This window comes from Elgaria multicarinata, chromosome 4 (genome assembly GCF_023053635.1).
Source record: "Elgaria multicarinata webbii isolate HBS135686 ecotype San Diego chromosome 4, rElgMul1.1.pri, whole genome shotgun sequence".
NCBI classification, from domain to species: Eukaryota; Metazoa; Chordata; class Lepidosauria; order Squamata; family Anguidae; genus Elgaria; species Elgaria multicarinata.
Genome location: NC_086174.1, coordinates 63435572 through 63500589, shown reverse-complemented (window position 1 = coordinate 63500589; position 65018 = coordinate 63435572). Strand labels below are relative to the sequence as shown.

At 43.6% G+C, this 65018-nt stretch overlaps 2 protein-coding genes across 5 annotated transcripts; both read left to right on the top strand.

Moving 5' to 3' along the window:
- The first annotated feature begins 13164 nt into the window (after positions 1-13164).
- LOC134398373 (sulfotransferase 6B1-like) lies at positions 13165-28761 on the top strand. The gene is made up of 7 exons (XM_063125664.1): positions 13165-13366; positions 22212-22348; positions 23092-23181; positions 25201-25327; positions 26119-26213; positions 27205-27361; positions 28631-28761. Exons 1-7 carry the CDS (start codon positions 13165-13167, stop codon positions 28759-28761), a joined length of 939 nt encoding a protein of 312 aa, XP_062981734.1.
- A 3227-nt stretch (positions 28762-31988) lies between these two features.
- On the top strand, positions 31989-64529 carry LOC134397624 (sulfotransferase 6B1-like). Of its 4 annotated transcripts, none has more exons than XM_063124432.1 (8): positions 31989-32073; positions 43146-43404; positions 51142-51278; positions 54029-54118; positions 56460-56586; positions 57090-57184; positions 58793-58949; positions 64208-64529. In XM_063124432.1, the coding sequence occupies exons 2-8, from the start codon at positions 43203-43205 to the stop codon at positions 64336-64338; spliced, it is 939 nt and encodes a 312-aa protein (XP_062980502.1). In that variant the 5' UTR covers positions 31989-32073; positions 43146-43202; the 3' UTR covers positions 64339-64529. The 4 variants fall into 4 exon arrangements, with proteins under 4 accessions (XP_062980502.1, XP_062980503.1, XP_062980501.1 ...); XM_063124433.1 differs by lacking the exon at positions 31989-32073 and adding an exon at positions 42479-42616; XM_063124431.1 differs by lacking the exon at positions 31989-32073 and adding an exon at positions 42776-42858.
- The last annotated feature ends 489 nt before the right edge of the window (positions 64530-65018 follow it).

Genomic DNA, 65018 nt, shown 5'->3' with positions numbered 1-65018 from the left:
CCGGTCCCTTTAAAACATAAAAAAAATGGCAGACGCAACGGGGCTTCCTTTACCCCGTCGTGTCTGACGTCTAGCTAGGAGTGACAGCCCGCGCTAGCTGCAGCACGGGTTGACCCCTCCACATGCCCAGATTAACAGGTATGTCTAGCAAAGCCCTGGGTGGCATGGAGCACCTTTTATCAGCTTAGGCTGATATCCCAACTACATCCTTTTGTGCATAGAGTTAGCCTAGCTACCATTATCCGTGCTCTGGTAACCTCTCATCTGGCTCATTGCAATGTGTTATATGTGGGAATGCCTATTTTGTGGATTTTGGGGTACTAGGTAAAGCCCTTATTTTCCCAGGCATTTTATTTTTTCAGTTTCTGGTAGCAACCCCCACTCCCTGGAAACACTGGTGCTATTTATCTGACCTGGAGGGAATCTACACAGTGTACTGAAGGTGCACGCAAGCACCTTCAGTGCGCCCCCAAAACGATTGTGTAGATCCTGCCCAGAAGAGACGCAGGAAGAGGCAGAGGAGGAGGCGGCTGGGGAATCCGGCCGCATCCTTGACGACGACGACGCCCACCTCCCCACCAGCCTCCTGCTGCCCCCGGCCAAAGCCCCCCGAAGCGCAGCGAGGAGACCCGGGCTGGGCCGCCTCCCTCCACCTGCAGCAGCAGCAGCAGCTCCGCCGGGCTGGTCTGCGCCAAGCAGCCCCTTCTCCGCCGCGGCTCTGCTTACTTTACTTACCAGCAGGAGGCCGGCGGGGAGGTGGGCGCTTGCGTGCGCCTTCAGTACGCTGTGTAGATTCCCTCCTGGTGCTGCTCTCACAGGTTCTCCTGCCCTGATCTTTCCCAGAACTCCCCACTGCTCCCATCCAGGATGGTACAGGGGCCTTCTCCTGCCTCAGGGCTAGTGGAATCTGGTTCTTCTATCTTCACCTTCTGCTCGATCTCAGCCTTCAAGTGGATTCTATTTATTTATTTAAACATTTATATCCCACCCTATATCACTAAGATCTCAGGTTGGCGTACAGATAAAATCATACAAACAACAGTATAAAGCAATAAATATACATAGCTAAAACCAAATTAAATATTAAATCAAGCTAAATGTGAAGGGTGTCCTGGCTGTGCAGCCAATTCTTATCATGCACCCAAAAAACTTCTCAGTTTGGGTGTGGGGAAAGACTTCTTGCAAAGCTCACAAGCCCCAGTATTCACCTTTTTCAAGCACTAAGTGTATAGGTGTTTTGCAAAAGGCAGCAGATGATTCTGGCTATCTCCCTGTAAGAAAGACAGACAAACCCCAAGAATCTAGAAACAGCTGAACACCCAGGGGCAAGGCACGGGATTTTTCCTGTGTGTAGAAAATCTCCTAGGCTACCTCACTCAGTCATTAATTCTGTTGTTGTTGTTGTTGTTATTATTATTATTATTATTATTATTATTATTATTATTATTATTATTATTTTTCAGCCAAGGATGGTGGGGCTTGAAGCTTGAATCCCCACAAACCCCTGCTCTAAATGATGGGAGCTCACCACCACCTGTTATCCCCTCCCCTAAGGGAAAGATCTTTTGGGGGAAAGGGATGAGGGGATAAGGAAGAGGGAACAACATTCCACTGAATACTTGAAAAATCTCTCAAGGGTTTGGATCCAGATGAAGATAACCACATTTGAGACCCACTGAAACCGATGGGTGTTAGATGGACCTTGTGAGACCACAGAACAGGAATGAGCAAGATTTTTGGTTATTGAAAGCTGCATTCTCTCACAGGTAATCTGGTGGAGGCTGCATGTTCACAGTAGGTGGGGCCGAATCCAGCAGTGGGCAGGGCCAGAGCCAAAGGTCTCTGGGATTCTTCATTTCTCTTTCTGCCACCCCCTTTTTCTTTCTGCCACCTATTTCTCTCTCTCTTCCTCTCCCTCCCTCCCTCCTTTCTTGCCCAGCGATCTGCCAAGGGAGGGACAGATTGTTTTTGGCAGAGGTCTGAACTGATCACATGCAGAAGTCTTTTGCAATTAGACCAAGAGGCACGGGTTGCCCCTCCCGGCCATAGAGGATTTGAAGAGAATTGGAATGTTATGCTTTGCTTTATCTTCTTCCTTAATATGTGTGTGTGTGTGTGTGTGTGTGTGTGTGTGTGTGTGTTTTAAATATGCTAACAGTTGTTGCTGGTGACTGAAAGAACCTTTTCTCTGAAACGCAAAACCAGCAAGTAGACCCCAAAAATGAAGAGTGGTTAGGAGGAACTAAGGTTGGTGCAAGGATGAGATATGATTATGGCCACTCCTGAAAATGCAAGAAAGACTGCTCAACAATTCTGTCAGTAATCATACTGAAGGCTACCACAGAGTGAAATTGTCTCTAGCTACCAGTTAAACCTTAAGCAAATGTAGACGCGCAGCTAAAATAAATATTTTAATATTTATCTGTTATCTTTCTATCCCATTATTATATAGGGCTCCCATTGACAAAGAAATGGCTAATCAGGTCCACCTCAGCTTCAGCAATGCACACATAGCAATTGCTTAGGGCGAGTTCACAAATTTATCCACACCATTTGATCTCTTTTCAGTTATTATTATTATTATTATTATTATTATTATTATTATTATTTATATAGCACCATCAATGTACATTATCTGCTCAACACTATCAGCGTCATCACATGGGGGAAAATCGTGTTTCCTTACCATTGCTTCTCTGCCCGTGCATTTGTCCCCCACTAATTCCTCTTCTCTTGCACACAGCAGGAGATAGCAACAAGTTCTGTCTCAAAAATAAATCGGATTTACTGGGGTCTTTTTTTGTGGTGCGGAGAAGGCTAGAAGGGGTGGGAGGCACATGGGACACAGATGTCATCACGAATAGGACCCGTGAAAGTCTGTGAGTGCCCAGTAATGAGCGTGCAATAAAATGCTTGTCTGATGTCACCCTATGTGGGCACATACTGTAGATGTGGTGGGCAGTAATTTATTTAACACATCCATTCCACCCCATATGCAGTGCATATGCATGTATATCCCTGTGACCCTTTCACCTTCCCAAAAAAGTGGGAGGAACTTAGTATTCTGAATATCCATTGTGGCAGATGTTTAGATGGAGCTTATGCTCCAACTTGTTTACAGATGGATAAGATTTTTTGAACAGACTCATTGTAGGGCTGGGCAGACCAGTGTATTTCCAGGATACAACAGTTTTGCACTTGTTCATTCTTAAGTTCCATTCTGGATGGTGCACCTCTGGCAACAGCTACCATGCACAGCAATCCAAAGTTGTTTCCATATGTCAGCCATAATATATGCACTAAAGCCCACCCTCATTATGGCTCAGAGGCCCATTAAAGAAAAATGAAACAAAAAGAGGACAGAAAGGTGAAAATCACCCTGCAGGTCATTGGAAACTCAGAAGACTCCAAATTTGGATGTTTTCTTCTAACGGGAGGAATATGTATATGTGCCCTTAGTTCCCTAGTTTATTCAGACTCTCCTTACGGGTGGATGTCTTGGATAGGGCTTACAATTAGAGATGCTTGAAGGATTTGATCTTTGTGAATTTTGATGTGAACTGACCTCCCCCAGAGTAATGTGTAGATTAGATAACCTTACAGATTTCACATTTCTCCAAATTCTGTGATGCTCTTCTTGATTCAAGCAGTGTACCACAATGTATTTTAAACTGTATATGTTATGGTTTATTTGTTAAAAAACAACAGCACATTGATATAGAAACAGGATAGGCCACTTTCTCCATGCCTCCACATGAAAAGTTGTCCAATAGTGTGAAGGAAATAGGCACGGGGAGTGTCATTACATACAAACAGCTCACCAAAGGATAACAATTGCTGAATTAAGGCTGCAATTCTACGCACAATTCCCAGAGACTAAGCCTCATTGGACACAATGTGAGTTCTTTTTGAATACAATTGGGCTTTTAAAGTGGACTCAGAACTTTTCTACATGAAGCCGTTAATTGCTTTATCTACTTTTGGTTTTGTCACAGAATTGAGATCCAGACTCTGTACAAAGAGTGTTTCTTTTCCTGCTTTTCTGCTACATAACCTCTAGGTGGTGCTGTGCTACAGCAAAATATCATGATTACACAAGTAAGAAAATATCTTCCCTTTTGCTCTCAGAAATAATGTCCCATTTCCCCTGCTCTAACAACAACAACAACAACAGGAAAGTTCTCTTAGAAAATGGAAACAAAACTTGAGGAACACAGTGCAGGAACACAATGTAGGAACTGGAGGAAAAAGAACTGGAAGAACAACTGTAAGGAATCATGAGTGCACAATAAATGCCTCATGTAGAAAGCTCCTAGTAAGGTAGCTGAAATACAGCCTTTCCCAATTGCTGCCCTCCAGAAGTTTTGGTCTACAACTCCCAGCATTCATAACCATTGGCCATGCTGGCTGGGACAGATGGGAGTTGAGGGCACCAGGATGGAGAAAGCTACTGTAATGTGTATCAGCCCTTGAACAGGAGGCCAATTCATTTTGATGGAAGGTTTGGCTCAGAGAGTATCACCTTTCTGCACTGTGTGGTTTATATAACATTCACAAAACATGAGACTGTCTTCTCACAGTTCCCAGCAAAGGATTAATGCCAAAGTGATGTAACAAGGTTCAAATGTTGCAGAGATTTAAAATGCTTCTTTTATGTCAAGACACTTCACTTTTTTGTTTGTTTTTGCAGATTTAATTGTATTAGAAAAAGTTCCCATCCCATGAACAAGCAATGCACAGAAGAGTATATGACAATAGCCCTAATCAGGCATTCCGCTTTCTTCGTTAAATCAACATATGAAGGAGGAAAGTGAAGATGAGTAGTTTAGCACTGCTTGCTGTCACTGTTGCCCTTGACAAGTTGAAACAGGGGCCCTTCTGTATTCATAGGTTAGCGCTGGCCCAAGGCATTTTGCTGCTTGAGGCAAAGAACAACATGGCAGTTTGGACTGGCAGTTTATTTTGTCTTCAACACTGGCAATGGGACAGAGGCCTCCACTGCTCCTGAAGGCAACGTGTTTGATTAGGTGGTGAAGGGCATGCTGCATGGCACAGCTCTCTCCTCCAACACCTTGCTGCCACCTCCCAGCATCTGCTGACTGAGGTGACTGCCTCACCTTGTCTAATGGCAGGGCTGGCCCTGTCATGGGCTAATGTGAACCCCTCAAACCTTGGTTCAAATTAAAGCTCCCAGTATCTTCAGAGGCAAGTTACTGAAATAGCATTTGATGTGTATGGTGTGTTATTTTTGTTTTCTGGTAGTCTAGCACCATAGGGTGACCATATGGAAAGGAGGTCAGAGCTCCTGCAGCTTTTATTTACCAGGTTCTGCATGCATACAAATTAGGGATGTGCTCCGCTTCTAATCGGATCGGCGAATTAGAAGCAGAGCGGGGTGCTTCACCTGCCCTTAAGGCGGAGGCGAAGAGGATTGGAGGGCCGGCGGAGCGTGGCGAAGGCAGATCCTTCGCCTCGATCCGGAGCTCCGCCGGAAAGTTAAGTGGGGTTTACCGGGCCCTGCCGCTGTCGCCCATGCGGCTACAGCGGCAGGGCCTGGTAACCCCCCCTCCTCTCCCTTACCTGCCTCCGTCCGCGGTTCCTCGGCTTCTTCAATTGAGCCCACGGTTCAACCAGGAAGTCTAGGCCGCACTTGCGGCCCAGACTTCCTGGCTGAACCGTGGGCTCAATTGAAGAAGCCGACGGACCGCGGATGGAGGCAGGTAAGGCCCCCCTCCCCCTTGGTCCCTTACCGGGCTCTGCCGCCATCGCTGCACGGGCGGCGATGGCAGCAGGGCCCGTTAACCCTTCCCGCCTTCCTCTCCCGGCCTTACCTGGCACCACTCCCCTCCACTGCGGAGCTCTGATTCGGAGCCGGAGCTCCGCGGTGAAGAGGAGTGGAGCGGGCCGATCCAAAATTTTCGGATCGGCCCGCAGGGCGGAGTGGGGGGTCCGTGCACACCCCTAATACAAATGATACCTATTGAAATTCCCTTTTCTATACAACAGTTAATGATACAGGAGCCCTGTCTTCCTTTCCATATGGTCACCCTAATCTACCCCAGAGGGTTGAGGGACCCTCTGTAACAATGTAGGGATGGCACACGGGTACCAGCAAAAATCACTCCAGCTCCGGCAAAACAGGTGCTCTACCCCCAAGCTGTGAACCTTCCCCTGGGGCTGCACAGTGTGGCCCTGTTACCTGCTCATGTGTACAGATAATGGGTTTTTCAACACCTGCATAAGGCTTTTCTGGCTTTACTGTGACAATGATAGTGACACATTTACAGTAATACTGTATATCTTAGAGGCAGCCTTCCTCAGACTGTTGCCCTCCAGATGTGTTGGGCCAATTGTCCAATGGCCATGCTGAGGCTGATGGGAGTTGTAGCCCAACACATCTGCAGGGCCACTAGTTGGGAAAGCTGTCTTAGGCCTTAGCTAGACCTAAGGTTTATCCCGGGATCATCCCGGGGTCATCCCTCTTCATGTAAATGACACACAGGATATCCCGGGAGCAGGCAGGTACGCCCCTGGGAAGACCCCGGGATAAACCTTAGGTCTAGATAAGGCCTTAGAGATTGTCTGCTCCACTGCTTGCTATCACAGTTAAGAGTTATGAAAGATCATTTCTTGCCCATTACATCTTTCATTAAACAACCCGCCATATATAGCAGACTTCTCAGCCACTACTTTTTAGTTGTGGAAATTTCCCCACCTTGGGGAAACGTTTGAATGTATTCAGATGGCAGCCCAAGATGTTTTGCAGTGACTGAAGCACAAATAGGGGGAATTTTCTCGTTCTTGTTCCAGCCATCTCTCTCCACATATTGTTATAATGGTAACTAGAATGGCCAGTTTAATTAAGCCATAATGTCAAGGTCTTTTCACAGTTCTGGTCTTGGTAAACAAGCCTATAAAAACCTTGTAACGCAATATTTGGGACACATTCTCATGCATATGTGGGCTGCAGGTAAAGGCTTGCCCATGCTCCCCCTTCCCTCGCCCCCTACTTTGGCCAATGACAAGTAGGCCACATATGTCTGCCACCACTTGCAAGATTGGACTTTTTTTGGCATACCAGTGAAACATCATTTTTAAACACAAGGGTTTAAAACATCATTGTTTTTAAACATTATTTGTAAACACAACTCCCATGATCCTTCACCTTGGTCTATACTGGCTAGGGCTGATGGGGGTTGTAGGCCAACACATCTCCTGGGCCACACATTGCCCACAGTGGTCACCCTCCTGCACCTTTTCATATATCTCCTTGGCCTGCTCTGGAAGTTGGGTGAGGGAGAGGGGAGGCTTAAGAGAGCTCCGGGGATAGAAAAATGTGTAAATGAATTTCTAAAATGGTTGATTCAGGATGGCATCACCTTAACTCTATTTGTATATATGTACTATATGCTCGTGTTGAAATGTTTCTAACCTGCCCTATATCAGTAGATCTCAGGGTTTGATACAATGAATCAATAAAACAGCCCTTTATAGTTTAAATCATAAAGCTATAAAACACCCATAATCCACAGTCCATGAAAATCACCCTCAGTACAAAAAGAGCACTAATAACCTGAGCAAATAAATCAGGTTGAGCTACAGTCAATGTAATTCAAAGGCTTGGGTAAATAGGCAGGTCTGAACCTGGTGCCAAAATTAGATGAATGTTGGCACCAGCTGGGCCTATGAGGGGAGAGCATTTCATAAAAGGAGCACCAAAACTGGGCAGGACCTCTCCAGATAATGTGCCGCTCCAAGAGCAGACCTGCCCTTCCCGCTCCAGCAGATCTGAATACTTGGGCAGGTGATAGATAGTGCCACCTTAGAGAAACTGCCCTGGGCAATTTGCACCTAGTGTTCATCCCAGGTGTTTTCTTAGAAGCAGCCAACTTTTGCAGCAGAAAATTGGAGCCAGAGAAGTAAAGACTCAGAGATGGCATATTTTAGACAAAACCTGTCATGCCTTCATTGTATCCCAAATTCACTTCCTGAAGCCTCCATCCCCACCTCCAGCTGGATTTTGAATTTTTGTTGTGGGAGTTTTGGAAAACTGTAGGGCTGTACAAGCCTCGGGCCTCAGACTCAGAAATCTGAATCACAGACGCCATTTTATGGTGGTTCCGCCATTTTATGATGGATCCACAACTTCCTTGCACAGTCCTAGGTCCCTATACAGCCTACAATTCCCAGCATGCAGTGCTGGGCTGAAAGAAAAAAACAAAGCAGAAATAGACAGTATGGATGGAAAGGAGCCCCTAGAGGTGGTGACCTGCAAAGGGTGTGCAATGTTCGTGTTTCTGCCTGAGCTCAACATGGCGTATACCTGCAACAAATGCAAGCTGGTGGCACTTTTGGAAGAAAAAGTGAGAGGACTTGAGCGGCGAGTGTCCACCCTCCAAAGAATAAGAGAAGACGAGGAGTTCTTAGACCGAACAGTGGAACTACAACAGCAACAAGAAGCACACGAGATTGAAGAGCAACAGCCAGCTGAAGCAGAAGTGGAGTATGCTGAGTGCAGGAAAGCCGATGAAGAGGAAACTCTCTGGAAAAGAGTGACAGGAGCAGAAGAACTAGAAGGCATTCTGCACCGGTGGAACCATTAGAGTTAAGCAACCGCTTTCAGCTTCTGGAGGATGAGTCTGAAGGACAATTTGCAGAGGAAGAAGTACAGCAGACACCGTGCAACAATGAACAAGAGGCAGAAGGTAGGTCAACCAAGAAGAAGAGAAGAGTAGTCGTTGTGGGAGACACCTTGCTGCGTGGGATTGAAACCCAAGTATGTCGTGAAGACCCATGGACTCGCCAGGTGTGCTGTCTCCCTGGAGCACAGATTAGAGATGTGACTGAAGGGTTACTGAAGCTCATAAAGTCCACGGACACATACCCCTTTCTTCTCATCCATGTGGGAACAAATGATGTCGCCAAGCAGAGCTACGAAGAAATCATTTCAGACTTTGAAGCTCTGGGAAGGAAACTGAAGAACTTTGGGGCCCAGGTAGTTTTCTCATCCATCCTTGGAAGGACCACAGGCTACGCTACTTGGAACATGGACTGCTGGCAAGGGATGGGTTGCACCTCACAAGGGCTGGAAAGAATGTGTTCGGCTACAGCGTGAAGAACTTGATCAGGAGGGTTTTAAACTGAATCTTACGGGGGCGGGAGACGTAAACCTCGAGGCAACAATGGATGAAGGCCAATGCACCACAGTAAAGAAAACAGCTCCAATAGTGCCCCAAAATAGTGTCCGCAACAATGTAGGAACAAAGCCAGACTATTAAACACATGGTCTTCGATGTCTATATACTAATGCCCAGAGCATGGGTGTGAGGAACGGTGAGTTTTCTGAGGATGAGGACTCTGGGGATGAGCAGCCACAGGCGGGACCCAGTACCAGCTTGGCTGATCAACAACCAGCAGAGGCCTCATCCAGTGCAAACTTAGAAGAGGAGCAAACAGACTGGTTACACGTGCCCTCATTCAAACAGCAAAGGGCAGAGAAGGAGGCTTTACGCCGATCTAAGCGGATTGCTAATAAACGCCAGCTGAACAAGGAACAGCTGTGAGGCTGAGCTGGTGTATTTAGGTAGCAGTGCGCAGGCCAGCAAATTGTCAGAGCTTATCTGGTTTGCCTGGGAGAAGCTCTGGACCGTGTACCCTTGACCGTGCCGTGTTCCTGTTGGATCGTTTTGGACTCTGGACTTCTTGGACCCCATGACTCTCTCCTGCCCTTTGAAACTTGGACTGGCTTATGGACTCTGGTGACTTGCTCTCTCGTGCCCTTTTGAACCCTGGACTGTTATATGGAATTGGCTTGGAACTTTACGTGAGCACTAAAGACTGTTCTATTTGGTGTTTAACTTGTGTGAATACACATTATTGTTTATCGTTTAGTGCTGTGTTGTCTGATTCTTGGCAGGCTTCCCAGTCTGGGCACTCTGCCCAAAGAGATAAGCGAAAGTGGATGACTACAGACCGGCTTCTTCAGGACAATGGGAAACAAACAGAATGAACTTGAACTCTTATTACATGAAGGCAAATACGACTTGATAGGTATAACTGAAACTTGGTGGGATGACTCCCATGACTGGAATATAGCAATTGAAGGATATAACTTGTTCAAAAAGAACAGAAGAAATAGAAAGGGAGGTGGAGTTGCACTATATGTTTAAAATACCTATCCCTGCACAGAAATACAGGCGGATCAGACTGGGAGCCCCGTCGAGAGCGTCTGGATTAAAATAAATGGGGCAAGGAATAAAAAGAACATGATAATCAGAGTCTACTACCGACCACCCAATCAAGGAGAGGACGAGGACGAAACTTTTGAGAAACAAATCGCCAGTGTTTCAAGGAAGTGTGATGTAGTATTGATGGGGGACTTCAATTACCCTGATATCTGTTGGGAGACCAATACTGCTAAAAGTGGCCCTTCTAAGAAATTCCTGACATGTATGGGTGATAACTTTCTCCTACAGAAAGTGGAGGAAGGAACTAGAGGATCGGCAATCCTTGACTTGATATTGACCAATAGGGATGACTTAGTGGATAAAGTGGCAGTTACGGGAACTCTGGGGGAAAGTGACCATGTCATACTTGAATTCTTAATTATGAAGGAGACAAAAGTTGAGTGTAGGCATACACATACTCTGGATTTTAGGAAAGCTGATTTTAATAAACTCAAAACTATGATAAGTAAGGTCCCATGGCAAATGAGCCTAATGAGAAAAGGAGTGCAGGATGGGTGGGAGTATTTAAAAAAGGAAATTTTAAAGGCACAGTTACAAACAATTCCAACAAGGAGAAAAGATAGAAGACAACAGAGGAAACCAATGTGGCTCCACAAAAAGCTTAGAGATGACCTGAAAACAAAAAGGGATACATATAGGAAGTGGAAGGAAGGCCAGGCTACAAAAGAAGAGTACAGACAGGTGGCGCAGAAGTGCCGAAATGGCGTCAGGAAGGCTAAAGCTCAGAATGAGCTAAGATTAGCGAGGGATGCTAAAAGCAATAAAAAGGCTTTCTTCAGATACGTGAGTAGTAAAAGACAGAGGAAAGGAATGGTGGTTCAGCTGCTTAATGAGGATGGCAAATTGATAACAGATGACAAAGAAAAGGCTGAAGAGCTCAATTCCTACTTTGCCTCAGTCCTCTCCCAAAAGCGGGTCTATGACCCCCCTGGAAAAAGTGAAGCAGAAGTTGAGGGGGCAGGATTACAGTTTGAGATTGATAAACAAATGGTCAAAGAACACCTAATTTCCTTGAATGAGTTCAAATCTCCAGGGCCCGATGAACTGCATCCTAGAGTAATGAAGGAGCTAGCGGAAGAACTCTCAGAACCTTTGTCTATTATCTTTGCAAAATCATGGAAGACGGGTGAGGTGCCGGATGACTGGAGGAGGGCTAACGTTGTCCCTATCTTCAAAAAGGGCAAAAAGGAGGAACCTGGGAACTACAGACCAGTCAGTCTGACATCCATCCCTGGGAAAATTCTGGAGCACATTATAATCTGTAAACACCTTGAAATCAATGCGGTGATCACTAGAAGCCAACATGGATTTGTCAAGAACAAGTCCTGTCAGACAAATTTGATCTCATTTTTTGATAAGGTAACCTCCCTTGTAGACCGTGGGAATGCTGTGGACGTCATATATCTTGACTTCAGCAAAGCTTTTTACAAAGTACCACATGACATTCTGATTAACAAACTAGCTAAACGTGGGCTAGATGGAACAACTATTAGATGGATTCACAGTTGGCTACAGAATCGGACTCAAAGAGTACTTATCAATGGAACCTTCTCAAACTGGGGAGAGACAATGAGTGGGGTACCGCAGGGCTCAGTCCTAGGCCCAGTGCTCTTCAACATTTTTATTAATGATTTGGATGAGGAGGTGCAGGGAACACTTATCAAATTTGCAGATGACACAAAATTGGGTGGGATAGCTAATACCCTGGAAGACAGAAACAAACTTCAAAGTGATCTTGATAGACTGGAATGCTGGGCTGAAACCAACAGGATGAAATTTAATAGGGATAAATGCCAAGTTCTACATTATCTGCCAAGTGTCTGCTTTCAGGTGAGGTGGCCACTTCTGTTCCATTACCAGTGTTGAGGTAAGGTTCATTTTCCATTCTGGTTGGCTTTTCTATGTTGAATAGACCATCTTGTCCTTTGCCTCAGGTAGCAAAATGACCTGGGCTAGCCCAGCACCTTATGTAACCTTCACAAGGTTACATAACCTTCACCTTATGTAACCTTCACCATCCTCTCACAATTCTCAGCGAAGGATTAACAGCACAATGATGTAACAGGGCTCAAATGTTCCTGAAGGAGGAACATGTCTTGGTTTTGTGTATATATGTGTGCGCACCAAAATGCTCCACTCTTTTGTTTTCTTTAGCTACCATTGCATTAGATAATCTTCCCATAACAAACAATGAATAAACGTTGCACTGAACAGCATCTGATAATGTGAACCTTTAGTATCTTCTGCTCAAATGAAGTATGAAAAGAATTATCTTTAAGAAGAGCAAGTGAATTTACACAAACCCAATGAGGCTAGGAAGCTCCTGGGAGTACCACTTGCATCAGAACACAGCATCATTCAGTTCAAATAGGGGATCAACCTGGTGCCTTCACACTGAACAGAAATGGCCACCAGAAGCAGCCCCTAAGCAGGCTGTAGCTAGAAAGAGCAAATGTCGTATGTAGGGTAAACCCCAAATCCTATACATGAATGGTGTCTTTCCCATTCTCTGGCACACACGTTTGTTTCTTCCCTCAGTGATGATGTCCTTGCCTAATGGGAAACTGAACTTTGGAGAATGCACCGCCATGGATATATCCCTTCATGGGGTGGTTGTGCTATTTTTGGGTTATGTATTATGCAAGTGTACCAAGGGGCAATTCAACACTTTATTTTTTTTTAAAGTGTGATCTTTGGAAATCAGATAGGCCTTTCAACGAGGGAAGGTATTAAATTCTTTGTAAAGTTGGTGATCTCATTTTAAATGATTCTGACTGGGAGCTTTTTGAATGGAACCAAATCCCTATATACAGATGGGTAGCCCGGTCAAGTGTCCTTCACCTGACTCACAGGCCTTATTAAAAGGTGGACAATTGCATTCCATCCACAGTGAAGTGAGGGCGAGCAAGGCAGAACAATGTCAAAGTCCAGGAGAAAGTTTATTTCCTTCATAGATAAGGCAATGGCTGATGGTGCACAGCTTCCACCCGAAGAACTCATGTTTTCTTATAAGGGAATTTTGTATCCTGCTACTGTTTGCAGCCCAGACATCTTCAAAGCTCTTGAGTCCTTTGAAGCAAGGAGTGACGATGTGTTCCTTGCAGGATATCCCAAGTCTGGTAAATACCATTTGCTGTTATTAATACAGATTGGGTTAGATCTAGATTTAGTCATACTTAGAGTAGACCCTTTGAAATCAACGCGACTTAGGTCAATCATGATATAACGAACATCCCATTGATTTCAATGGATGTGTTTTAAATATGGCTAAATCTGGAGCCAACTGATCATGTCCAAAACATTTCCAAACAATAGTATGAGAGTATCAGAAAGGAGAGAGGGGGAATACAGTCTTCAATCATGCCTGTCCAGTGGAATGGACACCACAGGTGGAATGGATTGGGGGACGCTTTGGATCAATTTGGTGGCACATGTAGGGGTGTAGCAGTGAGTAGAAGGAGAAGTCTGCTGATGTGATGTTGGATGGAGCACAGAGCTCACCGGTTCCCTCCCTGATACAAGGATTTCAGGACCAAATTTGACATGATGCAGAAGACCTATGATAAGAAAAAATGAATAGCAACTGTTTAGGTGAAGGGCTGGATTGGAGCTTCATCCCATGTACCTGTTCCTTCGATTTATCCCCCACAGCGCTAAGCTGTCGGCATCGTTGTTGTTGCTGCTACTGGGCGGCAGCGATCTTTTGCATACCAGGAAGTGGGTTTAAGGGGGGAAATGTAAAAAAATCATAAAAAATCAACGGATGATCTAATCTGATTCAAATTTGGTATTAAATTTAAATCAAATTTGGTATTAAATTTGGTATTAAAGCTCTCCTTAATATCTATTACTGTACCAATTTTGATGTCTATATCTTTAAAGCTTATGCAGATGTAAGCATTTGTTTATTTTTTCTTTAAAATCCTGTTCCTGTGCCCCAGTGGCCGCTCGGAATATATGCTCGAAATCTGGTAGCTAAATATTGCACTTCTTTTGGCTTTATAGCACAATTAAAGCAGGATGCATGGGAGTACTTCACAGTCAAAGCATATTATAAGGTGGAAAACTTCTGAGTCCTTTGCATGCAATTCGCAGTGATTGCACAGTATAACCCTGGTGTGATAAAACTGATGGACTGGACGGGATTTGCAGTTCTGCTGGAGGTACTTTAACCTCTTTCCCCACACTATTTTACCAATTAAAATTGTCCTCCTCAAACTGCAGAATGCCTACTTACTTCCATACTGGACAATACCTATAACCTTCCCCCCACATGGGGATGGGAAGAGGAAAATGGCATTAGGGAAGGATGATTCCCCCCTCCCCCAGCACCACAGTCCCAGTGTGAACTCTGCCATGGGTGCTAGTAATTTTTTTTTAAAAAAAAAAGAATACAGGAAATTATCACAGAGCACTTGCATCCTATCATGTTTGGCTCTCAGATAAAGTCCTTTGCCTGAGACTTCTGAGGGGCTGCCAGTCAGAGGACACTATGTTCACTATGTTCATATACTCTGTTCAGAATCATAGAATCATAGAATAGCAGAGTTGGAAGGGGCCTACAAGGCCATCGAGTCCAACCCCCTGATCAATGCAGGAATCCACCCTAAAGCATCCCTGACAGATGCTTCCTCCAAGTGGCTCCTCTGAGGGAGGCTCGGAGGGTAGCCACAAGGGAGAAGGCCTTCTCGGTTGTGGCCCCCCAAGTATAGAATGATCTCCCCACTGAGGCTCACCGTTATTATCTTTTTGGCAGCTGGTTAAAAGTGTCCTCTGGGCATGCATGTGTGCTGTCTGTTTACATATTCTTATGTAAATAGCTTTACATTTTGTATAACGTATTTTAATGGTTTTTAATCTTTGTGAAAACCACCCAGAGATTCATCTATAGGGAGGTACAGAAATGTAAGAAATTAAATGAAAGGAGAGGTGAGGCGGCAATACTAGGCCAAGTGGAGCAATCAAGATAAAACAAAAAACCTTGCCTCAAAAAAGTAATAGAAAGGCTAGGTGGAAAAATAGCAATGAGTACTGTGGGACAGTTTATTTTGCATTCATATGCTAAGCACTATGGATGTCCTATTGTGAAACGTGATGTGATCTTCATGGGTAAAATGTACTGTGTTAGGTTTCTTAGTCCCACAACATTTTGTCAGGAAAATGTTGAACATCTGCCCATAAATACATCTCAATTACATCTTACATGACTGCTGTCTAGCAGTATGATATCTAGGCTGCAGTCAGCCTTTTCTAAATGTCTGAGAACTGTGGGATCAGTAATGGGTCATGACACTCATCCTAAAACTTATCCTGTATTATAAAGCTTGACAAGAATTTTTTTAAAAAAACCTGTTCTGCTAGCAACATTACATGTAAAAAAGCCTCTAAAGGAATAAGAAATAAAAAAATCCATCAGGCAGAGTGTGGGTTGATTTGATATTGTGCTTTGCCTTTTGGAAGAGGAAGGGGTATGTGGAATTGTAATGAAAAAGAAGGGAGAGTTATTGCAGCTTACTGATGTAATCAGGAGTGGCATTACCCATATTTCTATTCCTTTAGGTATGTCTGGTTTGTATGTCTAGAGGGTATGGCATGTTGGACTGAGTGGGAGTGGCTTGTGATGCTGTGGAAAGGGGGGAGGAGTATACATATGTGGGAGCTTAGTGGTCTGAGGGGTTCAGTGGGTGATTGGATTTGGAGGATAGATGTGTTTAGCTTAGGGTGACCATATGAAAAGGAGGACAGGGCTCCTGTATCTTTAACAGCTGTATTGAAAAGGGAATTTCAGCAGGTGTCATTTGTATATATGAAGTAGGGATGTGCTCCGCTTCTAATCGGACCGGCGAATTAGAAGCAGAGCGGGGGGCTTCGTCTGCCCTTAAGGCGGAGGCGAAGAGGATTGGGGAGCCGGCGGAGCGTGGCGAAGAGGATCGAGGTGAAGGCGGATCCTTTGCCTCGATCCGGAGCTCAGCCGGAAAGGTAAGTGGGGTTTACCGGGCCCTGCCGCTGTCGCTGTCGCCCATGCTGCGACAGCGGCAGGGCCCGGTAACCCCCCCGCCCTCCTCTCCCTTACCCTGCGGACCAGACTTCCTGGTTGAACCGTGGGCTCAATTGAAGACGCCGACGGACCGCAGACGGAGGCAGGTAAGGCCCCCCTCTCCCCTGGTCCCTTACCGGGCTCTGCCACCGTCGCCGCATGGGCGGCGATGGCGGCAGGGCCCGGTAAACCTCCCGCCCTCCTCTCCTGGCCTTACCTGGCACCACTCCCCTCCACTGCGGAGCTCTGATTCGGAGCCGGAGCTCTGTGGCGAAGAGGAGCGGAGTATGGGCGGAGTGGCGCGGAGCGGAGCGAAGCGGGCCGACCCGAAATTTTCAGATCGGCCCGCGGGGCGGAGCGGGGGGGTCCGTGCACACCCCTAATATGAAGAACCTGGTGAAATTTCCTCTTCATCACAACAGTTAAAGCTGCAGGTGCCCTGCCCTCTTTTAAATCTGGTCACTCTAGTATCGCTCAACCACTTTAACTGTTGTGATGTAGAGGGAATTTCACCAGGTTCTCCATATATACAAATGACACCTGCTGAAATTCCCTTTTCTATGCAACTGTTAAAGATACAGAAGCCCTGTCCTCCTTTTCATATGGTCACCCTAGTTTAGCTGTGTGATTTCTTGGCAGGAGTTGTGTGAGGATTGAGTAAAAATAAGATCATAGGGACTAAGGATTGTTATTATTAGATTTGTTACTACCAGTATTCTTAAGAATAGGCAGGATTTGAATAGAATTTGAAGGAACTAAGAACTGTAAACAACAATAAACTTTTTTTTTATTTTGTTCCCATAAAACCACGTGTCAGTTTGGCTGTGTCTCCTGCTCTATTAGTTCATAAATAAACACATTACATTAAACCTTCAGCCTACTATATTCACAGAAAAGCCTTTTCCAAATCTCCTTACCTTTCCCCTCTGCTACAAGGGAAAGGTTATACTTTTCTTTTTACCCCTTACTCGGGTATTTAAGTGGTGGTTCTTATCTTGAGGGAGGTGTGCGCGTCAAAGCCTTGTGTGTGAGGTGGCGTCGTCGCATCAGGCCTTCTAATTTGTAAGAGTACTCTTTAATTTCCCCCCTCCCCTAAATCTTGAGCCACTTGATTAGATTTGAAGTGGACAGTTTCAGACTCTTCAAGGTCAACATGCTGTTGGTTGAAATGAGCTGGAAATTGACAAGCTACCAAAGGTATGGGGAACGAACTGCAGCATCCTGGTTTTCCATAGCTGCTTGGGCAATATGGAGAAACATTCAGCATTTAAGGATTTCCAGTGACTGTCTGTATAAATCGCTGAATGATTATTCAGAGAATCACTACAATAAATTATTTCATAGATATTTATTTACAGGGCAACATGCCTGTGAGCAGTACTTCATTACTGTGCATAATGACTATGGGCTTTTCTATATGAGGCTGGTAATTTGCTGCATCTACGTTTAGGTTCGTTAAAGAACAGAGATTTGAGCTTTACATGAGGACCATTTCCTTCCTGCTTTTCCACTACAAAACTTCTAGGTGGCACTATGGTACAGCGGAATAGCACAAATAAACAAGTGGTGTTTTCTTTCACAAGTACACAAGTAGTGCTTTATTTCCACCATCACAAATAACACTTCATTTTCTTTGCTCTAAAAAAATAGCTGAAGTGCTGGGTTGTTGTTTTTTAGGATATTTTTAACAATGTATATTATGTTTTAATTCAGTTTTATGTATTTTATCGGTTGTTGTTGTTCCCTGCCTCGGGTAAGAAATAAATTTATTATTATTATTATTATTATTATTATTATTATTAGCAAAACTGAAGAGTCACGTTGTCATCTAAAAAACCCATAAGCAACCATTAGTAAGGAATTATGAACACAGAATAAATGCCTCATGTAGAAAAGCTTTATATTCTTAGTAATGTTATTGGACGGATTATATAACAAAATTTCCTATGAGGAAAGGACACACATCTTGAAATTATTCCTGCTGGACAAGAATGTTGGGATTGCTACTGAATCTCCTTTTACTTGTAGAATAAAATGGTACACCAGCATATTGGATTAATGCTGGCATAAAGCATTTACCATTGGGCTAGTGGAGCACTATGCTAGCATAGACAGAGGAATACCACCAGCACAAGGTGGGAATCTACACTGGTGTTATTCTAGCATTTTGAATGGGTTACTGTGACGCACAGCATCATGTGACCCTGGGTCTCCAACGTTGTAAATGAGTTCTACTTACCGGTTCTATTTCTTAGTTCAAGCGTGGCTACAGATTCATGTGCCTCGTCCTACCAGTAATTCTCCTCTCCGTTTCTCAGAGCTGCTGGGTTTGCTCCGCCCACTTCCTGTTCTCCTTCCTTCGCCCCGTTTGCTATCTTATCTGCTACAGCAGATAAATCACACCAGCCTTATACTGTGCAATCACTGACAATTGCATGCAAAGGACTCAGAAGTTTTCCACCTTAGAATCTGCTTTTATTGTGAAGTACTCCCATGCATCCTGCCTTAAAATTTGAATCAAATTGGGTCATCGGTTGATTGTTTATGGTTTTTTTTAACATTTCCCCCCTCTTTGCAAAGGAGCTGAGGAGTGCTCAAAGGATTGCTGTAGCTCCGTGCAGGAAAATTAACAAGGGTCTCTTGCTCCCAGTCCAAAACACATGACCAGCGGGGTTTAAATAGGGCTGCTGCTAAAACTTTTCAATTTGGTCTCCCATCCCAACCCTGACCAAACCCAACCCTGGTTAGCTTCAGCAAAGTGGCTAGCTATTATGCACTCAGGCTATTCCCTCAGACCTGCATTAAGATGTTTTGGGAAGGGGTTTGTGTGTGCTTAAGACTATTGCTCTGCTCTGCTGGCTAGGAATGAGGCAGGCAGTGGGCGGAGCAAACCCAGCAGCTCAGAGCAACCCAGAACAACGGAAAGGATTTAACAATGTGCCCTGCAGTAACGTTACAGCTAAACGTACGTCACGCTAGTATGCCTCGTGATTCAGAGAACTGGTACAGAGAACCACGTTAGAAAGGGACACTAGCAACGTTATAAGACTAGTGTAGATTGGCCCAAGGAGCAAAAATGGGCAGATCTGCGTTCAGGGCATGAGAAATGGCTGCCAGAAGCAGCCCCTAAGCAGTCTCCAGCTAGAAAGAGCAAATGTTGCTCCCTCAAGACCAATATGTAGGGTAAACCCCAAATCCCACACAAAGGAATGGTGTCTTTCCCATTCTCTCGCATGCACATTTGTTTCTTCCCTCAGTGATGATGTCCTTGCATAATGGGAAACTGAACTTTGGAGAATGCACCACCATGGGTATATCCCTTCATGGGGTGGTTGTGTTATTTTCAGGACATGTACTATTTATTTTATTTATTTATTTTATTTTATTTATTACATTTTTTATACTGCCCAATAGCCGAAGCTTTCTGGGCGGTTCACAAAAAATAAAACCATAATAAAACAACCAGCAGGTTAAAAGCACAGATACAAAATACAGTATAAAAAGCACAACCAGGATAAAACCTGGTTTATTATGCAAATATACTAAGGGCCAATTCAACAGCACTTTATTTTTACTTTTTGAAAGTGTGACTTTTGGAAATCAGATAGGCCTTTCAATGAGGGAAGGTATTAAATTCTTTGTAAAGTTTGTGATCCCATTTTAAATGATTCTGACTGGGAGCTTTTTGAATGGAACCAAATCCCTATATACAGATGGGTAGCCTGGTCAAGTGTCCTTCACCTGACTCACAGGCCTTATTAAAAGGTGAGCCACCAAAACAAAAGGAAACCCCAAGTTGCAAGTGAAAAAAGCCAAAGGCAGGGGGTGGAACCGGAGATGTGTCTTAGAAAATATTTATTTGTTTCCATCCCTTGCCTTTGGCTTTTTTCCACTTGCTTATTAAAAGGTGGACAATTGCGTTCTATCCACAGTGAAGTGAGGGTGAGCAGGGTAGAACAATGTTGAAGTCCAGGAGAAAGTTTATTTCCTTTGTAGATAAGGCAATGGCTGATGGTGCACAGCTTCTACCTGAAGAACTCATGTTTTCTTACAAGGGAATTTTGTATCCTGCTGCTGTTTGCAGCCCAGACATCTTCAAAGCTCTTGAGTCCTTTGAAGCAAGGAGTGACGATGTGTTCCTTGCAGGATATCTCAAGTCGGGTAAATACCATTTGTTGTTATTAATACAGATTGGGTTAGATCTAGGTTTAGTCATACTTAGAGTAGACCCACTGAATTCAGTGGGACTTCAATTATGATATAATATACATCCCATTGATTTCAATGGATCTGTTTTAAATATGGCTAAATCTAGACCCAACTGTGTCCAAAACATTTCCAAACAATAGTATGAGAGTATCATAAAGGAGAGAGGGAACATACAAAGCTTCATCCCCTGTACCTGCTTCCCTCGGATTATCGCCGTAGCGCTAAGCTTTTGCGGTTGTTGTTTTTGCTACCAGGAGGCAGCGATCCTTTGCAAACCTGGAAGTGAATTTAAGGAGGGAAATGTAAAAAATCACAAAAAATCACGAATGACCCAATTCAATTCAAATTTGGTATGCTTAAAGCTCTCCCTAATATCTATTACTGTGCCAAATGCTCCAAGCATTTTGGTTTCTTTGTCTTTAAAGCTTATGCAGATGTAAGCATTTCTTTAAAATCCTGCTCCTGTGCCCCAGCGGCGGCTCGGAAGATACGCTCAAAAAGTAGGGGCTAAATATAGTGAATCTTTTTGCTTTATTGCACAATTAAGGTAGGATGCATGGGAGTACTTCACAATCAAAGCAGATTATAAGGTGGAAAACTTCTGAGTCCTTTGCGTGGAATTCGCAGTGATTTCACAGTATAACGCTGGTGTGATAAAGCTCACAGTCTCCAATCATTCCTGTCCACCAGTGGAATGAACACCACGGGTGGAATGGATTGGGGAACCCTCTGGATCAATTTGGTGGCATATGTAGGGGTGTAGCAGCGAGGAGAAGGAGGGGAAATCTGCTCATGTGATGTTGGATGGAGCACAGAGCTCGGTTCCCTCCCTGATACTTACAAGGATTTCAGGGCCAAATTTGACATGATGCAGAAGACCTATGATAAGAAAAAATGAATAGCAACTGTTTAGGCAAAGGGCTGGACTGGACTGGATGGGGATTGCAATTCTGCTGGAGGCTCCTCTGAGGGAGGCTCACAGGGAGAAGGCCTTCTCAGTTGTGGTCCCCCAAGTATGGAATGATCTCCCCGCTGTGGCTCACCTGATGCCAACGTTATTATGCTTTTGGCGCCGAATTAAGAGTGTCCTCTTCTCTCAGCATGCATGTTGGCTGTGTATGTGTTGTCTGTTTACATGTTTTTATGTAAATGGTTTTACATTTTGTACAATGTATTTTAATGGGTTTTAATCTTTGTGAAAACCACTCAGAGAGTTTCACCTATGGGGCGGTATAGAAATGTAAGAAATTAAGAATAAAAACAACAATTTAAATAAATATGATATAACAGCAGCACATCACAGAAATATGCTCCAAGCACAGTCAGTATAAAAACTTGTAACAGCTCAAAAGGATTTAAAAGCCTGAGAAAATAAAGAGGGCTTTGGCCAGTGCCAAAATGATAAGGAAAGGAGACAGGTGACCCTCTCTGGGCAGAGCATTCCACAAACCATGGTCCCACCACTGAAAAGGCTGTGTCCCTCATCAAAAGCATTTCAGGATTTTGTAGTGTTAGTTGCCAGAAGTCATAAAGGTTTGGAACAAAATGTGATAATGATGACTTTTTATACCAGAGATAGTTCATTAATACTTACAGTTTTCCGATCATTATAACTCTTTGATCAAAAAGTCATACATTCTCTCTCTCTCTCTCTCTCTCTCTCTCTCTCTCTCTCTCTCTCTCTCTCTCTCTCTCTCCCCCCCCCCCAACTTTATCAGGTACAAATTGGGTTGGTCAAATCTTAACAGATTTGGTAACATCATCTGCAAAGTATAATGAAGACACAAATAGTCTGGACGATGAGGAACTGGAAGAATTTCCGTATCTTGAAGTTGGAGATACTGAGAAATATCAGGTTTATTTGTTTATTTGTTTTTAATTTACATGGGCACTATCCAAAGGGACCACAGAAAACCTGTTGTGTCAGCTTACGCTATTGGTGTTGTGCTAGCTATCACTTATGCCGGCAATATGTCAATTGCATAAGCGCAGCAGCCCTGTTGGGTTACACCTGTATGGCCTTGCATACAGGCTGGGTGAGAGGGAATGGCACCAATGGAAGTTGGAGAGAAAGGAAAGACGGGCTCTGGTGCCGTGGTTGATATGGAATGAAAGTTTTATTGTTTCCGAATAAATTTAGAAACAATAAAACGTTCATTCCACATCAACTACAGCACCAGAGCCTATCTTTCCTTTCTCTCCAACTGGCCTTGCATACAGGTCATACAGGCCTTGCAAACAAAACAAAGTGAAGACTCATTTTTTCCAGTCTGCATTTAGTAGTTAAAACGTAATTAGAGCTTCTCTCTCTCTCTCTCCAGCTGAAACTACAATGTTCAAGTTTTAGTAATATTGCAAACTGTTTGTGAGGGCAGTGCACTCTGAAAGGCAGGTTAAAATGTATTAAATGAATAAGTAAATCCTATACATACTTAGCTGGGAATAGGTCCCACTGAATTCTGAGTCTTCCTTCTGAGTGGATATGCACATGACTTTTCAAATCTGTGCTTGGCTTTTTATTTGAAATACTGAAGTTTCATTGAGTTGTGAACTTCTTTTCTCCTTTTCTCCCTCTCCCTCCCATTCAATATATCAAAGAGGATGGCAAAGCTACCTTCTAGAAGAGTTATACTTACTCACCTTCTTCCTCAGAATCTCCCTGCATCTGTGTTCAAGAACAAAGCCAAGGTGAGTGAGTCCTAGAACCTTGGAGTACTTCAACAGATTTACTAACCGCTTTAGTGGTTCACTGCCCAGTTTCAGTGGCAAAATAACTATATATGTAAAATTTGAATGTATTGTCATATAATAGGCTTTGCTTGTACCCATGTTTTTTGCTTGTTTTTTTCTGCTAGAAAGAGTAGCTTCAGATAATACTTTGATACAGAAGAAATACGGATATTGCTGCCATACACTTTCTGTTCCCCTACTTTTTTTCCCTCATCTGAAACAGAAAGTCCGCCTGTCTTTTCTTTACATCAAGGGTGTTGAATATCTGTTAGCCCGAGAACCAACTTCAGGTTCAAAGAAGCCCTCTGTGAGGTGCGGATTTGAAGGCAAAGCGAGTTGAGCCAGAAATATTAGCTCTTACTCCAGTAACTAAGCTGTTGGAGAGACATTTTATCCTGTTAGAATGGGGTGGGGGGGATGCAAACACAATGATAAGCAAATGGGGAAAAGGGTTTGGGCTAAGGCAGGGAAAAGGAAAGGGAGCATGGCCATCTTGGGAAGCCCAGAGACCATAGTGGAAACTCCAGAGGCCATATCTTAAAAAAGAAAAAAAAAGATGTAGCTGCTAGATACAGATTTGAAGTAACATCTGTTTTGGCCCTAAGCTAGGGTGACCATATGAAAAGGAGGACAGGGCTCCTGTATCTTTAACAGTAATGTAGGAAAGGGAATTTCAGCAGGTTTCAATTGAAGTGGGTGAAATTCCCTCTTCATCACAACAGTTAAAGCTACACTAGCTATAGTAGAGTGACCAGATACAAAAGAGAGCAGGGCTTCTGCAGGTTTAACTGTTGTGATGAAGAGGGAATTTCATCCTCTTCAATTGACACCTGCTGAAATTCCCTTTTCTACATTACTGTTAAAGATACGGGAGCCCTGTCCTCCTTTTCATATGGTCACCCTACCTAAGCTGTACTCTGTATGTGCATATGGAGCTTCAATGGATACAGCAGCCTTCTTAATTGGGAGCTCCATCTTTATCTCTAAATTGGAACTTTGGGCTGCTCTACACGAAGCTAAAATCCCACACACTTACCAGGGCTTCTGCTTCTGAATTCCTTGCAGGATTAAGATTGACTCCTTTACACATGTTCTTTCTGGATACGTTAAATATGTTTTATTATATAGCCACTAGATGATGTTGTGGTATAGCTGAGATATAGCGGGATTCTGGAAATTCATCAGCTGTTGGAGCGCTTCAAAGGGTGATAAAAATTCTTATCACATTTTCTCCATTGAGAATAAACCCTCTATAATGGCCAGAAAGCACTGGAGAGACCCTGGAGCTTGATGACGTTGTGTAAAGGACCTTCAAAAATATATGAGTGACAAATCACAAGCACACAATAAAAGCTTCATGTAGAGAAACCCTTCATTGCCTGCAAAGAACCATTGTATTAGGACAACTGAATATTGGAAGCTTTTAGATGTTCCATTTTTCAGTTCAAAAATTATTCCACAAGGTATCAACTGGCAACACTCAACCAATTTACTTACAGATACAGAACTGTGAAAACTCAAACTCCAAAATTGGCTTTGGTTTTCTCTGGCCTGTTGCCATGTCAGACTTGGATATTACCAATTCACACCACTGCAGTCATCTGTAGCTGATGTGGGTACTCTGGTGCATACGGAAATAGTCTGCCTGTAAAAATCACTTCAATAGAGGGTGGAAGTGAACACAGAAGGGGATAAGAAGCATGAAGGGGTTTCTCTTCCCTTGAAAAGAATGGAGTCATCTGCAAGTGTGACCTTGTAAGAGAAACTTTCAATGGCAGCTGAGTGGCGGAGGAGAATCTCCCCCTTTGCACTTGTAGCTGTTTCTAAGGGTGTGAAAGGGATGATCCACAGCATCCTATGGTGCCCCTGACACTGTTCAGGGACCATAGGATTCCTCTCTTAATCAAGTTATCCTGATTAGAACAGATTTGATAACATCAGCTCTAGAAACATTATAAATATACTATTTGCTTACAGATCCTACTATTAATAAGAAATCCAAAAGATGTGGCTACATCTTTCTACCATTTCAGCAATGACTTGTCTCCTCTTCCCTCTTACAAAACCTGGGATGAGTTCTTCAGTGCTTTTATGAGTGGAGAAAGTAAGTATCCTTATTTTCTAGTGGAAGACTTTGGGCTTAATTGATAGACTCCTGTGTACAACAACAACAACACTGTAAGGATCTTTCCAGGTGAGGCTTTCAATGTGTAATTGCCCATCCTTATTTACAAAATGTTAGGAAGGGCTGAAGACATCATCGTCACCCACTTGTAATCCTCCCGTGCTTCTTCACCACTTCTTCCATCTTTTTTCTTTCCATGGAAAATCCATTAAGGAAGAGGAGATGGAATATCTTCACAATGCTTTCTGATTGGTAGTGGTAGTTTCCCCATCCCGAGATGGGTTAATTTGGGCCAATTTAGCAGCTTGATCAGCAGAACTTAGTGAAGGCATCTCCATTCCTATTTTGTTGATAACATATATAGCTGGAATTCAGGATCTTAGGCCTGGGGGACAAATCCTGGGGTCTTAGTCTGGCCTTCCAGGGTTCTGAGAAGATGGCTACATCCACCAAAGGCCATCTCTTTCCTACCAGGGCCATCAGTTAGGAATGGTCAAGCTTGTAAAAGTTCAATACTTTGAAGGTTGTCTGGACAGAGGGAAAACCCATTTGTTCTTGGTTGCAATTTACATTCTGCCTCTGAGTAATCATGAATTGAAGAAAACGATGTGTGAGGAAGGGAGGAGAGGATTGAATGACTAAGGCCTCAAGAAGTACACAAACCTCTGCCTAGAAAACCCAACTACGTCCAGGACACAAACGAATATTCAGATCAACAATGCTTCTTCCTTTTATAGCCGCCTTATTTATTTTTTTACATTTTCTTACAGTGCCCTGGGGCTCTTATTTCGACTATGTTTTTGAATGGAACAAACATGTTGATGACAGAAATGTCATGACTATCACTTATGAGGCGTTGAAGGAGGTGAGTGTAAGGCTATGTGAAGGATGGCTTGCACTTTGTGCAAGATGAATATCCACTGAATTCTGGTGATGAGAATATAAATATTGAGGAACATATTGGCTGATGGGCTACCCAATTGGGCTACTCATAGCAGTCTAAAGATTTTATTTATTCACTTATTTGTGCTATTTATATCGCTAAATATAATAAAATCCATTATGTGGTTCACATAAAGACTTGCACTGTTTTCCTTCTTTAGAAAGATCTGTGTAGGATAGGGAAATAATGACACTCTCAATGGGACCAAATGATCGGAAAAGTTTATAGTGTGTGCTGAATACAGGAGCCTTCCTTCCTGCCTGCCTGCCTTCCTGCCTGCCTTCTTTCCTTCCTTCCCCACTTCCTTCCACAAGTGCCACCTCTGACACCCTAATTTTATGGATCACAGCAACTGATATTTAATACTATCTCCGGACAATGTTGATTGGTTCTGTCCAATAGAATCAACTTTCACTGGCCCCTTTTTTGCAGATCTTTAGGAAAGCAGATCCTTGGCCACTCCAGACTGTCCTGTTTTCCACTCTACTGTTGGCAGGCATTGGAGAGCTCTGCAGGTGTGCTTCCAAGATGATAACATCATATGGGAAAAAATCCTCCCCAGTTATCTGCTTGTTTGTTTGTTGTTTATGAGTGTGTGTTTTTTTAAAAAAAAAAATGTTTTGTTTTTGTTTTGTTCTCTTTTCTTTGTTTGTATACTTCCCTCCACTGTCTGCCTTTATACTTTCCTGGGTATACAAAACATATGAACTGGAATACAGTCAACTCTACATAAATATTGCTATGAAGCCTTGATAAATACCATTGGCATTGTTTGATATGGAAGAAGTCTGTAAACTGTTGATCCAACTCATAGCATTAAATTGTTGTTACATTATTGGTGGTCGTATTTTGAAAAATAATAATCAATAATTAATTAACTGTGACCTTGCATATTTTACTTTCCCAATTTCAGAACAGGGCTTTGGGAGTGAAACAGATAAGTGAGTTCTTTGAGTTGCACTTAAGTGAGGAAGACATTCAAGGGGTTGTTGACAGAAGCAGTTTCCAGGCTATGAAAGAAAACTCTGAAAAAACCCACGGCACATTTGGCAATGTTCTTTTCCGCAAAGGTAAAGTTCCAAAGATGACATTAATTTCCCACGAGATTTTAAAAATAGGTGCCACTGTATTATGGCTGCTTTCAGCTTTGGACAACTTCCATGATTATTCCTTCCCTTCTCTAAAAATGTGTTTTTGTCAGATTGCTTTGTGTATATGGCCACCACCTGGATCCATGAATTCAGCCACCAGTTTGTATCCATAATGTTATAACTCATAGATCTAACTTGATGAGTAAGGTTCAAACAAACCAGTTGTACAGCTGTTTAGATATCCATCTTAATTCATAGAACTAAGGCATGCTGCTATGCTCAGGGGGATCTTGAGCAAGTGCCGGCATATTTCTTGGTGTATGTGGGTATGCTACCTCTACTGAAATTACTAGGACAGACCTCTGTGGTGTGAGGGCTCCGATACACTAGGCATGGGGAAGAAATTAATTCAGTTCACGCTGCAATGTGAACTTACAAAATTTCACAATTTCGAACTCAGACATGAGCCAAAACACAGCTATCCTTTAAAATACACGCTTCTCAAAATTTTACACTGGAGTTCTCTCTCTCTCTATGCATACTTTAGGGGAAAATGCATACAAAATGCATATATTAGTGAAAATAACATTGAAATGCATTATATTGGGGACATTGCTTGCAAAAGAATTTGTAGGTTAAGCAAAAGTGCATAATTAGGAGAAATGTGCACAAAATGTGTACGAATGTTTGTGTGATCTTAAACAAAAAAATTTCAAGGTGTGGGATGCACTGCATTTAAGATTAGAAAAATGAAAAAAAAACTGAAAAGAAGTAAAGATTGACATATCCATTGCATCCAGAACTGTTGTTTCATCAGGGGACTCTCCAGAGCAGATTTGAAAGGCAGGCATAGGCATATGGAGGCTGGCAAAAGGAGAAAAAAGGAAGGGAAGTCCAATTTTACAAGTGTTTTGGATTTTGGATTCAATCCCTGTGTATGGATCATGGGGTGCAAGGAAATGATTCCACTGGTCCCACTTCCTTTTTCAAACCAGGCTCTGATTCGTGGACCTCAGCATTTTAGTAAAATAATAATAATTAAATAAATAGATTCCACAAGTACAAAGCTTGCCTGTGTGTGCAGTAGAATTTGCACATTTTATCAAAATGTATTACTTGGGATTATTATGGATAGTAATTATTGCTTGGGATTATTATGGATATTATGGAGAGCTCCGGCTATTGGGCGGTATAGAAATGTAATAAATAAATAAATAAATAAATAACATCTATATATTCTCTGCTCAGGTGGGGTTAGTGACTGGAAGAACCTCTTCATTGAAGATCACAACCAGAAAATGGACATGACCTTTGAAGAACGTTTAGGTGGGACAAAACTGGGAGAGATGTTAAAATATGGCAAATACTGCAAGGCTTGAAGGCTATAACAGAACTGCTGAAGCACGAGGTCCCTAGAATACAATCTCTCCATTGCTTTAACATATATCTGAAATAGGCAGCCCAAACCATAAACCAGTGTCGGCGGAACATGTGGAATTATGCCACAGCAGCAGAAATATAGCTTCATGAATCAGGGGTGAAGACAGACATAATGCAAAAAGGATTCCTCCCAGCTTGGCAATTGAAGTGCCAGGTATGCTGTCTCAGCCATCAGTCCTGCCCCTCCCACTTGCTTCAGGTTGCCTGTGTGGTGTTTTTTGTTTTAGTTTTCCATGCATGTTTATCCATACTGATTAATTACCTTATTAATAAAAGTTAATTCTTTAAAAAAAAATCCAAAGCAGCTTAGTGTGTGTACAGTTTTCTTGAAAACATCACAGCTGTTGGCCAATCAATGCTGTGTTCAACCAGCTTCTGTGGCACATTTTCAGAACTCTATCCCTGAACTCAATGTTGGAAAAGAAAGGGGCATTTAGATTCAGGCTGGGCACCAGCATCAACTATCCTCAGGTGGGTCCAGGGTAGTGGCAGGGCCTACTACCACTGATACCTGCCTATGCACAGGAGCTGGTGGGCCCCTTTAAGAACGTTTCTTCTCGCCACCCAGGACTGAGAGGAGTACTAGACAACTGCAATGAGAAAGCTGACATTTGAAATACCCAATGCACCATGTTGATGTAGCTTCGCTCTGGAGCAATAGTACATCTGGGGTGTTGTGGAGGAATTAAAATGGTGGCACACTTGCCTGCTACGGCTGCCCAACAGTCCTCTCAGCTACTGCTTTTGCCACCACCACTGCTCAACCCAACACCGGGAAACACACCAGTGCCCACCAACACTGAGGGGAGAGCACAAAGGCACTTTACCCAGCGTCCCTCAAACTTGGTGCTCTTCAGACTTAACATGATGAGGGACGTTCCAAGGTAACACCACTGATCTGAAAATGAGAGTTGTTTTTTTTAAAAAAAACAAACACTAAAATTAGCTTTTGGTTTGTATTTCTTAATTTGCTGCTTTCCTGGGATGCTCAAGACATTGTCATGTCCCCTCACCCACCACCACCAGACCAACCCTCTTTGGGTGAGAATTTGGAGCCTCGTGAGCAAGATGTCCCCTCAGAGGACCCCATGGTGTACCAAGAAGGTCCTGAACCCTTGGGAGAGAGGGCTGCAGGTCTTCCTCCTAGAGAGGTGGAAAGCTCTGCTCCTGAGTCAGAGAGGGGTGCTGAGCCGCCACCTAGCCCCTGTGAACACTGTCACTTAAAGGTATAGGCTAAGGCCATGGCCAGGTGAAGGAACATTCACATACAGAAAAAGATTCCTTGGGAGTAAAGGCCTCCTCATGAGCAAGGGCCTCCCCATAAGTAGAGCTTCTGCCAGAGGCCCTGTAAAGATCTGCAGCTGAGCCCTGCAGGTGTGGCTCTGGGAGTTAAGGTTACATATGCCTAGTCTAGCCATTGCTGGAATAATGCAGGTCTTAGGCACTCTGTATCCCAGCTGCCTTGCTCCAGTTGTGTGGTCAGGACAGACATGTAATTTTGTTATAAGAGGGGGGAATAGCAATTGGAATTTGGAGAGTCCATGTCAGCTAACTCCTGACTATTTGTAAATACTCAAGGACTGATCTCTGCTGGGTGTGATGAAAGGGGTAAGTAGAGGCAGTTACTAGAGGTCATCATGCGAGAGCAGTTCAGAGTGTGTCAAAGGTGTGGCATCACTTAGAGCAATGTCTGCTATGTTACAATGGCAGATGTAGCAATGGAGAAAAAATCAACTGGAATCCTAGGATTCTGGTTTAGTTGGTTTGGGGATTGCTGCTGGACCAGTTGGAACCACTTCATAAACCATCAGACAGAAGACCAATTCTAAAGTCTTCTAAAGCAGATAAGATGATAGTAAACTTTCAGTATGTATTCATTAGCCACAGTATGTCACATTCTGCATCACCGCTTTGATGGCTGTTTAGCAGATAAGATGGTTTAAAAATGTCAATATTAAATCCATGACAATACATTTATTTTATTGTTTTCTTATGAAAATTTCAGTCTTATATGTAATTAAGTTCCACCCCTCCAACCTGGCTTCAGCCCAGGATGTTTCTTCCAGACATAAGATCCCATACAGTTCAGTCAAAGTATGTACAACTCTCAGGAACAGCTTCCCAAGTGGCTTAAGCCAAATATCTGGGCAGGTCTCACCATCCTGATTGCTTCACACCTGACCATTGGAACACATCATGGCATTTTCTGCCTATGTGAAATCGTCCAAGTTGTGCTTAGTTTCCTATGTCCCAAGTATTTCCATGCTGAGGAGCCCCAAGAGAATGGATGCTGTGCCTTTGACACAGCTTAGCAAATGATATACTTGTTCCATTGTCTTGCCTTCAGGCTAGCATGCAGGCCATCTGACCACACTGTTGGGAAGTTTCCATCCTCAGGGCCCCTTTGACATTGACTGTCTGCTTAGATCCTGAACCACATTCTCAGATATTGGGGACTCATTCTAGCTCAAGGTTTTTGGAATTCCTCTGTTGTTAAAGTGTGGAGGAGCTCTATGAATGCACATCAATACACATGTACATTGGTGCACGTAGAGCCCTTTCTGATGTACTCTGAACATGCAGGTGGTAAGGAGGGCATGATTGTTGGCAGCATTGTTGGCAAGGGTGGAACTGGCCCTTGTCCATGTGTCCTCACTAACCCCCATAATATGTACTCTAGTTCGTGCCCCTGCTGCCTTGCAACATCACCCACAGCCCTTGTCTAGAGCCCTTTCTGATGTACTCTGAACATGCAGGTGGTAAGGGGGGCATGATTGTTGGCAGCATTGTTGGCAGGGGTGGAACTGGCCCTTGTCCATGTGTCCTCACTAACCCCCATAATATGTACTCTAGTTCGTGCCCCTGCTGCCTTGCAACATCACCCACAGCCCTTGTCTAGAGCCCTTTCTGATGTACTCTGAACATGCAGGTGGTAAGGGGGGCATGATTGTTGGCAGCATTGTTGGCAGGGGTGGAACTGGCCCTTGTCCATGTGTCCTCACTAACCCCCATAATATGTACTCTAGTTTGTGCCCCTGCTGCCTTGCAACATCACCCACAGCCCTTGTCTAGAGTGGCTGTCTACTTTCTAAACATATGCGTCCTCCTCTTATGCTCCCACAATGACCAGGAGGCAGTGGTATGCTGTGCTATCTTGTGTGGTAATCTAGCCATTACAACCAGCACTCATTTAGTCTTAAGGAAAAACCTGCCACTCCTGTGTCTGCATCTCATCCTCTCCTTTACTTAAGGTGAGCTTTTCAAGTCTGATTTGCATGTCAAATAATTTATCCTGTTTGTTCAGGAGATCTTAGAACCATAGAATAATGGAGTTGGACATGGCCATCGAGTCCAACCCCCTGCTCAACACAGGAATGCACATTAAAGCATGCCTGACAGCTGCATCTTGAGTGTCTCTAGTGTGGGAGAGCCCACAGCCTCCCTTGATCAGTGGCCCCATTGTTGTACTGCTCTAACAGCTGGGATGTTTTTCCTGAAGTCCAGTTGGATTCTGGTTTCCTGTAACTTGAGCCCATTATTCTGTGTCCTGCACTCTGGGATAGAATGAAACTCTCTCCTCTTTTTAAAAATCATGTTAGTTTTGTTATAAACCAACATCATAATTTCTTTTTCCTCTCCTTCCTTCTTTACACTTACGGGATTGTGTGCATTTGTGCTGAGTTTGCCAGTGGCCACTTTACAGAGTACAGTCCTCTAATTGAAGATGTCCTCTGTTTGAAAGGCTGTCCCATCCAGGTCCAGTTTAAAGGCCATAGATATTTTGCCTGCCAGATGAAGGCCATCAATGAAGAGGCTAGAGGGGGAAAGAAGCAAGGGAGACAGGAGCAGGCAGAGACCATCAGAGCCTGCTTCAGTGGGACCCCGCCCCCATCAGGGCCAACTGTCATTTTGACCCTGTGGGGAAGAAGAAGCGAGGGAGATAGGAGCAGGCAGAAAACATCAGAGCCTGCTTCAGTCGGACCCCCACCAACCCAACAGGGCTGTCATCTTGACCCTGTGGGGAAGAAGAAGGAGCTGTTGGTCTGCCCCTCCATTGGGAGATGAGTTGGGTGAGCAGGGCATTCCCACCAGCCTGAACAGTCTCCTTAATTTCTTTTTATTTTCTCCCTCTTCCCTCACCATCCCCTTTTCCTTGTGTGTCATGTCTTTTTTAGAATGTTAGCCTGAGGGCAGGGACTGTCTTCTTTACTGATCAATTGTAAGCTGCTCCAGGAGCCTTTTTTGTCTGAGGTGCAGGATAAAAATACTCTAAATAATAAATAAATAAATAAAATAAAATAAATAAATAAATAAGTGATCGTCCCTCGTAGGACGTTCTAAAGGCCAGTGTGGCATAGTTGTTAGAATGTCGAATGGGGACTTGGGAGATCTGGGTTCTCATCCCCACTTGGCCATGAAGCTCACTGGGTGACTTTGGACCAGTCACAGACTCTCAGCCTAACCTACCTCTCAGGGTTGCTGTGAAAATAAATTAAAGAGAAGGAGGAGGACTATGTAAGCCATCTTGAGTTTCTTGCAAGAGGAAAAAAGGCAGGATAGAATTGTAATAATTAAATAAATAAAGGAGGGGTGGAGCCAAATTCCATTTTGAAGAAGCTCTTGGGGGGGTGGCACATTCCTTAGGAGAGGCAAGTCAGCCGTTTAGATTGGGGAAAAGTAGCTGCATTAAAGCTGGGAAACTAGGAGTGGTTGGGAGAAAACAGGTGAAACAAAGATGGAGGCATGACCATCCGGGGAGCCTTGTGGGCTGTATTGTGACCCCTGGAGAGCCAGATTTGGACTTCGAGCTTGAGGTTCTGAACTACCACTCTAGAGTCTGGGTACAGCCACTGAGAAGGTCCTTTCTCAAGTTCCCATCAAACACACATCAGTTGTTGTTGGGGCATAGAGAAGAGCCTTTCCAGAAAATCTTACCATCCTGGCAGGGTTACATGGGAGAAGATGGTTCTTCAGATAATCTAATCCAAAGGCGTTCAAGGGCTTCATAAGTCCTAACCAGCAGTTCAAATTATGCCTAGAAATGCACTAGCAACCAGTGAAGAGTTGTAACCAAGGTTTCGCATGCTCCCTATAAGTGACCCTTGTGAATGGCGTGACTGCAGTATTCTGAACCAGTTGTCTTCAAAGGCAGACCCACATAAAGTGTGTTGTAGTAATTCAACATGTGTCATCATGGTTAAATTAGGAACAGGTATAGTTGGCATGCCAGATTCAGCTCAGCAAAAGCACTCCTCGCCACTGCAGAAAACTGGGCATCCGGATCTAGGACTGAATTCAAAAGTACCCCCAAACTACTAGCCCGATTTTTCAATAGGAGCACATCCCCATCCAAAACAGAATAAGTTCACATTCCCTAATCTGCTTTTAATTTATTTATTTATTTATTACATTTCTATACCGCCCAATAGCCGGAGCTCTCTGGGCGGTTCACAAAAATTAAAAACATTCGAAGTACAAAACAACAGTATAAAACCATAGTACAAAATACAATATAAAAGCTCAACCAGATAAAAACAGCAGCAATGCAAAATTACAAATTTAAAACACCAAGTTAAAATTTATTTATAGACTGTTAAAATTAGGGGTGTGCACGGACCCCCCCGCTCCGCTTCACTTGCAGATCCGCCATTTTCAGAGCAGGCCGCTTCGCCCTGCCCCCGCTCCGCCCACTTCCGCTCCGCTCCGCTCAGAGTTCCGGATCCGGATCGGAGCTCCGTTTTCCTCCCATAGGGTTGCATTGAAAGCTAAAAAATTATACAATGTTTTTTCTGTTCAAGTTAGAAACCTCAAACTCAGCACCATGAAAGCTTATCCATGTGTCCACACGCACACCAAGTTTCAAGCAAATCCCATCATCCCCTGATTTTTGGCAAATTTTTGAAAATCGGGCACCCCATTCAGACCCCTTGGGATAGCTCCGTCAATTTGCACGTTAGAAACCTCAAACTCGGCACCAGGACAGCTTATCCATGTGTCCACATGGACGCCCAGACTCAAGGCAGTCCCATCATCCCCTGATTTTTGGCGCGGCTCTAACCTCTAACGCAACACCCATAACCCTAATTCACACCCCTTTCGATAGCTCCGTCAATTTGCACGTTGGAAACCTCAAACTCGGCACCATGATAGCTTATCCATGTGTCCATGTATAAGAATATAATAATATGTTTAAGAATATTACTAAATGTAGGGAAATGAGACAAGAAGTGTGTGTATGCTTTCCCCAAAATGCTCAATCTGTGGCTGCCTGTTGCACTTCACAAAAGCAGTGCACGCAATCAGGCTTTAAGAGAGGGGAGGGGGGAAACGAACCAATCAAACAAACACACACTCCAAAATTTAAAAATAAAGTTTATATTAAATCAAAGTAAGGGAAAAACACAGAGCAAACTAAGCAAAAAGTCAGAAAGAAGCAAACAAACACACGCGCCAAGCTAAAATCCTAATCTATCTCCAAAGTACACAGCAGCAGCTAGCTAAGTAGACCCTTTCCCAACGAACGCTAAACCCACAAGACACTGAGAGCTCAAAGATCTCAGGATGACTCTGCCTTAGTCCCCCCCCTTGAACGCTGGGATTGGAGGATGCTTCATAAGGAGATCAATTCTCATCAGGATTGGGAGTTGAATGTGCCTGTCATCGCTTCAAAAAAAAAAAAAAAAAACCAAACCGTTTGTTGACCCGATTTTTAAAAAATTCTAGCACGCGACCCGCACGACGTAGAGAGGTGAGAGTAATCTCAAAATGACCCCCATCCACGACTCTCTGTGCACAAGAATTTTCAGAACGATAGCTTAAAAAACAACCCAGTTATCCCCGATTATTTCCCGCAATGCAATCGTATGGGCGAAAAGCCGAAAACCGACGTTTGAGCCGCGCTGTCCCTGTTTGTTGACCTGATTTTTTAAAAAATATAGCACGCGACCTGCACGACGCAGAGAGGTGAGAGTAGTCTCAAAATGACCCCATCCACGACTCTCTGTGCACAAGAATTTCCAGAACAATAGCTTCAAAAACAACCCAGTTATCCGCGATTATTTCCCGCAATGCAATCCTATGGGCGAAATGTTTTCAAGATGGCGATCGGAGCGCTCCGCCTGAAAGAGGAGCTCTGAAAAATGGCCGCTTCTCTTCGCCTTGCTTCTAGGGGTCCGCGGTCCGCTTCTACTCCGCCTCTGGGTAAGGCGGAGCAGGCCAATCCGCTACTGCTTCTCCGCTCCTAATCGGAGCGGAGCACATGCCTAGTTAAAATACAGGGAGAATAAAAAGGTCTTCACCTGGCATCTAAAAGCATATAATGTAGGTGCCAAGCGAACCTCCTTAGGGAGCTCATTCCACAGCCGGGGTGCCACAGCAGAGAAGGCCCTCCTCCTGTTAGCTACTTGCCTCACTTCCTTTGGCAGGGGCTCACGGAGAAGGACCCCTGAGGATGACCTTAGGATCCAGGCAGGTAACCTGGCCCCAAGCCGTGTAGGGCTTTAAATGTTAATACCAACACTTTGAATCGGTCCCGGACCTGGACTGGCAGCCAATGAAGCTAGAGAAGGACTGGCATAATGTGGTCTTGTCGGCCAGTCCCTGTTAGTAAACGGGCTGCCCTGTTTTGTACCAGTTGAAGTTTCTGGACCGTTTTCAAAGGCAGCCCCACGTATAACGCATTGCAGTAATCCAAACGAGAGGTTATCAGAGCATGGATAACTGTAGCTAGGCTATCTCTGTCCAGATAAGGGCGTAGTTGGTATATCAGTCTAAGCTGATAAAAGGTGCTCTTTGCCACTGAGTTCACCTGTGCCTCAAGTGACGGTTCTGGATCCAAGAGCACCCCCAAACTACTTTAAACTGACCCCAGGGCAGTTTTGTTTTGTCTGCTTTAAGTTTCTGATTGTTTGCCTTTATCCATTCCAGTCTGATGATTTTCACTAGGGGTGTGCACGCACCCCCCGCTCCGCTTCACTTGCAGATCCACGATTTTCGGAGCGGGCCGCTTCGCCCTGCCCCCACTCCACCCACTTCCGCTCCGCTCCGCTCGGAGCTCCGGATCCGGATCGGAGCTCCGTTTCCCCCCCCCCTTAGGCTTGCATTGAAAGCCAAAAAATTATACAACTTTTGTTTCTGTGAAAGTTAGAAACCTCACGTTTGGCACCATGACACCTCATGGGGGTATACACACGCATGCCAAGTTTCAAAGCAATCCCATCATCCCCTGATTTTTGGGGAATTTTTGAAAATTGGGCACCCCATTCACACCCCTTTCCATAGCTCCGTCAATTTGCACGTTAGAAACCTCAAACTCACCACCATGAAAGCTTATCCAGGGATACATACGCACGCCGAGACTCAAGGCAGTCCCATCATCCCCTGATTTTTGGGGAATTTATGAAAATCCAACACCCCTTTCCATAGCTCCGTCAATTTGCACGTTAGAAACCTCAAACTCACCACCATGAAAGCTTATCCAGGGATACATACGCATGCCGAGACTCAAGGCAGTCCCATCATCCCCTGATTTTTGGGGAGTTTATGAAAATCCAACACCCCTTTCCATAGCTCCGTCAATTTTGCACGTTAAAAAAACCCCTCAAACTCACCACCATGAAAGCTTATCCAGGGATACATATGCCGCATGCCGAGACTCAAGGCAGTCCCATCATCCCCTGTTTTTTGGCGGGGCTTAAACCTGCAAAATTTGGAACTTCCAAAACTCCAAGTGAGCGCAGGAAGGACTTCTCCCCTGAGTCAAAGCCACACACACACAACATCCCTGCGAGGTGGGCAGGGGAGGAGGGAGGGAAGGCAGGCAGGCATGCAGCTGGCATTTCTGGGGGCATAAGGAAGTGAGCCAAGGATAAGCCAGTAATGCATATAAAATGGAATAAATAAACAAATAAACAAAGGAGGGGTGGAATTAAAAGCAGCAGTGTTGCTCAATAAACAGCAAGAAGAATTTTTTAAAAAAGGCTATATCTGTCTTTTACCAGCAATAGGGGGACGTGCCCGGGGGAGGGGGAAGCAGCTGCCAGTTCAGCTCAAGAAAGCCATTGCTTCACCAACAGCTCTGAGATTGAGAAGTAAACGCTCACTTCAACTAATAATAGGCATCGCTCCACCACTAAGAAGTAAACGCTCACTTTGACTCATGATAGGCATTGCTCCACCGTTTTACTCTCTTTGGAAGGCTCTAACGGCCTTCCAGTGCAGGAGAGAGTGGGGGCACGTCCACGATGAGATGCCCTAGGGGAGCTCATCCCCTTGCACCACATCTTTTCAGTTGTTCCCCAAAGTTAGGGTGGGGAGCAGTGCTGTGTTTCTATCTCTTATTCTTGGCTTAGTATATGATTTCAGGTTGTGTTTGTGCATTTGGTGGGGCTACTGTGTTAAAAAACACGGGGAAAAGTCCGTTCAGATGAAGAAAGAGAAGTTTCCCAGAATCCCAAGTTACCCGTTTTGCCTATGCCCTCCTCTAACTTTGGGATCATGTGATCATGACCGGGAGCTGACTCTGCCCCTCAGCCCTTTGAAAAAGGTATTTTTCCCGCCGATTTTTCCAAAAATTCTAGCGCGCGACCCGCACCACGCAGAGAGTTGAGAGTAGTCTCAAAATGACCCCCATCCACGACTCTCTGTGCACAAGAATTTTCAGAACGATAGCTTAAAAATCAACCCAATTATCCCCGATTGTTTTCCGCAATGCAATCCTATGGGCGAAAACCTCCGTTTGACCCGCGCTGTCCCTTTTTGTAATGTTTGTTTACCCGATATTTTTTAAAATATAGCACGCGAACCACATGACACAGAGAGGTGAGAGTAGTCTCAAAATGACCCCCATCCACGACTCTCTGTGCACAAGAATTTCCAGAACAATAGCTTCAAAAACAACCCAGTTATCCGCGATTATTTCCCGCAATGCAATCCTATGGGCAAAATGTTTTCAAGATGGCGATCGGAGTGCTCCGCCTGAAAGAGGAGCTCTGAAAAATGGCCGCTTCTCTTCGCCTTGCTTCTAGGGGTCCGCGGTCCCCTTCTACTCCGCCTCTGGGTAAGGCGGAGCAGGCCAATCCGCTACTGCTTCTCCGCTCCTAATCGGAGCAGAGCACATGCCTAATTTTCACCTATAGATAGACGATAATCTCTCCACTCTGACTCCAGGCCAAACCGTTTTGCTTTGTCAATCATTAAATAGAAAATGAAGAACAAGCAGAATGGGGGCACCGGGGTTGGAATTTACAATGTATACTCAAAAATTAACCTCTGACGTCTAACCTTCTCCATAAATGTTTCTATATTTTTAAAGAACATGTTAAAAATGTTAAAAATTCTGGTTCAAGTTATAACATGTGTGTTACTACCTACTCCTAGACAAATTTTAGGGAGTCATGTAGGTCCATGGGTGTGGGAATGGTACCATAGAATGGTAATACCTTTATTACTGTCACAAACTCGTTAACAAGCTTTTGAGTTCTCTGAAATTCTTCTTTATGCAAGATCTTGAACAAAATGGACAACCGGGGTGGGGAGTGTTCTTGCAAGAACTCTTCCCTTGGTTCTTGATGATGCTGTCAATTGCTGCTCTGTTTATGATACAGAGAATAGATGATGAAGATAAATATAATATGATCCTGTTGCTCTGCCTTGCAAAAGCAGTGCTGTGCCATGCAATAGCCAAGATAGGCCAGGGCTCATTTGTCCTTAGGGGGTTGTGCACCACCATTGTATGCTGACAGCCTCATGATGTTTGCTTGTCCCATTACATTGTTTCCATGCTCATGGTCACAATGTGCTTTTGCAACCACACCAAGCAGTCTTCTGATGGTGCATACTGGTGATTCCAGAATTACACTGGGGCCCAATCTACAGTGGGAATTTATTGAGGTGCTACTGTGACACATGTCATTACCCCCAATCTGTATCAGTCCAGGGTTTTCTTGCTGTAAAAACATATTGCTGCAAAGTCCTTTTGTGATGGATTTTCCTTTTACTGTGATGTCCCTGGGTTTGGAATGCAGGGTGTCCTAAATTTGTGGTCCTACTGTTGGTGGTGGTGGGACTTGTACTGTGAGGAGGAATGTAAAATTGCATCAGCAAAGGGTGAACCTGACAGGAATGGGTTAACTCCTCTTCTCATGGAGAAGAGGAGTTAACCCTTTCCTATCGGCTTTACGCTTTGCTGACCAAGATGGGGGGGGCAATAGTGTTTGCTAATGTGTACCCGCAGAGGTGTGAATCTGTGAATAAGAAACACACATTTCTGTTGGCTTCTCTCTCTCTCTCTCTCTCTGCCCTGCCCTGCCCACAGAACTGAAGAATGTTTTAATGCAATCCTGCTTCAGCTCCCTTTTATCCCTGCCTTTGAAAAATAATAATTATAATCCTTTTTATTTCTTTGCCTCAAGGAACAACTAACACCTGTTCATAAGCTTAATCAATGTAAAAAAAAAAAAAGGAAGAGAGAGAGGAAGGAAACTTGTTGATGTCCCAATACTTCACCTACAAAGCCAAATTAATGCTGTTTAAGATTATGTTTGCCTTACAAAAGCAAGATTTATATCAACTGTACAGCATATTAATTGGCTACATGTGCCATTGGAGGAGTAGATGTGAATTCAAGAAAATGCCTTTTTAAACTACATCAGCAACGTCATTTAAACCACATCAGTGTAGATTGGGCCTGGGTGATGCTGCGGAAGTGTACTGGAATCAGAAGTTGGTGTGTCTTTTGTTTTGTCGTCCATTCTTAGATTCACACTTTCCATTACTGTTCTTTGCTCCTAGACCTCCTCCTCCTCCTCCTTTTGGAGTTTCCTTGTGGAGTGTAACAGATCAGACTTAAAGACAATGGCCGTTTCTACTCCTGCCTTTCCCCCCGGGATTATCCCTGTGCAACCAAATGACACACGGGGGATCCTGGAAGCAGGCAGGGACGATCCCTCCATTTGTCTGGGATAATCCTTAGGTGTAGAAAGGGCCATTGCATTAGCTAGATACACTTGCTTGCTTGACAGGGAGAGAGCCAATGAGCAAGCAGGCAATGGCATCTAGTGCTCCTCCTTCTCACCACCACCACCACCTCCTCCTCTACCACCACTGTCTGGGCAAGAGCAAGAAGAGGAGAGGAAGAACACCTCCAGGGGGCTTTTGTCTGTAGGCTGTGGGACCTTGGTAGGTTCTCCGACATGCCTACACTTGACGCCAGCCCTTCTGGATGCACCGTGTGAGAATACTATCAATTAGAATTAGAAAAGCGATTCTGCCTTCTCCCCCCCCCCAACAGATTTTCTGTGGTAAGAAAAAAGATGGAAGAAGTAATGGGAAAACAAGGGAGGGTTCAAGTGGAAGATGCCAACATCTGGACCCTCTGTAGAATTCTTTCAATGAGGCCAAGGCCGGATCTACACTATTGCTTTAAAACACTTTATAACAGTTTTATAGCACTTTAAAGCAGTTAAAGCACTTTATAACTGTTATAAAGTGCTTTAAAGCAGTTGTGTAGATCCGGCCCAAGTGATGGTGTAATCAGTTTTTATCTGGAAGCACTCCTTGACCACTGAATTGTAACTTGACCAAATATCTGTGCCAAATGTGGCTCACTTCTTTGGGTGACCTGCTTTGCATGTGCAGAACTCTGCCATGCATTCACTTCTTTTACAACCTTTGGATTGGGGTCCTTCCTTGAGCTATCTCCCGTGGATTCACTAAATATTTCTTGGACCAGAAAAATGCTTAGCCCCAATATTTTCCATCTGTAAAACGGAAAAGGACACAATCCTATGCACATTTAAATGAAAAGAAAGTCCTACAACTTAGCATGCCCCAACCAACATGGTTGGCTAGGGCATGCTGGCAGTTGTAGGAGTTTTTTTTCTGTTGAAACAGGCATAAGATTGCACCTTAAGCCATTTATAAATACTTCATTCCCTGATACTATGAAGCATACATGCATGTTGAAAACAAGCCAACTTTGACCTGTTAATGTTCTGTAGCAGTAAACCACCTAATTTTTTGTGGTTGCCAGTTGCCACTGCCAGTTTCAGTGACACGGTGATGGTGTTGGGGCAACAGAGAAAGCAGGGCTGCATGTTGCTTACAGGCCACGGTTTGACCACCCCTTGCTTAGATGAACCGAGTGTTGTCTGTGAACTCCGCCCCTTTACCAGAACAAATTCCTAAAAACTCAGAATTGGCAAGGAGAGTTTGCCAAATGAAGAATAGGGTCTGGGGAAAGTTGATGGGATAATTTGCAAATCTGAGGTACCAGAACTAGAGTGCCTTTCTGTCAGTCTTTAGTAACCATTGTTCAAAGTACTGCCAATGTGAGGGAGGTGCTTGTGCTTATTTAGTGGAAAGGGAAAGGAACAGTTCTCTTGCATCAGCTGAAAGAATTAGAATTAAAGGAAGTAAATTAGAATTAAAGGACTCAGAATTAAAGGAAGTAAAGGCTATGGGTGGAGGGGGGGAAGCAAGGCCAAGAAGCACAAAATTAAGAGGGGGGAGAAATGGGAAGGAGAGAAAAAGCAAGGCAGTGGAAAGTTTGCAAATGATGAGAAATACAAAATTAAAAGGTGAAGGAGAGGCAAGTGAGGGTAACTAGTCTGGGCACAAACTAGAGGTGGAGCATTTTTCTTCTTTGCCCCCCTGCAGGCTGCAGCTTGTTGAGCAAGTAAGGTGAAACCCTGGAGTGCCCTTGTTGTTTCAGTATCTGGCAGAATTTGCAAAGTTCTCACTCATCTTGGATGAAACGGGACTTTGGATTGCCACCCAAGCAAGTACTAATATATTGTAAGATGAGCAGTGATTAAAAACCATCCAGAAAAATGTGGGAAGGAAGGTCAAAGATTTGGGATCGAAAGGGTGGTAGTGGGTGATGGGACAGAAAGTGACGTAGCACTAAAGCTTTTGTGGGACTGGAGGACAATGTTTGTTCATGATTGTCCAGACCTCAGCTTAACAAGATAACATGAAATGTAATAGCCTGGGACCAGGTAGTGGCCCCATATCTTTGGAACTGTCTTCCAAAAGAAGTACGTGTGGCACCATCTTTGTTAGTTTTTAAAGACTCCCTGAAATTATTTATTTGCATTCTATTCAAAGTTTGATGAGTTGGGTTTCAAACAGCTTTAAACTGTTGCTATTTTTGTTGTTGAGTAGTGTGTGTGTGTGTGTGTGTGTAACTGGACTGTTCTATTTGTATTTTAATCATTGATCTACAGTTTTAATGATTCCTTGTAAGCCAGAGAAGGGTTTACCCTGAAAGTCAGCTTTTAAGTAATTTAATAATCTATTTGTTTAAGCCAAACTATGTCTCTAGCTTTCTTCACAGAGTCACTCTACCACCAGTCAAGAGAGAAGAAAAGGATTTTAGAAAATGACCCACGTTAGAAAGAAGTTTATTGAAATTCTGGAAAAGGCAATAGAAGATGGTAGAAAAATGACTCGAGAAGAGATGCTGTTTACATATGACGGAGTCGTGTACCCTACAGCTCTTTGCTCTCCAGAAGTCTTCAAGGCTCTTGAGTCTTTTGAAGCATGGAGTGACGATGTGATTCTAGCGGGATACTGCAAATCTGGTGAGTCTTGGGGTTTTTTTTCATATGAAAAAGGAAGATATTACATGCCATGTCAGACTTGAATTGAAACAGTTATGAGAAGAATTGTGGAATAATAACAGTTGGCAGAAGTGCTGCAAAGAGCTGAGATTGGAATAACATGGGAAAAGTTGATCTTGAATCAATGGCAGTAAATATCATATATTTGCAGGTAGCTGTAGACTGAAAAATGAATGGCTCTCACCAAAAACAGACCAGCTCTATGCTTACATCTCACATGGGGTTACTGCATGGTGGCCATGCTGGTTGGGGCTGATGGCAGTTGTAGTCTAAACATTTGGAGAGCACCAGGTTGGGGAACGTTACTGTATTGCTGATATCTTACGTGCAAAATGTTGATGCTGAACTGCAAGTGTAAAAGCTTTAATGGGGCTTTTAATGAATGCTTTGAAAGGGTGCTTGTCTTTATATGATACCTTACGTAGCTTCCCTGGTGAATTTTTGTGTGTACCCTTCTACTTGATGCAAGCAATGCTGTTGGGGAGATTTAGCTAACATATGGATGCTCTCATCTCCCTAAGGGCCCAATATGTCGAAGATGTCCTAGTTAATTGAATGGGTCAAGGAAAGAAGGTGGTCATCATTGACAGTTGTCCCCTTTCCACAAAAACTCTTGTATGTGGATGTTGTTCCTGGCTTGGTTCTTCTCCATTGGGAAATTTCCCAAAGGGCTTTGATGTCAGTTATTTCATGTTTTTGTTTAGTTACCTCCCCCTAGAAGTTGTATTAATCAACCTTTCTTTTCATCTTTTTATACTATACATATTTACATAACCAATACATTGATAATAATTGTTAGGGGATTGTTTGTATTCATCTTTTCCCCCTTTTGTTTCCTCTTTTGTAACACCTTAAATAAATAAATATAAAATTCATGTAAACTTTGTCATGGTGACCCATGACCTAGTATTTGCAAAACTGGAACCTTGTAAACGTCCCCTTATATGAACTCCTATCAGGACTTCCATGGTATTTGAAGCTTGTCCGAAATGGATATAAAGGATTTAAAACTAAATATATATATGAATATATCTAATCAGTATTAGTAAATTTCCCTAAAATTAATCCAGTTATCTGTTTAAATGTATATATCCCGCCTAAATCCATAAACCATGATGCAAAACAAGTTTGGCAGGACCTGGAACAAGTGTTACAATGTATTGAGGAAACATTTCTAAGAAGAGAGGTTTTCTTGTGCAGGGATTTTAATGCCCGAATTGGGTGGTGGTGGGGGAATAATGAACAAATTAGCAAAGTTATTGCTTTAGATGAGGACAATGCTAAAATACCAGATAGATCTTCACAGGATAGGATTATCAATAAAAATGGGCAAATACTCTACTCTCTTGCATATAAGCACCATCTTCAATGCTTAAATGGTGGGCCCCTGGACAAGACAAAGGTCACTATACTTACTTTTCCCAGAACGAGGGTAGTGTGGTGGACTATATTTTTGTGATATATGCTATCTATTCAAAAATTCAATCATTTCATGTAGAAGATCAGGCAGATAGTGACCATCTCTCATTGGTGGCACAGGTAGACCACATAAAGAGTAACAAATGGCCCACTGCCATACACTCTATGCAGGGTGTGTGCATTGGGGAAAGGCGTATTAGATGGACACTAATGGTGGCAGATGAAATAAAGCAAACTCTGGGGAATCAGACCATGATGAAGCTAAGGCAGTCATAAATAAGAAAGGTAACACCCTTAATCTGTACCAGGCCCTGTTAAAAAACCTAAGACCCTTTTTGTAAAACCTGGGCACCAGAAGACAGAGGCCTTAGCTAGACCTACCTGTTGTTCCGGGGAGGGGAGACCTCGCTTTGTGAATAACGCAAGATCTCACCCTCATTTACACGCAAGGCGCAATGACCTCAAGAAGAGACAGGAGTGCAGGAGCGCTCCAGCGACAAACAGCGAGTCTTTTTTTCTTTTTTTTAAAAAATTGATTTCCCCACTCCCCCCACCCTAACCCCAATGCGAGTAATCGTGCGGAGCCGGGTAAAGCCGTGGAAACGGGCCACATGCTCTTAGTCTCGAGACCATGGGAAAAAACGGGGCCAAAGGGTAGGCCTGTATCCCGGGGCAAGGGAGGGATGATCCCTCCCTGATCCCAGGATCCCCTGTGTGTCATCTGGATGCATAGGGATGATCTCGGGTACCAGCCAGGGTTATAGCCTGGTCTAGCAAAGGCCAGAATCTTATACAAAATCCTGGTTTGATTTAGAGTGTAGAAAAAGTTAACAGTCCTTGGTAAAAGCAGCTAGATCTTTAAAGAAATATAAATCTGATGATGAAATTAGGAAGTTTTCAACACAGTGAAGTGCATATAAGAACCTCTTAAGAGTTAAAAAGAAGAGTTATGCTAACAAATTTTGGAAAGACCTTGGGCAAGCCATTATCAGCAAGAATGAAAAATATTTCTGGCACGTGGACTTTAGCAAACAAAACCAGCAGTAGAGGGACAAATCTCAATGGCTTAATGGGTCTTGCATTTTGGAAATATGTATAAAGGTAGCTCTAAAAGAGGGCCAATTTTCAGGGTTTGAAATATTTATTTATTTATTTATTTATTACATTTCTATACCGCCCAATAGCCGGAGCTCTCTGGGCGGTTCACAAAAATTAAAACCATTCAAAGTATAAAACAACAGTATACAACAGTATAAAACCATAATATAAAATACAATATAAAAGCTCAACCAGATAAAAACAGCAGCAATGCAAAATTACAAATTTAAAACCATGTTATTTAAAATTTATAGATTGTTAAAATGTTGGGAAAATAAAAAGGTCTTCACCTGGCGTCTAAAAGCATATAATGTAGGTGCCAAGCGAACCTCCTTAGGGAGCTCATTCCACAGCCGGGGTGCCACAGCAGAGAAGGCCCTCCTCCTGGTAGCCACCTGCCTCACTTCCTTTGGCAGGGGCTCACGGAGAAGGACCCCTGAAGATGACCTTAGGGTCCGGGCAGGTACATATGGGAGGAGGCGTTCCTTCAGATAACCTGGCCCCAAGCCGTTTAGGGCTTTAAATGTTAATACCAGCAGTTTGAATCGGGCCCGGACCTGGACTGGCAGCCAATGAAGCTGGAAAAGGACTGGCGTAATGTGGTCTCGTCAGCCAGTCCCTGTTAGTAAGCGTGCTGCCCTGTTTTGCACCAGTTGAAGTTTCCGGACCGTTTTCAAAGGCAGCCCCACGTATAACGCATTGCAGTAATACAAACGAGAGGTTATCAGAGCATGGATAACTGTAGCTAAGCTATCTCTGTCCAGATAAGGGCGCAGCTGGTATATCAGCCTGAGCTGATAAAAGGTGCTCTTTGCCACTGAGTTCACCTGTGCCTCAAGTGACAGTTCTGGATCCAAGAGCACCCCCAAACTACGGACCCGATCCTTTAGGGGGAGTGCAACCCCGTCCAGGACAGGGCAAACATCACCTCGCCGGACAGAAGAACCACCCGCTAACAGTACCTCCGTCTTGTCTGGATTGAGTTTCAGTTTATTAGCCCTCATCCAGTCCATTACTGTGCCCAGGCACTGGTTCAGAACAGCCACTGCCTCACCTGGGTTTGATGAAAAGGAAATGTAGAGCTGGGTATCATCCGCATATTGATGACACCTCAGTCCACATCTCCGGATAACCTCCCCCAGCAGCTTCATGTATATGTTAAACAGCATAGGGGATAAGATAGAGCCCTGTGGAACCCCATGGCTTAGGTGCCATGGCACAGAGCAATAATCCCCTAGCACCATCTTCTGGAATCGGCCATCCAAGTAGGAGCAGAACCACTGCAACGCAGTACCTCCAACTCCCAGCTCAGACAACCTATCCAGAAGGATACCATGGTCGATGGTATCGAAGGCCGCTGAGAGGTCTAGGAGAACCAACAGGGTTGCACTCCCCCTGTCTCTCTCCCGACAGAGGTCATCCCACAGGGCGACCAAGGCAGTTTCCGTTCCAAAACCAGGCCTGAAACCCAATTGAAATGGATCTAGATAATCCGTTTCATTCAAGAGTGCCTGGAGTTGTCCTGCAACCACCCGCTCAAGCACCTTGCCCAGGAAAGGGATATTAGCCACCGGCCTGTAGTTGTTAACATCCTCCGGGTCCAGGTTAGGCTTCTTCAGGAGTGATCTAATTGCCGCCTCTTTTAAAGAGGCCGGCACCACTCCCTCTCTCAAGGAGGCATTTACAACCTCCTGGACCCAGCCAGCGATCCCCTCCTTATTTGATGTAATGAGCCAACAGGGGCAAGGGTCAAGCACACAGGTGGTCGACCGGACTTGGCCAAGCACCTTGCCCACATCCTCGGGCCTCAATAACTGAAACTCATCCAATAAAACTGAACCGGACGGCGCTCCGAACACCTCTACTAGTGGAGCTGCGTTAAGTGTGGTGTCCAATTCATGACGAATCTGAGCGACTTTATCTTCAAAGTGCTGTGCAAACTCGTCGCAGCGTGCTACCGAGGGTTCCACCATCTCTCGCCCTGGCCCAGAGTGTAACAGGCCCCGAACCACACGGAAAAGCTCCGCCGGACGACACTGAGAAGATGCAATGCTGGTGGAAAAGAACTGTCTCTTTGCCACCCTCACCGCCACAGAATAGGCTCGATAGTGAGCTCTAGCCCATGTTCGATCAGACCCAGCACGAGTTTTCCTCCACCTGCGTTCTAGCCGTCTCCCCTCTTGCTTCATTGCCCTCAGCTCAGGTGTATACCAAGGAGCTGACCGGGCTCTGCTCAGAGGGAGAGGACACTTGGGCGCGATCGTGTCAACCGCCCGAGTCATCTCTGCATTCCACAGAGCGACCTGGGCTTCGACAGGAGCACCACCCATACCAGCAGGAAAATCCCCCAGAGCCCTCTGGAATCCATTGGAGTCCATTAGCCTCCTGGGGCGGACCATTTTAATAGGCCCCCCACCCTTGCAGAGGGGAAAGGCTGCCGAAAGTCTAAACCTCAATAGGAAGTGATCTGACCATGACAAGGGGGTAGATGTTAATTCCCCCACTTTCAGATCGCCATCCTCCTGCCCAGTTGAGAAAATCAAGTCAAGTGTGTGTCCCTTTGCATGTGTTGGGCCGATGACATGTTGAGACAGCCCCATGGTTGTCATGGCAGCCATGAAGTCCTGAGCTGCCCCGGATACAGGAGCCTCAGCATGGAAGTTGAGATCCCCCAGAACCATCATCCTGGGGGTCCTCAACACCAGATCCGAGACAACCTCCGTCAGCTCAGACAGGGAGACTGTTGGGCAGCGGGGTGGACGGTACACCAGCAGAATCCCTAATCTGTCTCGAGTACCCAACACACAGTACAAACACTCCAGACCAGTACTCGACTGAACAGGAAGCCTAGAGAGGGAGATTGTATTTCTATAGACCACGGCAACCCCACCTCCCCGGCCCTCAAGTTGGTGCTGGTGCTGCACCGAGTACCCAGGAGGGCAGAGCTGGGTGAGAGCAACCCCTCCCAGTTCACCCACCCAGGTCTCCGTGATACATGCCAGGTCAGCCCCCTCATCCAAAATCAAATCATGGATGAGGGAGGTTTTATTTTGGACTGACCTGGCGTTCAGCAGAAGCACAACCAAACCCGAGGGCAAGCTGGTAAGGCTGCCAGGAACCATTTGGTTGGGGGGAAAACCAGAAGAGGGGATAGCTGTAAGAAATCTAGAAATAAAGGATAAGTCAGCTTTAGAGGTGCTACCTTTTTGGCCCCCTGTTACTGAAGCCTTATTGGGAGACTCTCCTAAGGCACAGCTCCAGGTTGGGATATGCTTCCCCCTGAAATCTTTCGCAGGGCTCCAGAGTGGTGGGCACCAATCCTGGCAACACTACTTACAACAATTAATTCAACTGGAATACTGCCAAATAGGTGGACATCTAGCATTTATAGTCCCAATCTATAAGAAAGGCAATCAAGGGGACCCTCAAAATTACTGCCCAATAAGTCTACTTGATGTTCCTGCTAAAATATATGCACCGCATCTTCTAGATAAATTAGAACAATGGGTTGAAGACCATCAGGTCTTGTCCCCGATGCAGGCAGGTTTTTTGTAAGGGGTACAGCACAATAGATCAGTCCTTTGTTCTGAACTATCTTATCCAAAAGTATGTAAACAGTCCATCAAAAAAGTTATATATCACATTCGTAGATCTTTCATCTGCATTTGATTCGATAGACCGACAATGTTTATGGAAGAAATTAGATGCCATCTCAGTTGATAAACACCTGCTGTTCCTTGTGCAGCAACTTGTGCAGCAACTTGTGCAGCAACACTGATATCAAAATTTGAGTTGGCATGGCAGGTTCCCTCTCTGACTCAATCCCAACAGTAAGGGGAGTCAAACAAGGCTGTATTCTGGCACCACTTCTATTTGACCTTTATATAAATGACATAACTCAGGAGCTTTCTTCGTCTGCCCATTTCCCTCCTGCAGTTGCTTTATGCAGATGATATGGCACTTTTCTGTGGAACACTGGCGGAGGGCTGGCAAGAAAGACAGGAGAGTGGCAGAAGTGGAGTGTGATATTTGGGCCTAACTCAAACACTGTGTGGCCTGACTCGAAATGAGGCCATCTTATTCACATTTTTAGTTTTGCTTCATACCTAGAGCTTTTCTACATGTGGCTGTTAATCAGTTGTTAATCTGCTGTGGCCTTAGCTAGATGGGGCAAACGCCGGGATTGTCCCTGTGTGTCCACATGACACACAGGGGATCTCGGGATCAGGGAGGGATGATCCCTCCCTTGCCCCGGGATCTCCCCTCCCCTTTGGGCCCACTTTTTTTCACAGTCCCGGGCTGAGCCTGAGACCGCGGAATGTGTGGGCCGTTGCCACGGGTTGATCCAGCTCCACGCGATTCCTCTCCGGGAGCCATGCAAGGAGTGCTGTGCCCATTGGGGGTAGGGTGGGGGGACTGGGGAAATTAAATTGAATTTGTTTTTTGTTTTTTAAAAACTACCTTTAACGCACGAGCATTCGTGCGCTCCATCTTCTTTATATATAAAAAATGGCGGGCACGACGCCTTTCTTCCTGAGGTCATCGCACCTCACGTGTAAACAGAGGAGGGATCTCGCATTAATCACAATGCGAGATCGTCCCTCCTCCATCGCGGACTATGAGGTAAGTCTAGCTAAGGCCTGTATCTACTTTCAGTTTTGTTGCAGAACTGAGATCTGAACCCTACTAGAGGAGTGTTCCCATTCCTGCTTTTCTGCTACATAACCTCTAGGGGGTACTGTGGTATCATAGAATAGAAGAAGTGGCACTTTTTTCACTTTCATAATAAAATGCTATATTTTCTGCTCAAAAAGAAAAAGAAAAACTGGCTGAAAGTGCTAATTAGACACAGAAGCAAAACTGAAGGGTCACATCATCTAAAGAACCCATACATAACCATGAATAAGGAATGATGAATGCACGATAAATGCCTCATGTAGAAAAGCCCCTCATCTTATTTTAGCACAGGGATCAGATTAAGTGATTAACTGGGTCCCATCAGTTCTGTGATCACCGGTGGCCTCCAAGACAGCCTGTTAGAAAGAAAAAAGTGCCATTTCCTTAGGCAAAGAGTTCCTTGAAACCACTAATCTTCTTGCCCATGAAAAAATTGTTTCTCAAATTATAGGTTACAAGCTAAGGAGGAAAAACATTACATTTCCAGTTCTATGTTTCTTCCAGGTACCAATTGGGTTGGCCAGATTGTTACTGATTTAGTAATAACGTCTGCAAAGAAACATGAACCGCACAAGCTGAATGAAAAACTACTACTAGCGGAATTTCCTTTTCTTGAAATTGGAGATACTGAAAAGTATCAGGTTAGCAATTTTTATTTGTACAGAGTTGGATTGTCCAAACGTAATGGTTAATGAATGGTTATACCACCACCCCTGCCTAGGGTGACCATGTGAAAAGGAGGACAGGGCTCCTGTATCTTTAACAGTTGTATTGAAAAGGAAATTTTAGGAGGTGTCATTTATATATATGGAGAACCTGGTGAAATTTCCTCTTCATCACAATGGTTAAAGCTGCAGGTGCCCTGCCTTCTTTTAAATCTGGTCACTCTAGTATAGCTCCTGCACTTTAACTGTTGTGATGAAGAGGGAATTTCACCAGGTTCTCCATATATACAAATGACACCTGCTGAATTTCCCTTTTCTATGCAACTGTTAAAGATACAGGAGCCATGTCCTCCTTTCCAGATGGTCACCCTAGTCATGCAAGCAAGTGGCAGCAATGATGAGAAACAGGAGGAGGGGAAATAGCGGCTGACATTGGTGGTGTGAAGGTAGACTCACTGAGGAAGGGGGGCATTGAGTGTATTTCGCCTAACAGACCTCAAGAAACTGGAGCCATCACTGGCCTATGGGCTTAGTTGCTCTGAGCTGCATGAGAATTGCTCTTTCCAGCTGCTGTAGTTTACAACAGTAGATCTACAGGAGGTCAGAGCAGCTCTCATAGAGTATGGGCCACTTGCTGTCATGCTTGGAGCCTTCAGGTAAGTCGCATGGGCAGATGGGAAGGGAGGGGGCAGCGGCTAGCCATTTGGCCAAATCAGCCTGAAGAGCTTTGGATACCTCAGGCCAAGACTGTCCAATCTGGTCCCAAAACAGATTCAGGCAAAGACAGGCCAAATTGGCCTACTTTGGCTTGGATTCAGAGTTCAGTACCGAGGTGAAGCACACTCTATTCTTTTAAACTTCCTGTAATGCCCTCCCTTGCCCCTGTTTGCCAATCAAATTTAGCTATATAAGGTGGGATTGTGGTGTTCCTGCCTTCCCTTCCTCCAAGGCCTTTCTCACTCCAAGCAGGAAGCACCTTTACTCTCACCCACTTGGTTTCACTGCCTCCAGGACCCTTAAGGCTCAGGCTCAATCCTTACTCAGGGCTCCATCACACCTACACGTTTGCCCTCAATTTATCTGCCTTCATTTCCATAGCATGTGAAAGCCTGATCACTTACACCTTTGTCCTTTTACATTTCATTCATCTTTACACCCCTCCTCCTAAAGTCACCCAGTGAGCTCCCATGGCCGAGTGGAGACTAGAACACGGATCTCCTGACTCCCAGTCCAACACTCTAACCAGTACACCACACTGGCTTTCAGCATGCATGACAAGAATACACAGTTATAAACATAAACACAGTATGTACAGATGTGTAAAATCACAGTGATTGGTGAGGGCAAACAAAACCAATTAAGAGTGGGTCAAGAGAGCGTATTGCTGAAAAATAATCAAGAGGGGTACTTTGTAACACTGCTTGAAATATTCCTGGAAAAGAATAATTAATTTTGGCTCCATCACTGATTAATAACTTTTTAGAAAGCCAAATTAGCAATTTATATACATTTAAATCTCACAACGTTCAGTGTTTCTCTTGACACTATACATTTTGTCTCATGTCAAAGGTGGAGAGGAACAGACTGTCAAGTACCAATGAATAGTATGTGGATACAGGACTGGAACATCTGGGTTTAATTCTATCACTGTTATAAATTTAGTAATTTTAGGATTATGCTTTATCTCCAGTTTTCCATTAGCATTCTGGCTTAGAAGGTGATTGTGCATACAAACCAGCTATACAATGTAAAGAACTTTCTATCTACAGTAGATGCCTGCTCAAGACAGCAATATGGTGCAGATGAGGAGATGCCAATCTATCCTCAAGGCTTCCATACCTGTAAAAGGTTCTCCATTTATTTCAATGGAAGGAACAGCTCCAAGCACACAAAACTATCGAGGCAAATATGAATTCCCGCAGGAGTTCCATGCAATCAATAGCGTACTTATGGAACTTCAGATCATATATATTTGTGTATATGATCTTTTATATTCTTTCAATCTGGGTCAAATTTTTCCATTCACTAGAATGGTTAAAACTTTTTGAAAGTAGAAGTAGTAGTAGTTTTTCTTTTTCTTTGTCTTCTTCCTTTGTTAGTCTTGAAATATGTTGATAATGTAAAAATGCAGATATTCACCTCCAAAATGTTTGATAGTTAGGAGCAAAAATATTGATTGAGGAGGATATTTATTTATTTAGGTAATTTTCCAGGGTGGGGACTGGGGTCAAATTTTGGGGTGGGACAAACTCCTCCCTCAGAAGCCTTTTATTCTTTTGTATCAAAACAGCTGGGATGTTGTGCCATTCTGGGGGGAACTGGTGGCTGACAGTGAGGGCTACCATTCCCACACCTACTTCCCCCAGAATGCCCAGGAACAAACTGACATTCTGGGATAAAAAAAAGGGCAGTCACCAACCAGCAGCCACCAAAAAGAGCTTCGGTGCTGTGACTACTGCTAAATATGTGGTGGCAGTAACAAAAGAAAAGTTAAAAAGAAGAAGAAGCTACCCACAGGTAAGTGACCTACCTGGGAATCAGTCAGCTGAGTCTTAATTTATACATTGAAATTATTGAAAGTGTTTTCAGGAGAAGAGTACAAAAAACTGTATTACTCAATCAGTGCTGCCGTTGGAAAACTGTACAAGAGAAATTCTGACCAATGAGCAAAACAGATTTGGCTTATTTTCAATGAATTATTTGCTTTCATTTCATGGCTCTGAAAGAGGATGAACACCTATCCACCCAGGAGAGTGATGTTTACTCATCTCCGCCCTGATAAGCTTCCAGTATCTGTTTTCAAGAACAAAGCCAAAGTGAGTAAACACTGTAATCATAGTATTGTCAGGATCAGGCCTGTTGTCCCTAGTGTGGGGGAAGGGTTTTGTGGGGGGGGGGTGTCAATCAAACTTGGAATCTGAAGAAGAAGAAGGATCAGGAATTTACCAGCCAGCACAGGAAGCAGGGTAGGAGATTCTCCAAGACTATTCAGAAGTCAAGGATGAATCTTCCCAGGAGCTTTTCAGTGAGAGTGCAGATGGCTCAGAGACCATCCCTCTGCCGCTCTTGGGAACACAGTCTCTGTCTGAGGCGGAGGGGACACTGGAGTTGACAGATCCTAGAGTCCACTGTAGGATCAAGTGGGTGGAGGTAAGGAAGTGGGAAGCAGTCTCTCAGGGTAGCAGCTCGCAAGAGGCTTCTCCCAAAAGACCTTCACTGAGATAAAGTGCCTGTTGGATTGTAGGAAACAGTCAATTGAAGGCAACTGCCTAACTTTGTTAGTCAAATTAAACTTTAACAACAACAACAACAACAACAACAACAACGTAGAGGATACCTCCTAGCATTCACTCTCCCATTAGGTGTGATGAGATGTTTATTTGTTGAATAAAGCTTTGTGGATTACACAGCAGACATCTTTATTGTCTCGCATCAGTAGGAGAGCTTGGAATCATGACAAGTAGCTATGAATTTTTTTTTAAGTGGAACCCTCACATCACCATAGACGAATAAGACATTAAAAAAGCACACGTTACATGGCAACCTAAGATAGTAATCAGGTAGTCACTTTCCATTTTTTGTACCATAATTATTGATACCTATTTATTGCCTTGTCATTGTTTTAAGGCTGCATGTGCATGATGTCAGTGGAGCTTGGCTGCACATCCAGTATATGATTACTTCTACAGCAGAGACTGTGATAACACTACTGAGACATAGTCTTTTTGTAATATGCTGAGCATGGGGCTATAGTATACAGTGACACTTAATTTGGTGCTATATTACACAATAATGGCTTTACTCATGGCCAAGATACTTCTATAATATTTGCTCACAAGCGTAATCATTCTTCCGATGATGAAGAGGAAGGTCAGGTTGCAGATCTGGGTGAGGGTCTTAGCATAGAAATAGCTCCAGAGCCCTCACCGCCAGATAATGGCCAATGCCCTGCCACAGCCCCTCTGTCGGATTCAGAGGACCAAGTTCTATTGACTCCTGCAGAGCGAAGGAGGCTTAATGTTGGAGAGCAACGGAGACGAGTGCCGACCCGTTTAAGGAAGAAAGGCTGCCAGGAGACTTTGGACTGATTACCAGCAGCTGTTCCAGGACACTGGAGATAAAGCTGCTGGAATTCCACAGGTCAGCACTGAAGTGCAATTTCAGATTAACACGCTGGCTCTCCTCTACCTGTTCCGAGACCCTGAACCTTGCCTTACCTGGACTTCGGACCCTGGACTGGAAAAAGATAATTCTTTTCTGCCTCAGTGAATTGGCTTCAAAGAACGGGTCACCTCCCAAGCCCTGCTTTGTCTCATCTCTCCCTCCCTTCTTTCCTGGCCTTGATGGTTTTATTGCAGGTTATCTGCAGGAGATTTGTAGCCATTCCTCATAAGTCAGCATTGGTCAGCTGGCAAAGCCTGACAACAAGTACCTGCCATTCACCGAAGATCTTTTCCAATGCATATTAAAAGTTTGCAAGTCCTGCTCATTTTATTTCTTCCTGTTGACAGTGGCCTGAGGATTAATGATGAAATGCCCCTTAATTGCCCCAGATGTTATTTTCTGTTTCTGTGTGGTGATGGGGGAATTGAATTACTTGATTTCTATTTCTCTCTCTCTCTCTCTCTCTCTCTCTCTCTCTCTCTCTCTCTCTCTCTCTCTCTCTCTCTCAGTATAATGAGAAAGAAACAGTAATTGAAGCCTCCCAGAAATAAACATTGGGGCAATTAAGAAAAGCTGCTCAAGGGACAATTAAGAGGCTATTCATCATTAATTCAGCGCTGCTTGTGGGCTTCCCATAGGCATCTTGTTGGCCACTCTGGGAACAGAATGGTGGTCCAGCATGGCTTGTCTTAGGTTCTTAATCTGCCAACCATGATCAAGAGGAAACAATAAAACAGGAAGGATCTGAAGCAAGGAAACTTTCAATTAAAGCCATAGGAGTCCTAAAATGTCTCAATGGCATTTAGGAAAATTTTAGCACTCAAAGACTTTGATAAAATGGGTTTTCCCACCTAGTAAGTGTCTATATGATTGCAAAAATCAATCAATCAATAAATACAATGTGATGCTGATAATTTTTTATAGGATGTGATGCATTTTAGAGACTACACTTCCACTCCTGCTCATTCATCATTCTAATGTTTTGTTTTTTAGATACTGATGCTGATTCGGAACCCAAAAGACGTGGCTGCATCTTTTTTCCATTTTTCAAACACCTTCAGTCCATATCCCCCTTATGATACATTTGATTCATATTTCCGAGCCTTAATGGAAGGACAAAGTATATCCCCCCTTTTCCATCCATGGCAACTATTTAATGCATATAGATATAAAACATAGTCACTGAATGTCTCCAATGCAGTGAACAAATGTCAGATGTAAAGAGATTGTACAGTAGAAATTGGTTAAGTGCACATATTTGGGTAATGGACTTGTTTTGAGCCAAATAATTTCAATTGTTACAAAAATGGGGTTTTAATTTAGCCGTGCAATGAGCAGAAAGCTTTCAAAAGCCAATACTGCCTCCTTCCATCACACACCATCCTAAAATGTGGGGGAAAGTCCAATCTGGTGCACTCCAGATGTTTAGAATTACAGCTCCCATCAGCCTTAACCTTTGGCTATGCTGGCTGAAAGTTGTAGTTCAAAACATCTGGAAGGACCCAGGTAGGGAAGGCTAACACTTACTGTTGAGCTTAGCTATGCTGTTTAGGAGAATGTGTTTTTTTCCCCCTTTCAAAACTCTTCTCTAACTACTGCTGCATGGTTTCTGATTTCCGCTAGTGCCTTGGGGATCCTATATTGAATATCTTTGTGTGTGGAACAAGTACGTTGATAAAGAAAATGTCATGCCAATAACCTACGAAGAGCTGAAAGCGGTATGATCAATACTGTCCAGATATAAGAGATTTCCCCATATTTAGGGTGACCATATGGAAAGGAGGACAGGGTTCCTGTATCTTTAACAGTTGTAATGAAAAGGGAATTTCAGCAAGTGTCATTTGTAAGCATACAGCACCTGGTGAAACCCCCTCTTCATCACAACAGTTAAAGCTGCAGGAGCCCTGCCTAGTGTGACCAGATACAAAAGAGGGCAGGCTGCTGCAGCTTAACTGTTGTGATAAAGAGGGAATTTCACTAGGTGCTGCATGCATACAAATGACGCCTGCTGAAATTCTCTTTTCAATACAACTGTTAAAGATACAGATGCCCTGTCCTCCTTTTCATACATCATACCCATTTTATTCTGTCAATAATCCTGTGAGGAAGATTAGGCTAAGAGCCCAAGGTCACCCAGTGATCTTCCTGTTTGAGCAAGAATTGAAGTGTTGCAAGATGTGCGAGGTATACTTTCCAGATCAATTAGGCTTTTTGAGCATTCCTGACAAATGCCAATAAAATCAAATAAAATGAACTTAAGGCTTTTTTTAAAAAAAAGTAATCAAAAGAAGTGCTCAGTAAGTCTAATGGATTGAACCCTTTCTGTTCTGGTCTCCCATATCTCTTCCCCAAACAAATAAAACAAAAAAGGGGGAGGATAGCAAGTGCCCAATGGCTCACTTTCACAAAGGAAAGGCCCCGCCTCTCCTTAGCTGGAAACAATGAGGCATAATAATAATAATAATAATAATAATAATAATAATAATAATAATAATAATTGTTGTTGTTGTTGTTGTTATTATTATTTTATTTATTTGTTACCTGCCTCTCCCTCTGGATCGAGGCGGGGTACAACACAAATACAAGCACAATAAAATACATATAACTAATTAAAACGTTTAAAACTAATACATTATTAAAAGCAGCAAATTATTAAAAAGGCATCTTAAAATTCAACTGGGTAGGCTTGCCAGAAGAGATTAGTCTTTATGGCTTTCTTAAATTCCGGAAGACTCAGATCATTTCCTGCCAGATGATCATGGGGCTTGCAGTTAGAAAACGAAAAGATCCTTGATCCTCCAGCAGGAAATGGTGCTCTGTCTATCATTTCCAGCTAAGGAAAAGCCTTGTAGACCTACAGCTTTGTGGCAATGAGCCCTCCACTGCCTGTTATTCTGATGATTCTTCCCCCCAAAAAGGCCTTTTATTGCTCAGGTTACAAGGAGGGGGCAATAGCAGCAAAAATAAAATGCAAACCCATTTCAAGTCAGCCAGTCCCTGCTCAAAGGGGTCCCACGAAAGGGGGTCAGACATTTTCAGTAGGGAGAATTTGCATTTTGAGCCACTACACTAGACTGGCTCCCTGTTATACTCATGGGGGGTCATATCTGAATGTGCTTTGATGGATATCTATGCTGTGCACAATGATGTTAGGTTAGAATCAGGAGCCTTCCAAGTAGACCTCATGAAAATGCATGATGAAACCTTCAAATGGAGGCAAAATGCATTGCAGCACTGCCAGATCCCTTTATATAAATCAGAGCTGACTTTGCCAGAGTCTTGAAGAACAGATGATTACAAATATTTCTTGGCTTTTCTCTTTGCAGAACACAGCTTTAGGGGCTGAAAAGATATCTAAATTCTTTGAACTGAACCTCAGCGAGGAAGACTTCCGCGCTGTTGCAGAAAGGAGCACTTTCAAGTCTATGAAAGAGAACTCCAAAACAACCCATGGAGATTTTGGCAATGTTCTTTTTCGGAAAGGTAACTTTTTTAAAGTCTTGTCTCACTAAAGCCACTGGTAAACATCCCATTTCTATTTTAATGTGGATTAATACTGCACCTCTTCTAGTGGCTTTGGCAAATGGTGATTGCACAACGGTGATTTAGCGCTTCTGGGGACAACCAGAAAGGGGCAGAAATGCTCATTTCTGGAAGAAGACAAGTCAGTGGTGTTAGATCAATGTTCTTTTCACCCAAGGACGAGATCCAAACAGCCCTTAAGCACGACTCCACCATTCCAGCGACAGAGGGTTCAAAAGCGCTTTATTGATTAGTAATCAAGGCCTGGTCTCTTCAAAGGGAGCAATCAGACAAAAGACATAGGGAATATGGTACAGTATTAAAGCTTTCAAGGGGCAGGGCCCAGTAGCAGCATTAACCAATCAGAACATAACACTGAGGCATAGCTAATTATGCTAAACAGTCCTGTAAACAATACCTTTGGCCTGACAGTAAGTTACAGAGAGTTAACTTCGACACAGACAGCTGGAGCCAGGACTCTTGTTTATATTAGTAATCAAGGATGCAAGGACGCACACAAGGAGACATTCTCATACAGGGCATTATGACATTTTGCTTGGTGTGCAATGGAGATTTTACAGTTTCCTGTTAAAAATGGAGGTGGTTCTGCTAACAATTTCCCCCCTTTTAAAGCAATTCAAAACTTAAGCTTGCTAGCTTCTTTTAGATCATCTGTGGCTTAGGCTTCACAATACAAATACATTTGCTGGTGGATTACAGACTTTGCAAGACTTTTCACAAAAGACAAAATACAGGGAAGGCAAAAAGCAAGGATAAACAAAAATCATTACAATGGAACAAAATACAATGCAAGAAATCCCTCTTTTAACTACTCCATATTGGATAACTAGTGAGCCATCTAAATAGATCATCAGTGGGTGGTTCAACTGCTTAATGAGGAAGGCAAATTGATAACAGACAACAAAGAAAAGGCTGAAGTGCTTAATTCCTACTTTGCCTCGGTCTTCTCTTTTGATGCATTTACAAATGAGGCCAGTAAAAACAATTCACTGAGCATTTATATTCCTTGGCTGATCATGGTTCTCAAAAAAGTCTTTCAGTCATTGAAGAGTCTGATCAATGCCCATCTTGTGAGGTCTTTAAACACCTGGTCTTTAAACAGGGCGGTCATGATGATTCTTGGCACATCAGGGGTAACAAATCCCATCTTTCTGGGTTCTTGAAAACTTTGAGTTATTGTGCTAATTCCAAGTCTTCTTTTTCATAAGGTGGATTCAAATATTGAGAAATGGGCTAGCTCCAATTATGGCAGCTGTTTGTAGACAAATTAGCCAATTCTTTTGGCAACATCAGGGCTTCTAACAGATCAACTGTTAATTCTCCATGGTTCACTGCTCCACGGGCAGTCACAAATCTTCTTTCTTTCCAAATCTGTCCATGTGATATTTTGAATCAGTAAATATAGTCTTTTGCCTGAAACAAGCATCAGGGCTTCTGTGCATACTACGAGTTCAGCTGCTTGTTGTACAATTGTAGCTGGATCCATCAGTAAACAACTCGAGGTCATCATATAGGTCTGGGCGAGGTTTGGTGCCAAGTTGCAAGACTTCAAGGCATTCATGCTCTGGAACTTCTTTTCTTTGTAGTTCAGGTATCAACGTGGCAGGATTCAATGAGGCAAGCCTTGGGTCCACGAGGAGGTTGATCTCACATCTGGACTGGCAGGCAGGGTTCAGGTGTTAGCTTCTTCTACTGTACTCCACTGGTATGTGCCACGTTTTTGGCACAGCACACTTGAGACTGGTAGGGCAAACACAGTAATGCAAGCTGGAGTTTTTAATTGCTTTAATCATTTCACAAATCCATTTTTAAAAAGCAATAGCTGTATTCTTCTTCTGGCTTCTAATTTCAAAGGATACTGATGCAAGAACACAGGGGTGCTTTTAGACTTCAATTGTAGTTGCATTTAGGGCTCAGGCTCAGGGCTCAAAGCATTTCAAAAGTTCTATTAGGCCAAAGTTAGAATATCTCTGCCCCCCCAAAAAGGAGCCACTGGGCAATTTTCAGAACACAACGTTCAAAACACACACAAAAATATAGCAATTCAGTATTTCCAATCTTCATCAGCAGAGGATGCAAGATTGTCCATTCACTAACTTTTTCAAGGCAGGGCTTCTTCACCCCCCTTTTCCTTCTGGTCAAAAACCATGCCACGTACACTAACCTTCAAACACTTTCCTTTTTCACTACGTTTCAACTTCTTATCTTCTTCTATTCACATACTTTACTCTTCTTCAAATCAACTTCACTTCAAATCAACATCTTTTCAAAACAACCAAAACAACCTTTTTAAAAGTCTTTCAAACTATCTCTTCTGCACAGCCTTCTCTCTCTCTCTCTCTCTCTCTCTCTCTCTCTCTCTCTCTCTCTCTCTCTCTCCCCACTTTCAGCAACATACTTTTCTTTCTCCCATCTTGGCAAAACGGTTGGCAACAAGGACTTGAGCTTTTCAACTCAGGCAGTGAATCTTCAAAGCTATGGAAGACATTTCTTCCGTGAAAATGGGGTTCTACATTTTCTAATTATCTGAGGTTTGTGAAAGACAAAATACACAAAGTCTTCAAAATCTAAAACAAAAACTTTCACTGAACAAAACTGCTTATCTCTAGCTGCTAAGCATAGGAGAAGCAAAAAAACACTAGGGAGGAGAAGGAAAACAAAAACTTCAAATTTCTTTCACTTGGGCCGGGTGGAAAACACAAACTGACAATTTTTTCCTTTCACTTTAACACAACACCAACTTTTCTGTAATTCACATTCCAACACTAAAGGGTGATCCTTTGAGAGGTACATTTACTCAATTACATTTCTATGTTTGCAAATTGATTCCAATGACACAGCTGAAATTAACTTTGGATCAAGTTCAAAAAATCCACAAGGGGCAATCTAACATAAAAAGGACATCCATTCACAGTCACAAACATTTTTAACTCATTGTTACACTGTTACAGTTTCAAAATCCCTTTTTCAATTTCACTGAAAGCTTTTCCAAAGACAACAACTTTAACCAAAGGGCTCGGGGACTCTTTTCCAATACGGACTATAAGCTTCCCATTTCTGAGGTCAATTGTGAACACCCACTCCCTCCATTTCCCGTCGGGGTCCATGGGATTAAAGGTTTCACTCACCAAATAGCCGTCTCCCGTCTTCGCCCTTTCTAATCACGTCTGATTGCAAATTGTTGTTGCCTGTTCCCTTCCATCTGTCGGGTGGAGTCGATTTTGTAACCTTGGCTCGAATGGTCCCGTCAATTCGGTCTCCATGTCTGCACGGTGCATGTTAACCTACTTGAGGCAAGAGAAATCTCTCTTGGCGATCGCTTCTCAATCTAGGCTCCACTGGCAGGCATGAATCCGTCTTGGGGTAGATCCGAGTCACGGCACCATTTGTTAGATCAATGTTCTTTTCACCCAAGGACGAGATCCAAACAGCCCTTAAGCACGACTCCACCATTCCAGCGACAGAGGGTTCAAAAGCGCTTTATTGATTAGTAATCAAGGCCTGGTCTCTTCAAAGGGAGCAATCAGACAAAAGACATAGGGAATATGGTACAGTATTAAAGCTTTCAAGGGGCAGGGCCCAGTAGCAGCATTAACCAATCAGAACATAACACTGAGGCATAGCTAATTATGCTAAACAGTCCTGTAAACAATACCTTTGGCCTGACAGTAAGTTACAGAGAGTTAACTTCGACACAGACAGCTGGAGCCAGGACTCTTGTTTATATTAGTAATCAAGGATGCAAGGACGCACACAAGGAGACATTCTCATACAGGGCATTATGACATTTTGCTTGGTGTGCAATGGAGATTTTACAGTTTCCTGTTAAAAATGGAGGTGGTTCTGCTAACAGTGGAACTCACAGAAGGGAGCTCTGCCAACCTATCTCCTTCCAGAAATGAGAATTTTAGCTCTTTTCCAGCTTCCCTTAGGAATCACTAAATCTCCCCTTGTGTAAGCAGTGGGTCCCAGTTGTGCAACAGAATTGTCAGGACCCATTGCTTGTGGAAAAAATCGGTGGGCTGGAAAGGACTTGGTGGGGTGGAATGGAAATAGTGGTGGTGTCAGGACCCCCTTGGATTTTTTCCAAACATTTATATTGCATCATAATCAAGATATCAGCAAAAATCAGATGAGGCATTGCAAAATCCTTCAACTGATGGTGGACCACCAGCAAATGAACAAACTTCCAAATATTTAAAGAACTATGGCTATTGGGCGGTATAGAAATGCAATAAATAAATACAGTTTTTAAAATGGAAAAGGTTAGAAAATAGCACAGACACAAGGAGAAAGAGTTGGATTGCTCATCACTAGTGCCTAGTGATGTTGTTTTTTAACTCAAAGAAATATTTTTTTTAAATCAAAAACAGAGGAAAATGTTCCTGTCCCCATAAGATTTACCTCCTCTAGAAGAGAATGGAAAGGCATATGTGCATATCCGTATCCTTTGAATCACAGAGGACAGCAATTAGATACATTTAAAAACAGCAATATGTCAAAGCTGTGAAAAGAAATGCAAATTATCATTTTAGTTCTGTTATTCTCTCTGTCTGTAATATTCACTGATGTGTGTTTATATTAGGGATGTTAGAATCTATTTCCATTTGCTCATATGCTGGTAAGCACTTATCCAATTCCAAATATGAAGGTTTTGCAATGCATTTTGAAAATTCATTTACTAGTGTGGTCATTTGCTCAGGGCCGGTGCCAGACTATTTTGCACCCTAGGCAGGTGAGCTGCTTTCACCCACCCCCCGCACCCCCACCCCAGTGTACCTGGGCATGGGGTGCCATCTCGCCCGCCCAGCTGAACCGAAGCCAGGACACTCGGGTGGGGGGGTGGGCGTGGCTTCGCTTCGGCTGGGTGGGCGCCCAGCTGAAGCAAAGCCAGGACGCTGGGGCAGGTGGGCGGCTTCGGAACAGCATGCCCAGAAGCTGCCCTCTCAGAGCCACTGTGGGAGAGCGGCTTCCTGGTGCAGCGTTCGGCGCTCCCCTTACCTTGGCGCTCTAGGTGGCCGCCTGAGTGGCTTCTATGGTAGCACCGGCCCTGCATTTGCTTTGTTCTAGCAGGCCCAGTAACATTTCGGACTTGCAACAGATACTGCTGACGTTTAGCAGCAGACTTGATTTTCATAGCAGAAATGGAAAAAAATATGGATATTCATCATATCCATAATATATACCTTTGTTTTCAGGTGGTGTAAGTGACTGGAAGACACTTTTTAATGAAAGCAACAACAAGGAAATGGACTCAGTATTTAAAGAGCGTCTAGCAGGAACCAAGGTGGGATCCATGATTAAGTACGACGTCTACTGCAAGGCATAAAGACAGAGGAAGAGATGTAGCTGCTTGGAGTGAATTCATAAATGATCCCACTTTGTCTCAAAGGATAGCAAGAGATCCATCTTTGTGGAATGAATTTGTAATCAACTGTACTTTGTCTTCGTGTGAAACAGAAATTGTATCAGATTCAAGTCTGGGTAAACGACAAAGAAATATACTGATATTGTAATCAATCCTATACAATGCCAAATTATTCATTCAGAAATATACATTTCGGATCAAATGATATATATTTCATTTGATTAGCCTTTTGTTGGTGCAGAAACACACATGTTTTTAGTTTTAGTAAGTCAGCTGTCACCAGTGTGGTATTTGAAGATATTTTGGGGAGTGACTCCCATCATTCCTGAACATTGGCCCTGCTGCCTGGCAATGAAGGCAGTTGTAGTCCTAAAGTTCTGAAGGTACTAGTGTGGGGAAGGCTGCACTAATTCTTTATCAGGCAGACTACCATATTATTACACTAAAAATACAAGAAGAGATTTAAAATGCAGACATTTGTATTCATTGCAAATGATATTGGCACAAGTCACTATACAATATACTAACTAGTATACTGAAATCCTATTCCCAAAATCTCAGATCCATATGGAAATTTGATCAGTTGCCATATGGATCCATATGGCTCGGCCTACCAACCAAACGAAATGCCCACTGTTATC

Coding starts and splice junctions, on each gene's coding strand:
- LOC134398373 (XM_063125664.1), top strand. CDS start 13,165: ATGTCAAAGTCCAGGAGAAAGTTTATTTCCTTCATAGATAAGGCAATG. Junction 13,367..22,211: donor TGCAGGATATCCCAAGTCTG/GTAAATACCATT, acceptor CAACTTTATCAG/GTACAAATTGGGTTGGTCAA. Junction 27,362..28,630: donor CAATGTTCTTTTCCGCAAAG/GTAAAGTTCCAA, acceptor TTCTCTGCTCAG/GTGGGGTTAGTGACTGGAAG.
- LOC134397624 (XM_063124432.1), top strand. CDS start 43,203: ATGACCCACGTTAGAAAGAAGTTTATTGAAATTCTGGAAAAGGCAATA. Junction 57,185..58,792: donor CCTACGAAGAGCTGAAAGCG/GTATGATCAATA, acceptor TTCTCTTTGCAG/AACACAGCTTTAGGGGCTGA. Junction 58,950..64,207: donor CAATGTTCTTTTTCGGAAAG/GTAACTTTTTTA, acceptor CTTTGTTTTCAG/GTGGTGTAAGTGACTGGAAG.